This window comes from Eubalaena glacialis, chromosome 6 (assembly GCF_028564815.1).
Source record: "Eubalaena glacialis isolate mEubGla1 chromosome 6, mEubGla1.1.hap2.+ XY, whole genome shotgun sequence".
In the NCBI taxonomy this organism is placed as follows: Eukaryota; Metazoa; Chordata; class Mammalia; order Artiodactyla; family Balaenidae; genus Eubalaena; species Eubalaena glacialis.
Window position 1 is genome coordinate 14734386 of NC_083721.1, and position 60948 is coordinate 14795333.

Below are 60948 nucleotides of genomic sequence, written 5' to 3' on the forward strand. Positions count from 1 at the left end.
TATCCTTTTGTAAATCTAAAGGAAGAGAATTACTGTATGAACAATTTCCCACTGAAAAAGTGTTACTTTTTAACCAACACTGCAGTTTAGATTTCAAATGAAAAAAACAAACATGGGAAGCAAAAGAAAAAAAATAAATGAAAAAGAAGAATTCACAGATCAAGGGCTCAGTGACTTACATAGAAGATGGCTTACGTCATGAGGATGACATGAAGCTCAGAGTGAACACACACCCAAGTGCTATTAGCTGGAAGGCATCAACTCAAAGAATCTCCAGAAGATCTCTTTGTATGCATTTAACCTTGCTAGTGATATATAAACTTTGTATTTTCATGCATAAAGCTTAGTATGTTCTAAATCCCTGGGATAAAATAAAAGAGTTCTTCAGATAATTATTTTATCCTTTAACTAAAAAGGGCAATGGAATGATTCTTGTAGATTAATAATGATGATAATTGTAGTTCTTGTTCTATATGATTTATATCTTTGATTTTCATTTTCTATTGTCTAAAATTTAACAATATGTGAATTGATTTGCATGTACTCTGATAAACATACAAAACATATGAGCCTTCTAGAGGACTATTACTTGGAATATATAGTATGTGATTGTTCAACTTAATTTTCTCCAGACAGATAGTACCTCCTACTAAGTATGACCTTGTATACCATGTATATTATGTTTAAATATTGGCCTTATTTGAAGGTGTTTCTGATTTTTTGAACTGTCTAGATGTTATTAAATTGGATTTGTGCCCAAACATAATTAGTGATTCTCCTGAATGTCATATCTTTTAGAAGCATATTGCAGAAGTGACGTTTATGTCCTTGGTTAGATTGTAAAAGAACTGGAAGCCAGGAACATGAAACATTTTAAAATTGCGGTCACTAAATAGTTCTGTTGAGAGAATTTTGTTTATATCTATTATGTCAGTAATACGTTAGAAGATAAGTAGGGGAGAAATCTCTTGATTAAAAATAAGGTCCTAATTTTGAAGAAGGCATAATAGTGTTAGTTTTATCCCTGGTATGTTAGTAAATAAAGATTGCATAATTTAGGATCCAAGATTAATGTTAAAGGATAGAGTGGAGGGAGAATAATTTCTTGAAATGTGGATACAAAAAGTAAAATTTTTTACCCCCACTAAAAAGGGTTTTAGAGACATAACATTCATAATCACAACTCATTACAGCTTAAATTGGTCACAGGCAATCTAATGATAAAAATAAATATAAAAACTCTTTAATCAATGAAAAATACTCTATTAATATGAAAGGGCAGTTTAGTAAATATTTTATCATATGTGTGTACAGAATAAAAATTCAGTATACCTAGTCCATTTTCCAAGTCTGAATCAAAGTTTATTTTTTAAAAATATATTTAACAAATATAATTGCTGGTCTCCAGATGAGGGGGCCTAGGCTAAATCTATGAATCCGCCTATAACTATAGCTATGAACTTGGAGATTCTGAGGCTTAATATTGGCATATATTTAGTTATGTTCTTGCCAAGCACCTTGCTATGGGTTGTAGAAACCATGTGGATTCTATTGTCCAATTTGTTGATAATGGCACAGTGATCCATACAGCCACTCCGGTCAGAATTTGGAGAGGCTTCACGTGTCTTTTCTCTCATCCATATCCAATTGGTAACCATTTTGTGCTACCTACTTAATGTATGTATTTCATTTTACTCATTTTTTAAAGTCTATAGTCATCGTTTGTCTCTTGGGCTATGGCTATACATTCTCATCTATTCTTTTTTTCTTTTTCTTTTTATAAATTTAATTTTTATTGGAGTATAGTTGCTTTACAATGTTGTGTTGGTTTCTGCTGTACAGCAAAGTGAATCAGTTATACGTACATATATCCGCTCTGTTTTAGATTTCCTTCCCATTTAGGTCATCACAGAGCACTGAGTAGAGTTCCCTGTGCTATATAGTAGGTTCTCTATAGATAATAGTTATCTATTTTATACATAGTAGTGTATATATGTCAATCCCAATCTCCCAGTTCATCCCACCTCCTTCCCCCCTTGATATCCATAAGTTTGTTCTCTACATCTGTGTCTCTATTTCTGCTTTGCAAATAAGTTCATCTGTACCATTTTTCTAGATTCCACATATAAGCAATATTATATGATATTTGTTTTTCTCTGACTTAATTCACTCTGTATGACTGTATGACCAGTCTCTAGGTCTGGTTTCCAGGACTCAAAGCCTCCTTTCTTTTTTTTTTTTTTTTTTAATTTAATTTTATTTATTTATTTTGGCTGCATTGGGTCTTCGTTGTTGTGCACGGGCTTTTCTCTAGTTGTGGCGAGCAGGGGCTACTCTTCGTTGCGGTGTGAGGGCTTCTCATTGTGGTGGCTTCTCTTGTTGCGGAGCATGGGCTCTAGGTGTGCGGGCTTCAGTAGTTGTGGCACACGGGCTTAGTTGCTCCGCGGTAGGTGAGATCTTCCCGGACCAGGGCTCGAACCCGTGTCCCCTGCATTGGCAGGTGGATTCTTAACCACTGTGCCGCCAGGAAAGCCCTCAAAGCCTCCTTTCATCCTTTGGTCCCTTTGTTGAAAGCCCTTTGTTTAAAATGGTTTCTTATCTGTCTTGGGATGACACATTATGCTGCTATTATGAAGAGAATAATTCAGCTCCCAATGTGCTGATATGGAAAGAATTCAATTAAAAATCAATTTGCGGAAGAGCATGGATCATAAATTTGGTCCACCAAATATGAAGCTCAGTAAACACTGACTGAATGAATATGTGTAATTACCTAAATAATCCATAATCTTTCTCAAATAATTGCCTTTGTCCTAGCTCCTTCCTCACCTCAGATGGTATGGTCTTCACTTTTCATGATGAGCTCCTACTCATCTTCAAATATCAACCTAATTATTATCTCTGTTGGGATGCCTTCTTGTATTACACAAGGCACCCAACAGCATCATGTACAAATGCTCGTTCCTGACTACCTTATTGGCCTCTAGTCCCCTATGTAGCTTTTTCCTCATAACACTTATCACCAATGGATATTACTTATTTGCTTATTTATTCACATATATCATGTGTCTTCCCCAGGAAATGTAAACTCCATATGGGCAGAGACTTAATATGTTTTACTTACTGCTGAATCTTCAGTGTCTAGAGCAATGTTTGATCCATTTAAAGTATTTCATAAAGTATGTACTGAATAAATCTCTGCTAGCACTAATCTATTAATTATTTTTTTATGTCACATTCTTCATTAAATTAGAAGGCATTTATTATAATAATATGATTCTATTGATGAAAATGAAAAATAAACTTTTATTTTTGTTTTAAACATCATGCTTCATCATCTTTTTCACAGATATTTATTAACCGTTTACAATATGCTAAGCACTCTGCTTGGTACAAAGGCATAATCATAAGCCAATGTCAATATAACTACTAGTAATAATAACATATTTATTGTGTTCTTACTTTGCCTGTCATTGTCACACCTAAACTTCAGAATTTTTAGAGATTGTTGCTATTCTAGTGTAATAAATGAGGGAATTATAGTTTGAGAGGCTAAATTACTTATTCCAAATCACACAATAGTGAGTTGTGAGATAATAATAGTCAATGATAAATTAAAAAGTAAAAGATTTTCAACCTCAGCACAAGTTTGTATACATGTAGTAAAGATGGTTGGTTATAAGAATGTACCTTCATGCTACCATCACATTGCTGGGTAATGACTACAAACCTCAATTGTATATAAAAATAAGTCTAACGCTCATCCGAGAGCTGGGGGAAGTGAGATAGATTTGCTGGGTTCACTAACATGACTGGGGGTTGGTGTGGGTAAGTGGGTACTTGGCTCTGCACCACAAATCTTTCATTCTCTAATAGGCTAGACCAGATGTGTTTTCATGCAAATGTCAGGGGTATGAGAGCAAAATAAATACCTACAAGGATATTGGATACCCAAACCCAGAACTGACACACCATTAATTCTATCCCATTTTCTTGGTCAAAGCATCTTATATGGCTGAACTGGGGGTCAGACTGGGAGAACACTAAAAGGCAAAGAGAATCGATGAGAGAAGGGGCAAAACCCTGTATTTTATCAAGGACCCCATTGTCTACCCTCACCTTTGAAAATTCTTTTTCTTAGGTAATGTCATTACTCAAGGCAATCAGTGATCTCTTCTCTGCAAGCTGATGACTCTCAAATCTATATCTCCAGTTTGTAGGGATGCCAAATTAAAAACAGGACAACCTGTGAAATTTAAATTTCAGATAAACAAAAAATACATTTTTAAAACAGAAATGTGCAAAATATCACATGGAACGTACTTGTACTAAGAAAATGTCATTTGCCTGAAATTCAAATTTAACTGGCACTATGTATTTTTATTTGCACTATATTGTATCTGTCTTAATCTAACCTTTCTTCTGATATTTTTCTGCTTGAAGAATGTTTCCAAATGTGTGTCTATGTAGGCAACTGAACCTCAACATGGTCTGACTAATAGTTTATTCTTACACATGTACCCTTCCTGCCTCCAGACCCTTTGTTCTGGTATTTCCATCCACCTAATACTACAAGACTGAAAAATCAGTCATGAAAATAATTCTCAATTTGTCTCCTCTCCTCATTCATTGATTTATCTTTAATTCTGCCATTTAAATCTTCCTAAAAGAGATCTCCTCTTCTTCATCACCAATTGTTCTCCTTTACTTGACATCTTTTCATCTCTTCATCACAATATTCTCCGTTTAGAGTCTTCTTAAACAACTTTTACTCCATTCACATCTTTTTTTTTTTAACATCTTTATTGGAGTATAATTGCTTTACAATGGTGTGTTATTTTCTGCTTTATAACAAAGTGAATCAGTTATACATATACATATGTTCCCATATCTCTTCCCTCTTGTGTCTCCCTCCCTCCCACCCTCCCTATCCCACCCCTCTAGGTGGTCACAAAGCACCGAGCTGATCTCCCTGTGCTATGCGGCTGCTTCCCACCAGCTATCTATTTTACATTTGGTAGTGTATATATGTCCATGCCACTCTATCACCCTGTCATATCTTACCCCTCCCCCTCCCCATATCCTCAAGTCCATTCTCTAGTAGGTCTCTGTCTTTATTCCCGTCTTGCCACAAGGTTCTTCATGACCTTTTTTTTTTTCCTTAGATTCCATATATATGTGTTAGCATACTGTATTTGTTTTTCTCTTTCTGACTTACTTCACTCTGTATGACAGACTCTAACTCCATCCACCTCATTACAAATACCTCCATTTCATTTCTTTTTATGGCTGAGTAATATTCCATTGTATATATGTGCCACATCTTCTTTATCCATTCATCCGATGATGGACACTTAGGTTGCTTCCATGTCCTGGCTATTGTAAATAGAGCTGCAATGAACATTTTGGTACATGACTCTTTTTGAATTATGGTTTTCTCAGGGTATATGCCCAGTAATGGGATTGCTGGGTTGTATGGTAGTTCTTTTTTTAGTTTTTTAAGGAACCTCCATGCTGTTCTCCATAGTGGCTGTATCAATTTACATTCCCACCAACAGTGCAAGAGGGTTCCCTTTTCTCCACACCCTCTCCAGCATTTATTGTTTCTAGATTTTTGATGATGGCCATTCTGACCGGTGTGAGATGATATCTCATTGTAGTTTTGATTTGCATTTCTCTAATGATTAATGATGTTGAGCATTCTTTCATGTGTCTGTTGGCAATCTGTATATCGTCTTTGGAGAAATGTCTATTTAGGTCTTCTGCCCATTTTTGAATTGGGTTGTTTGTTTTTTTGTTATTGAGCTGCATGAGCTGCTTGTAAATCTTGGAGATTAATCCTTTGTCAGTTGCTTCATTTGTAAATATTTTCTCCCATTCTGAGGGTTGTCTTTTGGTCTTGTTTATGGTTTCATTTGCTGTGCAAAAGCTTTTAAGTTTCATTAGGTCCCATTTGTTTATTTGTGTCTTTATTTCCATTTCTCTAGATGTTGGGTCAAAAAGGATCTTGCTGTGATTTATGTCATAGAGTGTTCTGCCTATGTTTTCCTCTACGAGTTTGATAGTGTCTGGCCTTACATTTAGGTCTTTAATCCATTTTGAGTTTATTTTTGTGTATGGTGTTAGGGAGTGTTCTAATTTCATACTTTTACATGTACCTGTCCAGTTTTCCCAGCACCACTTATTGAAGAGGCTGTCTTTTCTCCACTGTATATGCTTGCCTCCTTTATCGAAGATAAGGTGATAAGGCACATATGGTCATATGTGCATGGGATTATCTCTAGGCTTTCTATCCTGTTCCATTGATCTATGTTTCTGTTTTTGTGCCAGTACCATACTGTCTTGATTACTGTAGCTTTGTAATATAGTCTGAAGTCAGGGAACCTGATTCCTCCAGCTGCATTTTTCATTCTCAAGATTGCTTTAGCTATTCGGGGTCTTCTGTGTTTCCATACAAATTGTGAAAATTTTTGTTCTAGTTCTGTGAAAAATGCCAGTGGTAGTTTGATAGGGATTGCACTGAATCTGTAGATTGCTTTGGGTAGTAGAATCATTTTCACAGTGTTGATTCTTCCAATCCAAGAACATGGTATATCTCTCCATCTATTTGTATCATCTTTAATTTCTTTCATCAGTGTCTTATAATTTTCTGCATACAGGCCTTTTGTCTCCTTAGGTAGGTTTATTCCTAGATATTTTATTCTTTTTGTTGCAATGGTAAATGGGAGTGTTTCCTTAATTTCACTTTCAGATTTTTCATCATTAGTGTATAGGAATGCAAGAGATTTCTGTGCATTAATTTTGTATCCTGCTACTTTACCAAATTCATTGATTAGCTCTAGTAGTTTTCTGGTAGCATCTTTAGGATTCTCTATGTATAGTATCATGTCATCTGCAAACAGTGACAGCTTTACTTCTTCTTTTCTGATTTGGATTCCTTTTATTTCTTTTTCTTCTCTGATTGCTGTGGCTAACACTTCCAAAACTATGTTGAATAATAGTGGTGAGAGTGGGCAACCTTGTCTTGTTCCTGTTCTTAGTGGAAATGGTTTCAGTTTTTCACCATTGAGGACAATGTTGGCTGTGGGTTTGTCATATATGGCCTTTATTATGTTGAGGAAAGTTCCCTCTATGTCTACTTTCTGCAGGGCTTTTATCATAAATGTGTGTTGAATTTTGTCGAAAGCTTTCTCTGCATCTATTGAGATGATCTTATGGTTTTTCTCCTTCGTCTATATGGTGTATCACGTTGATTGATTTGCATATATTGAAGAATCCTTGCATTTCTGGAATAAACCCCACTTGATCATGGTGTATGATCCTTTTAATGTGCTGTTGGATTCTGTTTGCTAGTATTTTGTTGAGGATTTTTGCATCTATGTTCATCAGTGATATTGGCCTGTAGTTTTCTTTCTTTGTGACATCTTTGCCTGGTTTTGGTATCAGGGTGATGGTGGCCTCGTAGAATGAGTTTGGGAGTGTTCCTCCCTCTGCAATATTTTGGAAGAGTTTGAGAAGGATAGGTGTTAGCTCTTCTCTAAATGTTTGATAGAATTCGCCTGTGAAGCCACCTGGTCCTGGACTTTTGTTTGTTGGAAGATTTTTAATCACAGTTTCAATTTCAGTGTTTGTTATTGGTCTGTTCAAATTTTCTATTTCTTCCTGGTTCAGTCTCAGCAGGTTGTGCATTTCTAAGAATTTGTCCATTTTTTCCAGGTTGTCCATTTTATTGGCATAGAGTTGCTTGTAGTAATCTCTCATGATCATTTGTATTTCTGCAGTGTCAGTGGTTACTTCTTTTTCATTTCTAATTCTATTGATTTGAGTCTTCTCCCTTTTTCTCTTCATGAGTCTGGCTAATGGTTTATCAATTTTGTTTATCTTCTCAAAGAACCAGCTTTTAATTTTATTGATCTTTGTTATTGTCTCCTTCATTTCTTTTTCGTTTTTTTCTGATCTGATCTTTATGATTTCTTTCCTTCTGCTAGCTTTGGGGTTTTTTTTTTTTCTTCTTTCTCTAATTGCTTTAGGTGTAAGGTTAGGTTGTTTATTTGAGATGTTTGTTGTTTCTTAAGGTAGGATTGTATTGCTGTAAACTTCCCTCTTAGAACTGCTTTTCCTGCATCCCATAGGTTTTGGGTCATCGTGTCTCCATTGTCATTTGTTTCTAGGTATTTTTTGATTTCCCCTTTGATTTCTTCAGTGATCACTTCGTTATTAAGTAGTGTATTGTGTAGCCTCCATGTGTTTGTATTTTTTACAGATCTTTTCCTGTAATTGATATCTAGTCTCATAGCGTTGTGGTCAGAAAAGATACTTGATACGATTTCACTTTTTTAAAATTTCCCAAGGCTTGATTTGTGACCCAAGATATGATCTATCCTGGAGAATGTTCCATGAGCACTTGAGAAGAATGTGTATTCTGTTGTTTTGGGGTGGAACGTCCTATAAATATCAATTAAGTCCATCTTGTTTAATGTATCATTTAAAGCTGTGTTTCCTTATTTATTTTCATTTTGGATGATCTGTCCATTGGTGAAAGTGGGATGTTAAAGTCCCCTACTATGATTGTGTTACTGTCGATTTCCCCTTTTTTAATTTATTTATTTATTTATGGCTGTGTTGGGTCTTCGTTTCTATAAGAGGGCTTTCTCTAGTTGTGGCAAGTGAGGGCCACTCTTCATCGCGGCGTGCGGGCCTTTCACTATCGCGGCCTCTCTTGTTGCGGAGCACAGGCTCCAGATGCGCAGGCTCAGTAACTGTGGCTCACAGGCCCAGCTGCTCTGCGGCATGTGGGATCTTCCCAGACCAGGGCTTGAACCTGTGTCCCCTGCATTGGCAGGCTGACTCTCAACCACTGCACCACCAGGGAACCCCTCGATTTCCCCTTTTATGGCTGTTAGTATTTGCCTTATGTATTGAGTTGCTCCTATGTTGGGTGCATAAATATTTACAATTGTTATACCTTCTTCTTGGATCGATCCCTTGATCATTATATAGTACCCTTCTTTGTCTCTTGTAATAGTCTTTATTTTAAAGTCTATTTTGTCTGATATGAGAATTGCTACTCCAGCTTTTTTTGATTTCCATTTGCATAGAATATCTTTTTCCATCCCCTCACTTTCAGTCTGTATGTGTCCCTCAGTCTGAAGTGGGTCTCTTGTAGACAGCATATATATGGGTCTTGTTTTTGTATCCATTCAGCCAGTCTGTGTCTTTTGGTGGGAGCATTTAATCCCTTTACATTTAAGGTAATTATCGATATGTATGTTCCTATTCCCATTTTCTTAAATGTTTTGGGTTTGTTATTGTAGGTGTTTTCCTTCTCTTGTGTTTCTTGCCTAGAAAAGTTCCCTTAGCATTTGTTGTAAAGCTGGTTTGGTGGTGCTGAACTCTCTCAGCTTTTGCTTGTCTGTAAAGGTTTTAATTTCTCCATCAAATCTGAATGAGATCCTTGCTGGGTAGAGTAATCTTGGTTGTAGGTTTCTCTCCTTCATCACTTTAAGTATATCCTGCCACTCCCTTCTGGCTTGCAGAGTTTCTGCTGAAAGATTAGCTGTTAACCTTATGGGGATTCCCTTGTGTGTTATTTGTTGTTTTTCCCTTGCTGCTTTTAATATGTTTTCTTTATATTTAATTTTTGATAGTTTGATTAATATGTGTCTTGGTGTGTTTCTCCTTGGATTTATGCTGTATGGGACTCTCTGTGCTTCCAGGACTTGATTAACTACTTCCTTTCCCATATTAGGGAAGTTTTCAACTATAATCTCTTCAAATATTTTCTCAGTCCCTTTCTTTTTCTCTTCTTCTTCTGGGACCCCTATAATTCGAATGTTGGTGCGTTTAATGTTGTCCCAGAGGTCTCTGAGACTGTCCTCAGTTCTTTTCATTCTTTTTTCTTTATTCTGCTCTGCAGTAGTTATTTCCACTATTTTACCTTCCAGGTCAGTTACCCATTCTTCTGCCTCAGTTATTCTGCTATTGATCCCTTCTAGAGTATTTTTAATTTCATTTATTGTGTTGTTCACAGTTTCTTGGTTCCTCTTTTGTTCTTCTACGTCCTTGTTAAATGTTTCTTGCATTTTGTCTATTCTATTTCCAAGATTTTGGATCATCCTTACTATCATTATTCTGAATTCTTTTTTAGGTAGACTGCCTATTTCCTCTTCATTTGTTAGGTCTGGTGTGTTTTGACCCTGCTCCTTCATCTGCTGTGTGTTTTTCTGTCTTCTCATTTTGCTTATCTTACTGTGTTTGTGGTCTCCTTTTCACAGGCTGCAGGTTCGTAGTTCCCGTTGTTTTTGGTGTCTGTCCCCAGTGGCTAAGGTTGGTTCAGTGGGTTGTGTAGGCTTCCTGGTGGAGGGGACTAGTGCCTGTGTTCTGGTGGATGAGGCTGGATCTTGTCTTTCTGGTGGGCACGTCCATGTCTGGTGGTGTGTTTTGGCGTGTCTGTGGCCTTATTATGATTTTAGGCAGCCTCTGTGCTAATGGATGGGGCTGTGTTCCTGTCTTGCTAGTTGTTTGGCATAGGGTGTCCAGCACTGTAGCTTGCTGGTCGTTGAGTGAAGCTGGGTCTTGATATTGAGATGGAGATCTCTGAGAGATTTTCGCCGTTTGGTATTACGTGGAGCTGGGAGGTCTCTTGTGGACTAGAGTCCTGAAGTTGGCTCTCCCACCTCAGAGGCACAGCCCTGATGCCTGGCTGGAGCACCAAGAGCCTTTCATCCACACGGCTCAGAATAAAAGGGAAAAAAAATAGAAAGAAAGAGGATAAAATAAAATAAAATAAAGCTATTATAATAAAAAATAAGAAAAAATTATTAAGAAAAAATTTATTAAGTAAAAATTTTTTTTTAATTTTTTAAAATAAAGTTAATTCTTTATAAGAAAAAATAAGAAAAAATTATTAAGAAAATAATTTATTAAGAAAAAACATTTTAATTTTTTAAAATAAAAAGAAAAAAATTATTAAAAAATATTTTTTAAATTTTTTTAAAATAAGAAATAAGAAAAAAATTATTAAGAAAAAAATTTTTTAAAAAAATTTAAGTGAAAAAAAAAAAACTAAAAACAAAATGGACGGACCGAACCCTAGGACAAATGTTGAAAGCAAAGCTATACAGACAAAATCTCACCCAGAAGCATACACATATACACTCACAAAGAAAACAAAAAGGGGAAAAATTAATATATCCTGCTCCCAAAATCCACCTCCTGAATTTGGGAGGATTCGTTGTCTATTCAGGTTTTCAACATATGCAGGTACATCAAGTTGTTTGTGGAGCTTTAATCCGCTGCTTCTGAGGCTGCTGGGAGAGATTTCCCTTTGTCTTCTTTGTTCGCACAGCTCCTGGGGTTCAGCTTTGGATTTGGACCCGCCTCTGCGTGTAGGTCGCCTGAGGGCGTCTGTTCTTCTCTCACACAGGACGGGGTTAAAGGAGCAGCTGATTCGGGGGCTCTGGCTCACTCAGGCTGGGGGGAGGGAGGAGTACGGATGCGGGGCGAGCCTGCGGCGGCAGAGGCCGGCGTGACGTTGCAGCAGCCTGAGGCGTGCCGTACGTTCTCCCGGGGAAGTTGTCCCCGGATCACAGGAGCCTGGCAGTGGTGGGCTGCACCAGCTCCCGGGAGGTGCGGTGTGGAGAGTGACCTGTGCTCGCACACAGGCTTCTTGGTGGCCGCAGCAGCAGCCTTAGCATCTCATGCCCGTCTCTGGTGTCCACACTGATAGCCGCGGCTCGCGCCCGTCTCTGGAGCTCGTTTAGGCGGCGCTCTGTATCCCCTCTCCTTCCGCGCCGTGAAACAAAGAGGCAAGAAAAAGTCTCTTGCCTCTTCGGCAGCTGCAGACTTTTTCCCGGACTCCCTCCCGGCTAGCTGTGGTGCACTAACCCCTTCAGGCTGTGTTCACACCGCCAACCCCAGTCCTCTCCCTGGGATCCGACCGAAGCCCGAGCCCCAGCTCCCAGCCCCCGCCCGCCCCGGCGGGTGAGCAGACAAGCCTCTCGGGCTGGTGAGTGCTGCTCGGCCCCGATCCTCTGTGCGGGAATCTCTCGCTTTGCCCTCCGCACCCCTGTGGCTGCGCTCTCCTCCGTGGCTCTGAAGCTTCCCCCCTCTGCCACCCGCAGTCTCCGCCTGCGAAGGGGCTTCCTAGTGTGTGGAAACCTTTCCTCCTTCACGGCTCCCTCCCACTGGTGCAGGTCCCGTCCCTATTCTTTTGTCTCTGTTATTTCTTTTTTCTTTTGCCCTACCCAGGTACGTGGGGAGTTTCTTGCCTTTTGGGAGGTCTGACGTCTTCTGCCAGCGTTCAGTGGGTGTTCTGTAGGAGCAGTTCCACATGTAGATGTATTTCTAATGTATCTGTGGGAAGGAAGGTGATCTCCGCGTCTTACTCTTCCGCCATCTTGCCCAGACCCCCCCATTCACATCTTAAGATGCCATTCTCTTTTACATCCATTGAAGTCAGACTGCTTGGGTTACAATGTCAATGTCGAACAACTCTATTACCTTGGGCAATTTATTTTACCTCATTAAGTCTCATTTTTGTTATCTGAAAGTTGAAGATGATTTCATTGTTTTCCCTGTAATGTTGTGAGGATTAAATGAGCTAATGTTTGTAAAGCCCAAAGAATGACCAGAGTAAACAATAGACTTGAGCTATAAGTATAATTATTACTCTAATACTTTCACTGCTGTATAATACCTTTCTCCTTTATTTCATTCCATAGAAGCACCTCCTCATCCTGTAAGGCCTAGCATATAAAAACTATTCTTATATCATGGTCCTGAAAAAAAAAAAAAATCTGTCCTGAACTATATTCTTTTCACGTGTTTTATTTTTTCACAACAACCTTTATTTTATAATGTGATGTTTGCTTATCTTTCTCCCCTGCTCAATAGTGAGCTCCTTCACTGAAGTCTAGATTTACTCAAGTTTAATGCAGCTACATTGAAATTCCTTACAGACTCATACAGTGAAATGTCTTTCTTTTTTCATTAATTGCTGTAATACTAGATTCCTGTTAAGACTGTAATACTAGATGGTTCTTAAACTTGATATGATCTTATTATAAGTTGAATTTCTTTTATGCTATATTTTTATGCTAAAATGAGAACTGAAATAATTTGCTAAAAAGATTTAAACAGCCCATATAAAACACTGCATTGCTTCCTAGGTAGACAGTAAATGCACAATTAAATTATCAGAACCCATATTCCAACGGTCATTTGTACCATATGAAGAGGCTCAAACCCACGTTCTCTCCACCAGTCTACTTCTTCTATCCGCCTGTCTACTCCAAGGTTCTGTTCAGAGATCTTAGGAAAGCACTATTTACTAAGCAAGGAAGTAGTTAAAAGAAAGATTACCAAGTCATTATCATTGTCTTCATCGTGTACTTTTCTTCCAGAAGTAAAGAATGTAAGGAGAAATTGGATATATCTAACATAGTTCTTGATTGGAAGAGATGGAAACCACTTAAAAAATAAATTTATTGAGAATACGGGTAACTCAAAGAACCTGTTGGTTAGCTGGGTGATTAATTTAACAAACCATACAGGATCCAGGGATGTAAAGATGGCTGGAATAGCAACCAAACCAATGCTACAGCAATAGTCTTGTTACAATATCACTTTATCAATTACTGTCACAGTTGGACTGATGTGGTGGGACCAGACTTGTGGTTTTTATAATTGTTAGACACCGTTAGCAATAACCATCAGGAAACTTTGGGGGAAAAAAAAGGTTTATTACTTACAGGACATGGAAATTACACAACACACCTGGGGTCACACAGTGAGGTCAAGGGGAGAGAGATGGAATGCATGGGTCTGAGGTTCTGCTTTTATTGGGATTGAGGGTGAGGACCTAGGGTTTCATGGTCTTACTCTTTATTGGTGAATTAATACATAAGAGTGAGAATTTAAAGTGCAGGAAGAGAAAAAAAAAAAAAAAAGGCCCAAATGGTCAGTTATTGAAATCAACCAAGAGCTCTAAAACAAAGGTGGCTTGACTCTCTTTATCTAATCATATGGCTGGCAATGTGTTTATTTGAGATACCTTCTTTGAAGTGGATGTCTCTTTGAAGTGGATGCCTGGGTAATCAAAGCTTAAGTCAGGCACTTGCTTTACAAAAAGAAAAAAGCAAAACAGAACAACTGTCAAGGGTTTACACTACATTGTGAGAGTATTTTCTTCTTTTTTTTCCCCAACATCTTTATTGGAGTATAATTGCTCTACAATGGTGCCTTAGCTTCTGCTGTATGACAAAGTGAATCAGCCATACGTATACACATATCCCCATATCCCCTCCCTCTTGCGTCTCCCTCCCACCTTCCCTATCCCACCCATCTAGGTGGTCACAAAGCACCGGGCTGATCTCCCTGTGCTATGCAGCTGCTTCCCACCAGCCATCCATTCTACATTTGGTAGTGTATATATGTCCATGCCACTCTCTCACCTCGTCCCAGCCCACCCCTCCCCCTCCTCGTGTCCTCAAGTCCACGAGTATTTTAGAGATGTGGTTAATATCTACAATTAGTCCGCTTTAAGTAAAAGAGATTATCTGTGTAATGTGGATGGATCTAAACCAATCAATTGGAAACCTTAAAAGCAAAAACTAAGGTTTCCCAAAGAAGGACTTGGAATGCTTTTAAGACTGCAGTACCAAGTCCTGCCTGAATTTCCAGCCTGAGTGTGTGTGTGTGTGTGTGTGTGTGTGTGTGTGTATATAAATACACTATTGCTTCAGTTTATCTGGAGACCCCGAAGATGCACCTTCCAAACAATTCCTCCAGTTTTCTATAGGTGATGAAAATTTCCCTAAATCAAATCAAATCACCACTTAGCACTTAAGGTTATGACATGTGATCATGGTTAGAACTGTCAATTTATTTCCCGGGGTTTGAGTGCACAGGTGGTACATTACTCCCCACCTGTCCCTAGAACACTAGACACAAAAATATTGGGAGGAAAAGGAAAGAAGTAAACAAAGAGGTAAATCTGGAGCAAGAGATATGGTGTCAAGAGGGCAGACTCATGTGGAGTGACACAGTGAGAGCCTTGGAACCTGGGAATGAAAAATGTTGCCCTCCATATCAGTAAACAAAGGAGGTTGCAGCCATCAGACCACTACAGCCATCCTCAGCAGTGAGCCCTGAGGGAACGCAGGATGGAGACAAATGGGCTGCCCATGGCCAAGCCCTCAGCCACTGCAGCTCCCCAATGGTGCACCCTGAGGGGACTCAGGATGAGAAAGCACAGGATACTGACCCTGGATAGCTAAGGTGTATATTAAAGGGATAATTTCAATGAGCCCAGACTCTTGCATCTTCCCATACATAGAAAAGTGCTAAATTCATTAACTTGAAGTATCTGGTTTTCTTTAATTAATAGTAATCTTCTGCTGTTCTGACTACCTGGTCTTTGTTGCAAAACCCCCTATACATCCTGGATCCTCCCTCACCTCTTCGGAGCAGTCCCTCAGAGTTCTTCGGAGAGGCTATCATCTCCCTGGCTTGAAGTCTTCAGAAAGTCCTCCAAATAAAACAGTTCTCAACTTTTAGGTTGTGCTTTTTTTTTTCAGTCGACAAACCCAGGGGACAGCATTTGGTGAGGGAGATCCTAAGAACAGATGTGACAGGGGTGAGAGACAGTGACCAAAAGGAAATGGATGAGAAGTCACCAAAGATCAATCACCTCTACAAAAATTATGCACCAAGCTTTTACTTGTTCTAAGTGTGTTGTAGAAACACCATCAAGAAGTGTCTATCTTATTCCTCTTCTGGGAGCTCTCTAAATCAGCAGTTCAGGCAAGTGAAAACCAGAATAGCTCTCAGGCCTCTTAGCTAAATTCAAACCCAACTTATGCAGTTAATAGCTGTGATGCCTTGGGGCATGTTATTACTTAAGTGCTCTGTGCCATCTGTGCAATGGGGGTAATAATAGTATCTACCTCACAGGATGATTGTCTTAAATGAATTAATACATCTAAAGTTTCTGGCACATAATAAGTATGAATAGACACTTACTATTTTTACTCTTATTATTACCAAGTTGAGATTCCTTGCCTCTATTAGTTGTCTGATTATCTAATAGGTAGCCTATAAAATCTGCAAGGAAAGTGCTACAACTTTCAAGCCAAATATGTTTCCAGCTTTACCTAATGTACAAAGGCATAAAACATAACTGCTCTTTAGTGCTTACTGAAGAATCTACTGAGTATTTAAATTCATGACTTGAAATAACTTGGGTTAACTGATTTTTATTTTCAAGATATTTTCTTACCCTTCACGAATTGATTTTTAATGCTAAAAATAAAACAAGTGAGCATATGCTTTTTTTTTTTAATTTATTAATTTATTTTTAGTTGTGTTGGGTCTTCGTTTCTGTGCGAGGGCTTTCTCTAGTTGCGGCGAGCGGGGGCCACTCTTCATCGCGGTGCGCGGACCTCTCACTGTCGCGGCCTCTCTTGTTGCGGAGCACAGGCTCCAGACGCGCAGGCTCAGTAGTTGTGGCACATGGGCCCAGTTGCTCTGCGGCATGTGGGATCTTCCCAGACCAGGGCTCGAACCCGTGTCCCCTGCATTGGCAGGCAAATTCTCAACCACTGAGCCACCAGGGAAGCCCGAGCATATGCTTTTTGATGAGTTTGAGCTACAGTGCTTAGCAGTTAGTCTGGCTGGCCTCAAATTTAATCATCTGGAATCAATTAAATGGAATTTAATAAAAAATCAACCATTTAAAGCTGAATAATTTGCAACAACATGGATGAACCTGGAGGACATTTTGCTAAGTGAAGTAAGCCAGACACAGAAAGACAAATACTGTGTGATATTACTTACATGTGGAATCTAAAAACGTCAAACTCATAGTAACAGAGAATAGAATGGTGGTTCCAGGGTCTTCGGGCTGGGGGAAATGAGCAGACGTTGGTCAAATGGTATAAGCATTCAGTTATAAGGTGAATAAGTTCTGGAGACCTAATATATAGCATGAGGACTATGGCTAATAGTAATGTATTGTATACCTGAAATTTTCCAAGAGAGTAAATTTCAAGTGCAAAAAAGAAGTTAACTATGTGAAATGATGGATATGTTAGTTCACCTGATTATGGTAATCATTTCACAACGTATATGTATATTACAACAGCACGTTGTACACCTTAAATGTATACAGTCTTTATTTGTTAATAATACCTCTATAAAGCTAGAAAAAAGTTGCCATTTAAATGTGCCATTTCACACTAGACATTCTATCCTCCTCATATATCTATAGATGAGGAAGAGGAAGAAAGAAAACCCCTCCCTTTCATAAAATTCATTAAGGTTTTATTCCCTTCCTTACAAGGCAATAGTTGTCAAAAGTACCTTTGGACTCATCAACTTTTTTTTATTTGTTCAATTTCTTCCTTCATTATATCTTCTTTAGGTCACTTTATTTTAATCACCTTTGTCCAAATTTCTCATTCTTTTCTCTAAACATTTCCTTTACTGAAAAAGACAAAAAATAATTCCTTTCCAACACGTTTACCTCCTTAAATTCTTCCTATATTATATCTCTAAATTAAAAGGAAATAATAGAAAAACATACAGAATCAACTAAAACATCCTTTGACAGATTAGACAGAAACTACAAATATCAAAAACAACTCACTTTTTGGGGTAAATATCAAGTATGTGTTTGCATTTGAACAAATGCATATGTAGATTTTGAACTTTCTATATGTGAAGACCGTCTTGAAGACTATTTAAAATGAAATTTGTATTAATCTTTATCTGCATCAATATTAAGAGGAATACATTCAATTTTGAATATGCCTGAAAGGTTTTTGACCATCTTATCTCCAAGCAGAAAAAAAAGAGAATACTTTTAATATGAGTTGATAAAATATTAAAGTTGGTTGTTTCAGTCTGAGTGTTCATCAGCTAGTGTTACTGAATTATGAAGACATAATTTTTTTTTTTTTAGTTTTTTTTTATTAATTTATTTGTTTTTGGCTGCATTGGGTCTTTGCTGCTGTGCACGGGCTTTCTTTAGTTGCAGTGAGCAAAGGCTACTCTTCACTGCGGTACATGGGCTTCTCATTGTGCTGGCTTCTCTTGTTGTGGAGCATGGGCTCTAGGTGTGCGGGCTTCAGTAGTTGTGGCCCACAGGCTCCGTAGCTGTGGCTCACGGGTTCTAGAGCGCAGGCTTAGTTGCTCCACAGCAAGTGGGATCTTCCAGGACCAGGGCTCGAACCCATGTCCCCTGCATTGGCAGGTGGATTCTTCACCACTGAGCCACCAGGGAAACCCCAAGACATAATTTTAAACACATCCCCTTCCATATCTTTTCTATGAGTCTCTTAAGGAAGAGAATTGAGCCTTCAGAAATCAAAATGAGAAGTTCAGAGAAAAGAGAAGAAATGTTTTGCTAAATTGCTTTAGTTCTTGTCATACAAAGATTGAGAAACAGTATTATAGTAGTATCATTGTATGAATATACCACATTTTCTTAACCCATTCATTCGGAGATGGACATTTAGTTTGCTTCTGTCTTGAATAATGCTCAATAAACATGGGAATGCAGATACTGCTATTTCTATTTTGAGTGAAAGGTACTGAAGTTTCCATGGGTGACTTTATAAAACATTGACCTTATAAAAAAATTAATATGGAGAAAAATGTAGTTGCAGAGAAGAAAAGATACAAGATTAGCTAGCATTGAAGATACTAAGAACTTTAGAAAAGACAAGTACAATAGGAGAAATATAATAAACAAAAATATTATAGACATCACTTATTAATTACCTAATTTAAGTCAGGCATTTTGAATACTTTACATAAACTCTGAAAACATTATTATCCCCATTGTAAAGATAAGGGAATTGGATCAGACAGTGGAAGTGACTTGTCCAAGACCAAGCAGCTGGTAGGTGGTAAAGTCAAGATTTGAATCTGGATTCAAAACTCATGTTTGTTCTTTATGCTACACCCTGCTGTTGCCAGAGAGCAGGCATCAGTGGTGATATTTGGGATAAATTGTGGACTGTGAGAGATGGTAGATTGACTTTGTAGTCTTCACTGGTTAATTTATATTGAGCATTAATTGGTAAAACTCAATAGAGTTTTAGAAACCAGAAAAAAATAGAGAAAATGAATTTTGCTTAAGATCATAAGTTTTTCATTGGCATATACCTGGGGAAAATTTAGGAAGCTTTAGTATAAGCCAACTGTGAGTAGTTTTCTATAGCATTTTGTTTTAGCATATCAAATTTTACATAAATTGAAATATATATTAATAAATACTTTGTGTATAGCTGTTGAACAAGACCTATAATTTTAAGTAACGGACGGACAGAAAAGTCACTTTAATAGAGGAAAATTCATAAGGCTCAGGATTGCGACAGTGGGACTCGGTCTAGTGGGATATGGGTGAAGGAAGAATAGTCATGTAAGCAACAGATTCTAATCTTTCTTCATCCTCCTGTTACCCTCTCTCTTTCACCATGGGATATATAATGTCTCAAACCCTAACTTTTAAGGAAGGGAAACTTTGCAAAAATTATCCCAGGTGGAATAAGACATTTCGTGGGAGATAGCCTAGGTATTTGGAAGGAGAAAATTTGAAAGTATCATTCAAATGGAGCACAGATTCTCAAGAAAAGGGAAGATGGAGTCTTCTCTTCATAGAACATTTTCCTAATGTGCAATGTTGCCTAACACATAAAGTCTAGCTTCTCTGTGCTAAGAGTGGTTGGATTATTATTAGAGGGCAGATGGTTTGAACAGCAGAGGTCATATAAATGAAGCATTAATTAAATGTAGTTGTAAATAAAGTAATATTTGAAAGTAAAAAAAAAAAAATCATGGTTGTGGAAAGACTGTATTTGATTTTCTCACGATTCAAGAGCCTCTAAAAATCCCTGATACAGGCAGACATCTTTTTCATTAAGCAAGGCAAACGGCTGCAGAGGTACCTCTGTCCACCAGGGGGCATGTCACCATTGTTTACTCTCCACTTTCCACTTAGGAAATTTCTGAAGTAATTTTCAGAACTCTCATTCACTCCCTCTCTTGCTCATCAGCTCATTGATCATTTGGTTGTCTTTCAAGACTGCCTTTGGTCTCTTCTAATTTTATCCTGGAGTCCGAAGACCTTGAAGTTGGCTGGGAGTTTCTACTGCAAGTGTCGTTTATAGGCCGACTGAGAGCCATTTTAAGATTAGAATAAATCTCTTCAAACTTTCTTTATTTCAAAGCCTAAATTCTTTGTTCTATTAAGCCTGACACTTCTGTTGAGGTAGAAACTGCTGCAAATTAGGATGAGCACGACCTAGTTTTACATGCTTTGGATGGTTGTACTCCATTGCTAGTTTGCTGAGGATCTTTCTGACCTTACTTAGAACAATTCCCATGAAAATCAATGCCAAATCAGTGATACTTAAGGACACACAGAAAAAGTCCTAGAATACTGTCTAATGCTTCTTAAAGCAAAAATATTCATTAGCAAAAATCCTTTATTTTTAGTTATTAAAGAGTATAGATTTTTGAAACTACTGTACCATAACCCTTGGTGTACAGAAGGTACTACTGCAGCCTTTTTGCCTTTGTCAACAAAAAGAAAAGATTTCTCTCTCTCTCTCTCTCACTTGCTCTTTCTCTGTACACACACACACACACACACACACACACACACACACATCTTTATTACAATTTCAGGACAAATTGAAATGCAAATGTAAAATAGAATATAAAAACCGAGCATTCTCAGCCAATTGATTTTTAACACTTGAACCTGAAGGAAACAGAGGCTGTGTATCAATAATAGAAAACATGATTTTCAATTTGCCTTGCAAGGCACAGTCTCTGTAAGATGAATCCCTCATACAGATCAGAGTTAAGCAACATAATGGAGAACAGCAGCTGATGTGGTTTCTGAGGCATGCCATAAATCATATTCTATTTCACTTTGGAAATGTCTCTGCTGGCAACAACCTTTGCATTCGGGAATCAAGTGGAACACTCATCTCCTATTAAATCAATGCAAAATGCGAAGCAAAGCTTAGTGGCTGTGTTGTGGTTTATTTCTCAAGGGACTCTGGTAATTACAAGTGAAAAAACCCTGGACAGTTCTCATGATAGAAGGTTGTGGAAAGAAATATACCAATGCACAAGTGTTGCTTAGCAACATGGTTTTCATAAGGAAAAACCAATTGTTGAACCTTTCAGAAAGTCATCACTGTGAGTATACCATATTCCAGTGCCTTTAGTGAAAAGGTGAGAAAATTGGAAAAAGGTACAAACACTTTTGACCCCACTGTTGATGCTAAACTAGTGATGCTTATGTGTAAGTTTCAATATTTATTTACTCATGCAAGAATTCACATTTTTGGGAACATCTGCTACAAGCTAAGTGTGCACTCCAAATGTGATGTCAATATCTCACCTCATCAGAACAACATCCACTATCTCTTAAAGAAGTAGCAGATTACAAATAAAATGATTACCATTTCATAGTACTTCCATGTTTTTTAATGGCCATAAAATTGGAAAGAAGAACAATATTGTAGGGGTCTTTGTTTAAAACATTGTTTGTCTAGGTAGCCTTCTCTAATTACATTAAGTCCAATGAAATAAATAAAAATGGGAGGGAGGGGCAAGATGGCGGAAGAGTAAGACGCGGAGATCACCTTCCTCCCCACAGATACATGAGAAATACATCTACACGTGGAACTGCTCCTACAGAACACCCACTGAACGCTGGCAGAAGACGTCAGACCTCCCAAAAGGCAAGAAAATCCCCACGTACTTGGGTAGGGCAAAAGAAAAAAGAAATAACAGAGACAAAAGAATAGGGACGGGACCTGCACCAGTGGGAGGGAGCTGTGAAGGAGGAAAGGTTTCCACACACTAGGAAGCCCCTTCGTGGGCAGAGACTGCGGGTGGCAGAGGGGGGAAGCTTCGGAGCCACGGAGGAGAGCGCAGCCACATTGGTGCGGAGGGCAAAGCAGAGATTCCCGCACAGAGGAGCGGTGCCGACCAGCACTCACCAGCCCGAGAGGCTTGTCTGCTCAGCCGCCGGGGCGGGCGGGGCCTGGGAGCTGGGGCTCGGGCTTCAGTGCTGGCCGGGAGGGAGTCCGGGAAAAAGACTGCAGCTGCCAAAGAGGCAAGAGAATTTTTCTTGCCTCTTTGTTTCGCGGCGCGCAAGGAGAGGGGATTCAGAGCGCCGCCTAAACGAGCTCCAGAGACGGGCGCGAGCCGCGGCTATCAGCGCGGATCCCACAGCAACAGGGACGCAGAGGGAAAAACGGAGAGATTCCCGCACAGAGGCTCGGCGCCGAGCAGCGCTCACCAGCCCGAGAGGCTTGTCTGCTCACCCGCCGGGGCGGGCGGGGGCTGGGAGCTGAGGCGCGGGTTCGGTCGGATCCCAGGGAGAGGACTGGGGTTGGCTGCGTGAACACAGCCTGAAGGGTCTAGCACACCACAACTAGCCGGGAGGGTGCACGAGAAAAAGTCTGCAGCTGCCGAAGAGGCAGGAGACTTTTTCTTGCCTCTTTGTTTCGCGGCGTGCAAGGAGAGGGGATTCAGAGCGCCACTTGAACGGACTCCAGAGACGGGCGCGGGCCGCGGCTATCAGCGCGGACCCCAGAGACGGGCATGGGGCGCTAAGGCTGCTGCTGCCGCCACCAAACAGCCTGCGGGCGAGCACAGGTCATTCTCCACACCGCCCCTCCCGGGAGCCTGTGCAGCCCGCCACGGCCAGGCTCCCGTAATCCGGGGACAACTTCCCCGGGAGAGCGCACGGCGCGCCTCAGGCTGCTGCAATGTCACGCCGGCTTCTGCCGCCGCAGGCTCGCCCCACCTCCTCCGTACCGCTCCCCCCCCCCCGGCCTGACTGAGCCAGAGCCCCCGAATCAGCTGCTCCTTTAACCCCGTTCTGTCTGGGCGGGGAACAGACGCCCTCAGGCGACCTACACGCAGAGAAGGGTCCAAATCCAAAGCTGAACCCCGGGAGCTGTACGAACAAAGAAGAGAAAGGGAAATCTCTCCCAGCAGCCTCAGAAGCAGCAGATTAAAGCTCCACAAACAACTTGATGTGCCTGCATCTGTTGAATACCTGAATAGACAACGAATCATCCCAAATTTAGGAGATGGACTTTGGGAGCAGGATATATTAACTTTTCCCCTTTTCCTTTTTTTTGTGAGTGTAGATGTGTATGCTTCTGGGTGAGATTTTGTCTGCATAGCTTTGCTCTCACCGTTAGTCCTAGGGTTAGGTCCGTCCGTTTTTTTTTTTTTGGCTTAAAAATTTTTTTTTTTTTCCTAATAAATGTTTTCTTAATAATTTTTTCCTTATTTTCTATTTTTAAAAAAATTTTTAATAAGTTTTTTCATATTTTTTATTTAAAAAAATTTTTTTTCTTAATAAATTTTTTCTAAATAATTTTTTTCTTATTTTTAGTATAAAAAATTAATAAATCTATTTTTAAAAATTAAAAAAAATTTTTTTTCTTAATAAATTAACTCTTAATAATTTTTTTTCTTATTTTTTATTATAATTGCTTTATTTTATTTTATTTTATTTTATCCTCTTTTTTTTTCTTTCTTTCCATTTTTTCTCCCTTTTATTCTGAGCCGTGTGGATGAAAGGCTCTTGGTGCTCCAGCCAGGCATCAGGGCTGTGCCTCTGAGGTGGGAGAGCCAACTTCAGGACACTGGTCCACAAGAGACCTCCCAGCTCCACGTAATACCAAACGGCGAAAATCTCTCACAGATCTCCATCTCAACATCAAGACCCAGCTTCACTCAACGACCAGCAAGCTACAGTGCTGGACACCCTATGCCAAACAACTAGCAAGACAGGAACACAGCCCCATCCATTAACAGAGAGGCTGCCTAAAATCATAATAAGGCCACAGACACCCTAAAACACACCACCAGACGTAGACGAACCCAACAGAAAGACAACATCCAGACTCATCCACCAGAACACAGGCACTAGTTCCCTCCACCAGGAAACCTACACAACCCACTGAACCAACCTTAGCCACTGGGGACAGATACCAAAAACAACGGGAACTACGAACCTGCAGCCTGTGAAAAGGAGACCCCAAACACAGTAAGATAAGCAAAATGAGAAGACAGAAAAACACACAGCAGATGAAGGAGCAGGGTCAAAACACACCAGACCTAACAAATAAAGAGGAAATAGGTAGTCTACCTGAAAAAGAATTCAGAATAATGATAGTAAGGATGATCCAAAGTCTTGGAAATAGAATAGACAAAATGCAAGAAACATTTAACAAGGACGTAGAAGAACTAAAGAGGAACCAAGAAACGATGACAAGCACAATAAATGAAATTAAAAATACTCTAGATGGGATCAATAGCAGAATAACTGAGGCAGAAGAACGGATAAGTGACCTGGAAGATAAAATGGTGGAAATAACTACTGCAGACCAGAATAAAGAAAAAAGAATGAAAAGAACTGAGGACAGTCTCAGAGACCTCTGGGACAACATTAAACGCACCAACATTCGAATTATAGGGGTCCCAGAAGAAGAAGAGAAAAAGAAAGGGACTGAGAAAATATTTGAAGAGATTATAGTTGAAAACTTCCCTAATATGGGAAAGGAAATAGTTAATCAAGTCCTGGAAGCACAGAGAGTCCCATACAGGATAAATCCAAGGAGAAACACACCAAGACACATATTAATCAAACTATCAAAAATTAAATATAAAGAAAACATATTAAAAGCAGCAAGGGAAAAACAACAGATAACACACAAGGGCATCCCCATAAGGTTAACAGCTGATCTTTCAGCAGAAACGCTGCAAGCCAGAAGGGAGTGGCAGGATATACTTAAAGTGATGAAGGAGAAAAACCTACAACCAAGATTACTCTACCCAGCAAGGATCTCATTCAGATTTGATGGAGAAATTAAAACCTTTACAGACAAGCAAAAGCTGAGACAGTTCAGCACCACCAAACCAGCTTTACAACAAATGCTAAAGGAACTTCTCTAGGCAAGAAACACAAGAGAAGGAAAACACCTACAATAACAAACCCAAAACATTTAAGAAAATGGGAATAGGAACATACATATCGATAATTACCTTAAATGTAAATGGATTAAATGCTCCCACCAAAAGACACAGACTGGCTGAATGGATACAAAAACAAGACCCATATATATGCTGTCTACAAGAGACCCACTTCAGACCTAGAGACACATACAGATTGAAAGTGAGGGGATGGAAAAAGATATTCCATGCAAATGGAAATCAAAAGAAAGCTGGAGTAGCAATTCTCATATCAGACAAAATAGACTTTAAAATAAAGACAATTACAAGAGACAAAGACGGACACTATATAATGATCAAGGGATCGATCCAAGAGGAAGGTATAACAATTGTAAATATTTATGCACCCAACATAGGAGCACCTCAATACATAAGGCAAATACTAACAGCCATAAAAGGGGAAATCGACAGTAACACAATCATAGTAGGGGACTTTAACACCCCACTTTCACCAATGGACAGATCATCCAAAATGAAAATAAATAAGGAAACACAAGCTTTAAATGATACATTAAACAAGATGGACTTAATTGATATTTATAGGACATTCCACCCAAAAACAACAGAATACACATTTTTCTCAAGTGCTCATGGAACATTCTCCAGGATAGATCATATCTTGGGTCACAAATCAAGCCTTGGTAAATTTAAAAAAATTGAAATCGTATCAAGTATCTTTTCCGACCACAACGCTATGAGACTAGATATCAATTACAGGAAAAGATCTGTAAAAAATACAAACACATGGAGGCTACACAATACACTACTTAATAACGAAGTGATCACTGAAGAAATCAAAGGGGAAATCAAAAAATACCTAGAAACAAATGACAATGGAGACACGACGATCCAAAACCTATGGGATGCAGCAAAAGCAGTTCTAAGAGGGAAGTTTATAGCAATACAAGCCTACATCAAGAAACAGGAAACATCTCGAATAAACAACCTAACCTTGCACCTAAAGCAATTAGAGAAAGAAGAACAAAAAAACCCCAAAGCTAGCAGAAGGAAAGAAATCATAAAGATCAGATCAGAAATAAATGAAAAAGAAATGAAGGAAACAATAGCAAAAATCAATGAAACTAAAAGCTGGTTCTTTGAGAAGATAAACAAAATTGATAAACCATTAGCCAGACTCATCAAGAGAAAAAAGGAGAAGACTCAAATTAATAGAATTAGAAATGAAAAAGGAGAAGTAACCACTGACACTGCAGAAATACAAACGATCATAAGAGATTACTACAAGCAACTCTATGCTAATAAAATGGACAACCTGGAAGAAATGGACAGATTCTTAGAAATGCACAACCTGCCGAGACTGAACCAGGAAGAAATAGAAAATATGAACAGACCAATCACAAGCACTGAAATTGAAACTGTGATTAAAAATCTTCCAACACACAAAAGCCCAGGACCAGATGGCTTCACAGGCGAATTCTATCAAACATTTAGAGAAGAGCTAACACCTATCCTTCTCAAACTCTTCCAAAATATAGCAGAGGGAGGAACACTCCCCAACTCATTCTACGAGGCCACCATCACCCTGATACCAAAACCAGGCAAAGATGTCACAAAGAAAGAAAACTACAGGCCAATATCACTGATGAACATAGATGCAAAAATCCTCAACAAAATACTAGCAAACAGAATCCAACAGCACATTAAAAGGATTATACACCATGATCAAGTGGGGTTTATTCCAGGAATGCAAGGATTCTTCAATATACGCAAATCAATCAACGTGATACATCATATTAACAAATTGAAGGAGAAAAACCATATGATCATCTCAATAGATGCAGAGAAAGCTTTCGACAAAATTCAACACCCATTTATGATAAAAGTCCTGCAGAAAGTAGGCATAGAGGGAACTTTCCTCAACATAATAAAGGCCGTATATGACAAACCCACAGCCAACATTGTCCTCAATGGTGAAAAACTGAAACCATTTCCACTAAGATCAGGAACAAGACAAGGTTGCCCACTCTCACCACTATTATTCAACATAGTTTTGGAAGTGTTAGCCACAGCAATCAGAGAAGAAAAAGAAATAAAAGGAATCCAAATCGGAAAAGAAGAAGTAAAGCTGTCACTGTTTGCAGATGACATGATACTATACATAGAGAATCCAAAAGATGCTACCAGAAAACTACTAGAGCTAATCAATGAATTTGGTAAAGTAGCAGGATACAAAATTAATGCACAGAAATCTCTTGCATTCCTGTATACTAATGATGAAAAATCTGAAAGTGAAATTAAGAAAACACTCCCGTTTACCATTGCAACAAAAAGAATAAAATACCTAGGAATAAACCTACCTAAGGAGACAAAAGACCTGTATGCAGAAAATTATAGGACACTGATGAAAGAAATTAAAGATGATACAAATAGATGGAGAGATATACCATGTTCTTGGATTGGAAGAATAAACATTGTGAAAATGACTCTGCTACCCAAAGCAATCTACAGATTCAATGCAATCCCTATCAAACTACCACTGGCATTTTTCACAGAACTAGAACAAAAAATTTCACAATTTGTATGGAAACACAAAAGACCCCGAATAGCCAAAGCAATCTTGAGAACGAAAAATGGAGCTGGAGGAATCAGGCTCCCTGACTTCAGACTATATTACAAAGCTACAGTAATCAAGACAGTTTGGTACTGGCACAAAAACAGAAATATAGATCAATGGAACAGGATAGAAAGCCCAGAGATAAGCCCACGCACATATGGTCACCTTATCTTTGATAAAGGAGGCAAGCATATACAGTGGAGAAAAGACAGCCTCTTCAATAAGTGGTGCTGGGAAAATTGGACAGGTACATGTAAAAGTATGAAATTAGAACACTCCCTAACACCATACACAAAAATAAACTCAAAATGGATTAAAGACCTAAGTGTAAGGCCAGACACTATCAAACTCTTACAGGAAAACATAGGCAGAACACTCTATGACATAAGTCACAGCAAGATCCTTTTTGACCCAGGTCCTAGAGAAATGGAAATAAAAACACAAATAAACAAATGGGACCTAATGAAACTTAAAAGCTTTTGCACAGCAAAGGAAACCATAAACAAGACCAAAAGACAACCCTCAGAATGGGAGAAAATATTTGCAAATGAAGCAACGGACAAAGGATTAATCTCCAAGATTTACAAGCAGCTCATGCAGCTCAATAACAAAAAAACAAACAACCCAATCCAAAAATGGGCAGAAGACCTAAATAGACATTTCTCCAAAGAAGATATACAGATTGCCAACAGACACATGAAAGAATGCTCAACATCATTAATCATTAGAGAAATGCAAATCAAAACTACAATGAGGTATCATCTCACACCGGTCAGAATGGCCATCATCAAAAAATCTAGAAACAATAAATGCTGGAGAGGGTGTGGAGAAAAGGGAACACTCTTGCACTGTTGGTGGGAATGTAAATTGATACAGCCACTATGGAGAAGAGTATGGAGGTTCCTTAAAAAACTAAAAATAGAACTACCATATGACCCAGCAATCCCACTACTGGGCATATACCCTGAGAAAACCATAATTCAGAAAGAGTCATGTACCAAAATATTCATTGCAGCTCTGTTTACAATAGCCAGGACATGGAAGCAACCTAGGTGTCCATCATCGGATGAATGGATAAAGAAGATGTGGCACATATATACAATGGAATATTACTCAGCCATAAAAAGAAATGAAATGGAGGTGTTTGTAATGAGGTGGATGGAGTTAGAGTCTGTCATACAGAGTGAAGTAAGTCAGAAAGAGAAAAACAAATACAGTATGCTAACACATATATATGGAATCTAAGGGAAAAAAAAAAAAAAGAGGTCATGAAGAACCTAGTGGCAAGATGGGAATAAAGACACAGACCTACTAGAGAATGGACTTGAGGATATGGGGAGGGGGAGGGGTGAGATGTGACAGGGTGAGAGAGTGTCATGGACATATATACACTACCAAATGTAAAATAGATAACTAGTGGGAAGCAGCCGCATAGCACAGGGAGATCAGCTCGGTGCTTTGTGACCACCTAGAGGGGTGGGATAGGGAGGGTGGGAGGGAGGGAGATGCAAGAGGTAAGAGATATGGCAACATATGTATATGTGTAACTGATTCACTTTGTTGTAAAGCAGAAGCTAGCACACCATTGTAAAGCAATTATACTTCAATAAAGATGTTTAAAAAAAAAATAAAATAAATAAATAAATAAATAAATAAATAAATAAATAAAAATGAAATTTCTAGTATATAACAATTAAAAAAAAAGAAACCTGGGTTGGATGCTGTATTAGATTTTTAATGAAGTATGTACTCAAATGGTAGGAAACAAACATACATAAATGTCCCGATACAAAGAGAAAAATGGTTGTCATAATATAAGTAGCAATATCATAGAACAGAGGAACACTTCTGAGAGGGTGAATGTAAGAACAGGTTTAGAAAGAGTCGAGCATTTCAATATATAAAAAACAGAGCAAGGTCAAAAACAAAAGCAAATGTATATAAAAGCATAGTATAAGAGGAATTGATGAATAATTTGGAGTGTGGCAAGAAATAAACTGGAAACAGTAGCTTGGAAGCAAATCATAGATTACTATGTGAAAGAATGGTACTGAAAAGATGAGTTTGGATTCTGACTGAGCTAAGAATCCTGGCTCCAAAAATTACTAACCCTGTGTGTCCTTGGGCATGTTATTTGTTTTCCCTGACTTCTAGTACCAACCACACAGAGTTGTGAGAATTAAGATACCTCATGGAAAGACGAGACTTCATATTTAAACAACAATGAGAGTCAGGCACTTTATATAAATGAGTACAAGAGAGCCACACATAAGGATTCAGTATATCATTTTTCAAATGGTATCCTAGGTTCCATTTTTTTTTTCTCACAAACACATTGTCCTGTAGGAGTCAGTCAGAGACTTACCAGATTAAAAAAAAAAATCTGAGTAGCAAGATACCTTTTAATTTCTCCCTTTTAAAATCTTGAAAACCTATTCAAATTAAAAAAAACAAAAAACACTAGGGCAATCAACATATGTCAGTTAAACAAAACTTGGAAGAATCATTGGCATACAGAGATTCTCCATAACTACTTATTGAATGAATGAATGAATGATTGATTGAGTAAATGAATGCAGGACCAATGTGGCCCACAGTTTTTGAATTCTGAAGTAAAGTATGTATCATATATGACAACAAATAGTTCTCAAGAAATCTTTATTCTTGTTATTATCATTGGCAAACCACTGAACATCTTTAAGGGAAGGAATGATATTATCTGAACTGATTTAAGAAGACAACTCTGTTTTATTATTCAACTCTGTTTTATCAATTAAATTCTGTTTTATTCAATGCAGAGACAAGATTTATGTGGAAAGTAACCAGACACAGGGAAGTTCTTGTAATATTGCCTGACAAGAGGTCACACAGGCCTACATAAGAGAGTAGGACAGAAATAAGAAGAAATGGTAGCTATTCAGAACATTTTAAAGTACAGACTAATCCGATTGGTTGTGAATGAAGGTTAAGAGAAAGATAAAAATCAAACCAATATCACGATTTTTGAGTCTCGGTTACAGAAGTAATGGTTTATCTTAATAGAAATAAGATATAACAACGAGTTCAAATTTAACAAGCTGCATTTGAGATATTGATGGTTAACATACATAGCAAGACAGAACTTCCCTGGCGGTCCAGTGGTTAAGACTTCACCTTCCAGTGCAGGGGGTGCGGGTTCCATCCCTGGTCGGGGAGCTAAGATCCCACATGCCTTGGGGCCATAAAAACCAAAACATAAAACAGAAGCAATATTGTAACAAATTCAATAAAGACTTTTAAAAAAATGGTCCATATCAAAAGATCTAAAAAAAAAAAAACTATATGGCAAGAGGATAAGAGATATCTAGGAATTAGTTGACATTCAAGACTTTTCTTAGCAAAGTAGTTAAGATTTTGAATGCAAATTTTTAAATTATCTGAAAAATTGATAGTGGGAAACGTGAAAGAAGATGCAATTGTCCTGGGAGGGAATATGGAGCTTAAAAAAAAGAGAGAGCATGGTACTCCATCTTGCAAGATGCCTACATTTGAGGACTGGATAGAAGGACATGGGAATGGAGAACTTATGGTGAGGTGCATGGTGAGAGATCTGAATGACACAGAATAAAATAAATAGTTTCACGAGAAGTTCAAAGGAAGAGAGAATTTCAAGAGAATGTAGAAAAATGGTCCTATGACACAGTTTAGGAAGGCCAGGTAAGTTTAAGAATGAGAAGAAAAATACTGAGTTTGATCACTAGCAGGGCATTGGTGACCACTAACTTAGCATTTCAGCAGATAGGAAGTGGCTGTGGCCAACAAAGAGTGAGCAGGTAAAAAAAGAGAAAAGACATCAAATATGAAGTTTATTTGTAGGGACTTCCTTGGTGGTCCAGTGGTTAAGACTCTGCACTCCCAATGCAGGGGGCCCAGGTTCGATCCCTGGTCAGGGAACTAGATCTCGCGTGCATGCCACAGCTAAGAGCACACATGCCGCAACTAAAGATTCCTGCACGTGGCAACGAAGATCCCGCGTGCCACAACTAAGACCTGGTGCAGCCAAATAAGTAAGCAAATATTAAAAAATAAAATAAAAAGAAAGTTTGTAGATGTCAGTAAGCGTCATGGAGGTGAAAAATGGGGATGGGACATGTAACTAGTATGGAGGCAGGGGAAGGGGCTGCGTCAGGCAATCAGATTTCACCAACTTGTTCATTTTTTCTCTGTTCTCATGATATGTGTATTTAACGTTACACGTTTTATTTGTTACAAGTTGATGGGTTGTATTGTGATTGTTTTGAGTCAGTCTAGATGCTAAAATCGGCATTGGCATGAGCGCCTTGAATTATTATTGTTCTAGTGACTAGACCTGGTAATGTCAGTGGAATGTAAGCTCTCCGAAGTCAGGAATCTTCTCTATCTTGTTCAACATTCTATACCCAGCATGTCTGACACATAACAGGTCAAAGGATGTTGACTGATTGACTGATTGATGTAGAAACCCCTTCTGACTCACTTGCTCTAACGTTTTACTTGCATATCTACTTCCTTAATTGGATTCTAAGTATCTTAATGGCAAGAGGTGTCAGTTTTTAATTCTTTTGGTTTCCCACAGTTACTCTGAAGATATGTGATATTCTTAAAAGGTTTCCAGAAGGGTGGGTGGCAATTAGATTAAATTATAAGATGAAAAATATCTGATAAAACTGTATTATCAGACTATTTTTAAAGGCCGACTTTTTAGGCATCCAGTTAGTTCAGGTTGCCCTAGATGCTTAGTCATGGCACATACTCTAATTCAGTGTTTTGAGAATTAATGGCTAAAATTATGTGAAATAATTACTTTAAAAAGATAAAAGATTTCTGAAAATGAAGTATTTTATTAGATTTATAACATATAAGTAAGTCTCCCTCACCACCAACTCCTAGGAAATTCAACTAAATATTAATGCTCGTGACATTTCTGCCTGCAGTTTCATTAAGGTGATAGATTCATCCAAATATCATGGTTGGACATCACATCCATTAGTAAGGCACAAAGGTTAGAATACTGGGTGAAATACTTTCTCAGACCACTCCCTAAAAACGAATGCATCAGAACCATTATCAACTGACATTCTGGAAACTTCAGTCAGGTCCTTAGGGTTCCCTTGAGCATCTCTCCTTCATTCTTCCTATCCAAGTCACTTTATTCTCTTCCTCATACCTTTAGCTTCTCTCCTTCATTCTTCCTATCCAAGCTACTTTCTTCTCTTCTTCATGCTTTTCAAGATGGCTCCCAAATCCACGAAGGCTGCCATGATTCTTTCTGCAATGCCATTTGCTATCTGTGCTCAGCCCCTGTGTATCCAGCCAAAACTTTCTCCATGTCTCATTCTTGACAAAGAATTTATGCCAGATAGTGGGATTACAGAAATGGATTTTACGATCTGAGCAGAGAATCCCCTGGGTTTCCATCTTTAAGTTATGATCCCTTGTGATATCTCACCAGGTGGAGAAACTGGTCACCTTGCAACTGATACATGAGCGTCCAGGACCTATGGCTGAATGTGTGGGACTTACCAATCAATGTGCTGGCCCTTTTGTTGGGATTCTTCTGGTTTTGAATACTGGCAATCTGCAAATTCTCCATTATGAGGACATTGTAATGCAATATCTTTGAGAAAGTAGTAAGTACCTGTATCTTCTATAGTACAATAGATGGTGTTCACAATGTAATGTGTGTGTATTAAAGTACCATATAAACTGTAAAACACTATATGAAAATTAAGGAACATTAAGCTTTGTTAAGAGTTTTACTTGAAATAATTCAAACTTGAATATGTACTTGATTAATATGTCTTGATTACAAATATAAGCGGAGATATATGTGAGTTATTTTTTAATTGATTTAAATTTGCATCAATATACTTTCCTAATTGTTATTTACTCCTTTTAGAATAGCAACTTTGATTTTGTCCTAAATTATCTTTCCATCTAAGGTTTTGTAATTTCATCTGAAAAAACGTGTCCAGAAATCTAAGATTTCTTCTATGACCATCTAGTGACCCGTGGTAGAACCATTGTTTAATAGGAATTTTGTTCCACTTACTGGGAGAGAGATAGTGGGATGTTATATAAAATAATGCAAAATGTTTGAGATAAGGTTAAGTAGAAGCACATGGAATTAGCTGCTTCAGTAACTCCCATGTGGGTAATATCCTTAGCAAAATTTCTACATGTGAGTTTTGTATCATTAATGGGTCACAAAATCTATTTCTTGATAGTGACCAGTACTTCTTCTAGTGAGGAATAATAGAAAAAGATAGGATGGGATAGGATGGGATGGGAAAAAAATTTCAGAGTTATCTCACACATTTTTTTCTGAAAGTTTGGTTTTTAAGAGAGAGTAAGACACACACACACACACACACACACACACAGATACACAGAGACACATACAGAGAGAGAGAGAAAGAAAGTAGGAGAAATAGGTTCTGAAGTAAAATGTGTTTCTCAGTATCCGTCAGGGTCACACATATTTGAAATGCTCTGATATTACAAGAACTTTCCCTGTCTCCCATTGCCCTGCCTGCATAGTGAAGGCCACTGTGTCAGGGATGGTGTGGAAAATCTGCTAGTAGAAGAGCAGACACAGTTCTGGATACTGTTCTGGATACAGTTTTAAAGACTCATACATAGAAAGAGAAATAGTAAAATTCCTAAGCAAAGTGTCCATTTTACTCTTCCAGCACTTGAAAACAATTTTCTTCTTGTGCTAGATGGAGTCTATTGTTTCTAATGCACTTAAATACACATGGGGATTTTCTTTCTTTCTGCTACAATTTTTCTAACTGCCATGTAAGTTGTTTGAGGGTAAGAACTATGTCTCTTCATTTTGTAAACCCAAGGCCAGAACAGTGACTGCTACACTGTTGACATTCAGGGTTAAGTATCCACTGAAGAAATCTCCAGACTTTAGGACATATAAATTAAAACTAGTAAAAATAATACAGGGAAGGACCTTACATTTGTGGCCACCTTCCATTAGATAACAAGTTTTTTTTTATATAATGTCTCCTTTAATTCCTAGTCTAAACCTGCCAAATACAAGATTTTATTCAATTATAAAAATGAAGAAATTGAGGCTAGGAGGTAAGTCACCAAGAGTCACCAGTTTGTATGTCAGGAAAAAATCACCCCTGATAACTAGGTTTAAAAGGAAAAAAAAAATTAAGTAGATTTCTCAAGAAGAAGATGTGGAAACTGAGAGATGGGTCATACTTCCACCATAACTGAGCTCAGAGGATATTCAGGATCTCAGTTTCTCAATAAAAACAGCCTCTCTCTCTCTCTCTCTCTCTCTATTACTTAGTGTTATTAGTTTCAGAAAACACTTTTAAAAAAGGAAAACACTTTTATTCTTAATAGAGCTCATTTTATATATAAATATAAAATGGTTGTATATATTAAATGGTTGTATATGCAACAGAATAAGAACTATAGACAAATAATGAATAGTTATGTGTACTCATTGAAATATAAGGCAACTTTGGGGATTGAGGTGAAGAATCAACAAACTAAATAAATCCTAAATCCTCAGAATTTGTACAAAATTGGCCTATTTCATAATTTTTAAGGGGCTAGAATGAATTTTCATTCACTTGACCACTGCTTCACAGGGGCCTGGTACTATGAGCTTAAGCAATTTAGAATTTATCATTACAGACTTGCATTCCTCTGTTTCAATAGGCAGCAAAAAATATTTTGTGCATGACATACAAAAGAGCAAATTAAAATGTTTCATAATTTTAATTTTTTTGTTGGTACTTTTTGTGTTCCTTCTATAATTATGTGAAATTCGATTACTTAAGTCAATCTCATAATAGTTGGAAATCTCTAATTTAGTTGTTATGAGAACGTGGTAGCTACATGGGTTTAATGAGACTGCATTGTGTCATATGTAAGAAAGCCTGCTCTTTGCTTGGGTCTTCTGCATGAACACTCTTGTCTTTGTGTAGAGGTGTCACAATTTAAGTAAAATAGAGCCTCTCTTCAATTGCAGGCAATTTTGTCCATTTCTCCACACTACTTCTTTCATGTCATCATTTCTCAATTTGTACTTCACTTACTCAAAAAATATTCTTAGATACTCATCATGCATACGGCTATAATTATTCAGAGTGTTTTTCAGCATTCATTTTACCTTTTACTGGGCTTTACAAAATAAATTTGAAGAAATGCAATTTGTTAATGGCATAGATTCTTAATAACAAAATGCTACATTTTTCAAGGCCTTTGAAAATGTAATGCTCAGTATTTCCTTGATGTCAAAAGCTTAGAAAATATTAATAGGGAAAATAGATCCTTTATTACCTAGAAGACTGTGATGGTTCACCATCATCAGGATGTGTTCTTTTTAAATTAATTAATTAATTATTACTCCTTGCATTGAGTGATATGTTAAAAAGATAAAGTTTTAAAAGTAAAACTGAGTTTATAATACATCACTAACTAGCTGTATGATCTTGGGCAAATTGACTTCTCTGTACATTATTTAAAAACAAAACAAAAACAAACAGACAAACAAACAAAAAACTGAACTAATACCCAACTCAACTCTTTGTCTTGTGTTATGGATTTTAAGAGTATATTGTTATAACATGTATTATTAAAAATGAAAGACCTCAAAATTTAGACTACTGCTTTTAAAAGTAACATAAAAGTGGATGAATTAATGATTGTAATTGTGATAACTAATTTTGATTTTTGTCTACAATGAAACTTTTTAAACGTTGTGATCTTTTTTTCAGCCAGCAATAAAAGCCTAACAATATAATTTGGTATTAATGGAGCGACATTGTTCAAAACGTCCTTACACACAAGCATGCTTGAAATTGTCATTAATAAGAAATATGTGCTGCTTCTGAGATGGAACATTCAGTTCCTTTGAGAGGATTGCTCTGTCTCCGAAAATTTCTCCTGTTCATCAGGAAGCATGACCTGTCTGCAACATAATAAGATACATGTCAGAAACACCAGGAAATAACAGAGATTTTTGTCGATCAAGACAACTTCTGAGGGACAGAAGATATCAAGGTAGTTTTCTGCATTTAATAAATAATTTATAACTAAAGTGCTGTGCTCCCTTAAAAGAAGAGTGAATCAATTGTTAGCATTTTATTAAATGATACTCTGAAAGTAACAAATTATGAAGAAGATACAGTTCTTGTCTTGGGGCTTCCTTTCAGGCAAGTTGGCAAGAGTTGGAAAAAAAGGATATAACCCCCTAACTACAAAATATTTCTAATACCTTTCTGGCCAGAATGATTCCAAATGATAAAACATGAGAAAAAAAAGTGAATTTCAAATATATTGCAAAAAAAATATTGACTAAAACAATCAAATGAAAGTTCTCATTTAAAAATCTGCCCCCCAAAATGCACATTAAATTGAGGTGACAGAATGCAATTCTAAAATTATTACTCAGAAATTTCTATTGATCTCCAGTTTCTTATATAATATAATCTAAATTTGTAACTATGATACCCATGGCCAAATAACCTTTCTAGTTCAAGCTCAAGCTTCTTTTCCACACAAAGGCAAGGGAGTATCCTCATACATACTCTTTGCCTATTTCACTTGTCTTATTTCCTGTGACTTTAATCTGCCTGTTCAAATGTATTATCTTCTAAGTCCTACCTTGAGCTTTACTTTTTCTGGGAAATGTCTTCCAATCTTCATGTCTTGTCTTGTGAGATTACATCAGTCTAACTAAAATTATAGTTAGTTTACAGTATTGTTGATAGCTGTGGGTCAGTTTCATTACATTATTACTTAAACTTGTATTCTCCAGGACCTAGCATAAACACTGGCATATAGCAGGAACAAATAAATGTTTGTTTAAATAAACTTGTTTTCTTGTATTTGAAATATGAATCTCTTTGAGTAGATGAAATATTTAGCATGAAATATTTGGTAGATACAACTAAAGAAGTTCATAGTAAAGTACCCATATGATGAATTGAATTGAGATGTTGAGATATTTAGAGAGTAAAACCTATGATGTCAGCTTCAAAGCCTCAAATTGAAGAAATGTGGTTTATGATCAACTTCATCACTGCTGGCAGATACTAAAAAGTTGACGTCTTTTTTGTGGAGTACACAGAATGAGTCAGACAAATTGAAGAAAGCTCTCAGAATGTCCAAGAGGTATTGCAGCAGAGTCTATAAACCAGCGATTGGCCTCAATTGGTCTTGACTATTTGAAACAGAGTGAGAAGATAACTAAGTCTTACTATTACTTTTTGGTCTAGGATGATCAGAATAGGTGTGATCCCAACTTAGACATTCTAGAGCTGAGAAGCTTGTCACAAAAATACCATTTTCTTTTCTCTAATTGCATTTGAACAGATCATTATAATTGTGATAGTGGTAAACATAATCACAACTACTATATTTATGTGCAATAGTGGAATAATATTTGTCAAGTAAGTATTCAACATTATTTTAGATTTATGAAGTATAAATATATTTATTGGGTAGTCATCATTCATAACACCTCATTAATCCATGAAATAAAGTACTACTGCATTTTTACTGTTCTAGCCCTATCCCAAATGTGGGATAGGTCCAGTGTTCACAGTTAAGAACTATCCAAAACAGCTCATTCTCAGAATACACATCTAAATCAGTGGTTCTGATAACAAGGGATAATTTCACTTCCAGGGGACATTTGGTAATATCTGAAGACATACTTGTTTGTCACAACCGGGGTGAAGAGGGGATGGTGGTGGGAAGAGACCAGGGATGCTATTAAACATCGTACAATGCACAAAACAGCCCTATCCTAACAAAATAGTATCCATCCTAAATGTTGATAGTGCCAAAAGTTATGGAAACTGTGAAGAGAATGAATACATGTATAAAGTGCAGGAAACAAAGCAGAAAAGTAGAAAATGATAAAAGAAGGGCATGACAAAAAACAGGGGCATGAAAGAAGCAAATGAATGAAGCAAATATGAGAAATATGATGACAGAAATAGCATAAGTTGAGCAAATAGATTAAAAATGATCTTGGAAATAAATTCTCTGAACATTGCCTTCTGCCCTAATAAGTCTCTTGCGCACAGCTGGGTCAGAGTTGTGTTCTTAGCAGAACCACACTAAAGAAGCCAGAGGGCTCATTAGCAGAAAAGAAATTATTTTTGTGAACAAATATAGACATTTTATTGAGACTTAGTTATTCTAGTGAGTGATCATGAAATTGTGCTAGAAATCTCTCTTACAAATTAGACATAAGAATCTGAGAAAGTGATTATTAAAAAGTATGAAAATAATTTTATAAACTGAGAGGAAGATTGCTTATAAGTAAAATTTTAATTTACTCTCGCTTTCAGTCTTGTGCAGTAATTTAAACTATATTTTTTTATGAAACAGAAACTGTGAGCCCAGATTTTCTTGAAAATGGAGACTCTGATGGTTAATTTTATGTGTCAGTTTGGCTAGGCTATGGTGCCCAGTTGTTTGGTCAAATACTGTCTTGCTCTTGTTGTAAAGGCATTTTGCAGATGAATTTGTCATTTATAATCAGTTGACTTTAAGGAGATTGCTCTCATTAATGTGGGCAGGCTCATTCAACCAATTAAGACCTTCAGAGAAAAAGAAATTCTGCCCATGGGAAGCGTGCTGCCAGACTCTGCTTTCATGAGTAGTGTAGCAAGTGTGTGTGTGTTTCCTTTAGGCTAAGAGGGTTGGCTCCACAGCAAATGGATCCTAGCAGAGGAAAGCTGGGTGGGTGCACCACTGGTGGTGGGCAGGAACTGAGGGTGAGGAGCTAAGGAGAAGTCATGGAAGTGTGTGCAGTCAGGGTAATGGTTCAGTGCAGAGGGTCCCAGGGAGTGGGGCGGGGTGGTAAGACGGTGGTTTCTGGAAAACATACCACCAGAAAAGAGCTAGTATTCAGACATGAGTGATAAGTGAGGATATTCAACAGCAAAGACAGAACCATAGGGAACACTTAGCACTGGCTAAGTGAAAAGACATTTGATGTCCCTTTTGAACATCTCAGAATATCACCAGATGATCTGTTAACTAAGTAAAACGAAGTGTATTCAAACTTCCTGCAGAAAAGGGAACGCCGTTGCATTGAGGCGTTTAGCTGTGTCTCTATAGATAGACATTAGAAGTGAGATCTTGGGCTCAGATGGTTTCAAGGCACAGAATTGATTGGCACTGGGCAAATTTATTAGCTGATAGTTTAGAATTGATGGGCATGGCAAAGAGAGGGTACAAACACGAGTCTCTTGATAAGTTAACTGTTGCTTAATTAGAGAGCTGTTTTTCAGGTCTGTAGACAGTTGTATTCAATACTACAGGAGTTTCCTGAAGCATACAGTGAAATGATTTATTGGTTTAATCTCATCTTTTCCCAGGAAAAGTTTCCTGAATCAACTAGCTCATGCTGACACAGGTGGTCTAAAGCAGGTTGAGACAGATGGCCTCAGCTGTCATTTCCTTTCCTCCCATCCTTTCTCTTTGGCTTGAAGAAGAGAAGCCAGGAGGAGCACATAAATGGAAGACAAGGGAGAGCAAAGTGGGTAAATAAAATGATTGGGCCCCTCCAGGTCACAGGCGGCCTACGTAATCACATGACATGCTTGAACCCAGGAAAAAGGGAGGGGCTTTAATATGGCTGTAAGACTGGTTTTTAATTTATACTGGAGTAAACTTAACTACTAATATGGAATAAAATGTTTCTTAATATCTTAATGTGATCATAGAGCTGCACAAGGTATTATTCAGAAACTCAGGGAAGTTAGAGTCGGCAGGTCAAGAGTGAAGTTCCATAGCAGGAGAAAAATGAAGCACTTTCCTAATTATGCCCTACTGGGTCCAATCTGTCTAATACATCACTTGCATTTAAAATCAAAGATGGCCATCCAATTATTCTCAATTGTTTCTCACATTCAGTTGTAAGGTTTGACTTTCACTCAGTGAGTCCTATGTAGGGTCTAATATAGTAATTAATTTTTTTGATTGATGAAAGTAAAATAAAGTATATTGAACTTAATTCATGGAAAAGTCTGTTTTCAGTTATGATTTTACTATTTGTAATTATTTCGGCTTATTTGAAATCAGAATAAATTTCATGAACATGGAAGCTATGAAAATGTAGCTCTCAGGACTTCCCTGGTGGCACAGTGGTTAAGAATCCATCTGTCAATGCAGGGGACACGGGTTCGAGCCCTGGTCCAGGAAGATCCCACATGCCGCGGAGCAACTAAGCCCATGCATCACAACTACTGAGCCCACGTACCACAACTACTGAAGCCCGCCTGCCACAACTACTGAAGCCTGTGCACCTAGAGCCTGTGCTCTGCAGTAAGAGAAGCCACTGCAATGAGAAGCCTGTGCACCACAACGAAGAGCAGCCCCTGCTCGCCGCAACTAGAGAAAGTCCGCGGGCAGCAGCAAAGACCCAACGCAGCCAAAAATAAATAAATTAAAAAAAAAAATGTAGCTCTCATATCTCCCACTGCAGGGAGCATAACTGATTTACAGTCCCAGCTGCCAGTCTCTGAATCTACCCCCGCGTTTATGCCAAGGTCATACTGTGCCCTGTTTTCGGCCAGTGACTGAACTTGGCAGGGATACTCAGGCAGACCCATCTCTGTGACTTGCCGGTGACTTACCAAAACTTTCTTGGAACTGCCTGAAGAGGATTACTCTAATGCAAACTTCCTTCCTTCCTTCCCTCTTTCGTTCACTGAGTTCAGACCTGCATTGTTGTCTGCTGGATCTCCCAGAATTCTCCAGCTACCTCCCCATTTTCATGGACAGGTATTTTCGCCAATAAATATCTGTCATGTCGAATCCTAGATAGCAGCTATTTCTCAAAGGACCACAACAAACACATTAGAACAGCAAGATTTATATTTTTATATGAACTGGTAATTTACACGTACTATTGTCAATAATGAGTTTCGTGTGATATTCTCACCCTTCTTTGAAGTTCCTGTTCTTTGTGTTCCCTTTGAAACATGTTTTTATCACCATTTTGCACTTGCTACATGGCAGTGAGTTAAAATAGTGTGTGTGTGAATTCCGTGAAGGCAGGGAATTTATGTCTTCATTCCGCATAAATGCCTGGTCTAGAACCAGGACACAATAAATATTTTTCAATGAATGCCTACCTAAAAACAAAATTTTCTAAAGCAATTAGATGAAAAAATGCACCCATTGAGGGATATAAATCTGTTAAGACATAAGATATGCCATATAGTTAGATTCTCTAAACTTCCTCTTTTCTACCCAGCAAAATATTAATGAAACATATGAAACAAAGAAAACAACAACAACAAGATGTTTAACTAATGAAGACAGTTGAAGGTACTGGATGCATTCACTAAGTGTACCATATGGATAAAAAAATGTAATGCCATAATTCATGCTAGAGAAATAAGTTTATTTTAAATGTCGTATCTATTTGAAATACACTTAAGTGAAAGAATCTTAGGAGGAAAATAAGAATCTTATTAAGATAGTAACAGAAATGATTCAGAGCATTGACATAGGAATGAAAATTCAAGATATATCTCATATGTCTGATTTGGAAAAGGTTACAGGCCAAGGTTACTTTGTTACTTCTGGGAGGACTGTGTTAGCGAGTCCTAGTGTTGAAGATGGTCAGTAATCAAAGATGTTGGAGAGGCTGAGTGCTAAAGTTTCATAAAGTGCAGATATAACCATGAGGTAACGGGAGACATACAGTAAATTTATCCAAAAAAGCGAGAGCTGAAGGCTGGTTGGTAACAAGATGACTGGCAATTCCTGGAAGAAAAGTAAGTTGGACAGCGGAAGCTGGATCCACACCCCAGAGACTGGAAGCCAGTATTTCCATAACCAAAAGATCCAAGGCCAGTATTTCCCAAACCGAGAGATCCAGTGTAATTTGTTCGGCAGGGACTGTGGAAGATGATATTTTTTGGATGGAAGTAGGATGTCTGGTAGGATCTGGTCACAGCCCAGAGTGTCTGGAAGCTGGTGGGCTTAAAGAAGGTCTCCTGACAACCACCGTGGAGAGAGGAGCCCAGCTGGAAAGTGCTGGGGGGGTGGTAGATTATATTGCTGGGGTAGAAAGAATCATAGGTGGAAACTGGGTACCCCAGGTAACCTCCAAGTAAGAGGGAGGAGAAGTTTCCAGAGCTGCAGTTGAAAGACATGTTGTCAGGAATTCTAAGTTCAACTGAGTTGCAGAGGGAAGTTTGTGAGTGTGACTGTTACCTTCTATACTGGACAGTTATATACCGTACTCTAGCAATGTGTGTAAGAGCATGTGCCCATTTTAATAAGAATGCTTAATTAGGTTCTAGTCAAAATGAAATGCATTAACCTTCAAAGACCTTTTTTTATGAATGTGAACTTTTAAATGAAAGAATTGCATTCATTTTTCAAAGTAATTGTTCATGAAGCAAAAATGTTATTGTACTATAATTGTACCTATAAGATTGGTGTTTTATTCATCCTATCCTTAAAGATATTGTATTGAATGGGTAACACAGTGAGAATTTTGTTGTGTTTAAGGCTCTAAAAATTACTTTGTAGTCTCGAGGGGACATTTATTTAGTTCAAAGTTTAGCAACCAAATTGAGAAAAAGAAACCCTCAATATCTGCTCCATCTCCCAAATCTTGTGTACCTTATAGAAGAAATAACCCACTTACAATCCTCAATTGGTACAAACATTAAATGCATGTTTAACACATTTACATTCTAGTTTTCTTATAGCACAGGTACCCAAGCTGCTCTTGTGTGCATGTTTTTGATTTAAAAGTAAGGGTTCAGTATTTGCAGGAGTGCTTTGAAGATTACATTATAAAAATACTTAAGTCAAGAAATTTTTGTTCTGAAGTTGACTTGCTTCTTGAAAGAACTCATCAATAAATTTAATTCTCAAAAAAATCTCTATCCCCATAAAGTTTAAGTAATTTTTGGTGGTGTTTATGTTACTGAGAAGTAAATGATAAGCAGTATACATTAAAAATGGGCTTTTATTCCCTTAGTTTTCACTCATAGAGTGGGATTTTTATTACAGAAGGTAAGTAAAATCAAGAAATTAGGAAAGTGTCTACCCCAGGTAAACTTCACAGAAAGATCAAGCTAGAAAAATTCATAGTTACAAATGATCTTTATAAATTGAACTGAGAGTGGAGGGTATCAAAATGTATGATAATGTGAAAAAGAGAATGAATCATTTTGGGACCTCTGATGTGGTAAACATATCAAATGACGTATATATATTCTGCCTAGAGGACTAGTATAAGTATTTTTCTAGACTTTCCCATAAAGTTCATCATCGTTAACTATAAATAGAGTAGTGCCTGGTACAGGGGATGGCTTAAGATAACCTGTGGGTATAGGCAAATCTCTTAAGACATCTATCTTAAAAAACTGATGTATTGTCCAATGGAAATGACCTGAGACTCATTCTATGAAGACTTGAAATTACTAAGTGGAAGTTTTGAGGAAAGATTCAGCTAAAAATCTAAAACAAGGTACTTTTGCAGGTAACTGAGATTTCCATCTTGGGGGCACTTATTAGATATCCACCTAAAAAGGTATTGTAAATGGAATTCCAACATGGTAGAGTACTGAAGGTAATTGCAAAACTCCCTTCCAAACTGGAGATTTTATGAGTCTGAACGTTTTGAGTAGACAAATTGGTCTTCAATCATGTTGCATATACTAGGTAACAAAATACGTGCTCCATTTCTGTAATAAACAATTCTTATTTACTAGGCTTCTTAATTATGAATAGAAAAAAACATGCTAGTAGATTCCAAACCTTCCTGTTTTGTTAATAAATTATTGAACATCAAAACATCCATATAAATATTTAACTCAGCTAAATTGAATTTGCTTGCTTCAATGTCATCCACTCTTATATAAGCTATTTCTGTGGAAGAATATTCTATGAGATCAGATATTAAGTAATTTTGAGCATCTTTTTCTCAACAAAATGGAGGTTTGTGTACCCAAGCACTTTTGTTCAAAAGTAGAAGGGAAATGTTTTTCTATGAAATGAACAAATCAAACAGCACAGAAGCCACAGAAAGATAAACCTTCTTAATATCTCCTCTTCTTCAAGGTTGTCAATCTTCATTAGCCTACTACACAGAGGTGGAATACAAGTCATAGAAAAACAACAACAAAAAAATGACCATTATTTTAGAAATTTTATAATACTTGTCAGAAACACCTGAAAACAATTTAAGTTAACGTGATATATGTCGCTTCCTGAGGCAAAGGAAGACTCTCTTTAAGATGACCCCTTTGCTCCAAAAGTTCAAGGCAATTACCTTATAAACTTTCTATAGAACAGGGGCATTTTTCAGATTCTGGGGAATCCTTTTAGTGGTAAACATCACCTCTGATTAGAGAGAGAAATACTAGGCATTTTTGCCACATTTTTAATGTTTTTTTTCCCAGCATCTTAGATAAATAACCTCTAACATTCCAAAATAATATAAAGAAATTTATATTTATATTTAAAATTTAACTAATTCTACAGTAAAGACACACACAGAAGACAGAAAAGCTAAGACTGACTCATTAGTTTGCATGCAATTTTAAGCAGGGACATCAGAAATAAGGGGGTCTCTCAGTTAATATTTCACTAAAGCTATTAAAATCGAGATCCGATTAAAAAAAAAATTTTTCATACATCTGCATGTTACCACTGCTGCTTCCTGATGGCACTGTCCATTAGGTAAACTTTCCACTTCCTGGTAACAATCAATGTATGTTTTTGTTTTTAAAAAAATGACTTTGAGTAGATCAGTTAGCAACTTTGCTATCCAGATGGCAACGATTTTGAGACAGACTGTGAAAGGGGTATCAATTACTTTAATTAAGCCAGCTTCCCTCAGCCCAGACACTACATCTAAAGTTTTCTGAGTGATCTGCTCAGTGACCTTTGGTAGAGAAGGATGACTAAGAGCTTTAAAAATTCAATACTATTACCTGAATTCCAAGGCACAAACATGACTGCACTTTCCAGTTGTAAAACCACAAATACTACATATGTATAACTATGCTGATCTTTCCAATTCAATTAAAAAGAGGAAGGTGACTTGTTTTTATAAACCATGTGGATGACACAGTCAATGATAAGGTTATATAAATGCCCCTGTTGAAAAAGTGACATTCAAACTTAGAGTATTCCCATTGTAAGTTACATGTCCTGTCAACATGTCCTACTACCGCTGCTCTGGAAACTTCTCCTCCCGCTCCCTTGGGGACCACCTGCACTACTCAGGCTCCTCCTATGGCTCTTCTTACCCCAGCAACCTGGTCTACAACACTGACCGCTGCTCTCCCAGCTCCTGCCGTCTGGGTTCCTCTCTCTACACTGGCTGTCAGGAGACTTGCTGTGATCCCATCAGGTGCCAGACATTCCATGTGGTGTCCGGTCCCTGCCAGATGTCCTGCTACCACCAGAGGACCTCCATGTTCTTCATTCCCTGCCAGACGACTTACTCTGTGTCTCTGGGCCTCTGGGCTTTGGCTCCAAGTAACTTTCAATCTTTTAATTGTGGCTTCCCTTCTCTGGGCTTTGGATCCAGTGGTTTCTAATCAGTGGGTTGTGGCCCCAATGCTTTCTCATCCCTAAGTTGTAGATCCAGCTTTTACCTTCCAACCTACCTCTCTTCTAGGAGCTGCCAGTCTCTTTCTTTCCAACCAACCTGTGGACCTGGCTTCTACTAATATTATGCCTGAACACAGTACCTACTACATCTAGAAATTTAATGCAATAATTGCTATATCAATATCTATACTATTTATTGACCTTTTTTCCTACATTTAGCTTATAAATTTGACTTCTACTGTTACCTACTGTGGATTAGGGATAATTTGAATACCAGTAACTGGAAATGTATTCATTGAAGAAACATGCCAAAAATATTGAAGCACATTTATTTCCTATTTATTTCTCCTAATGAGTCTATTTCAAATATTACTAGTAGAAAAAAATGTTGTAATTTTAAATAAAAATATGGTATATGACATCCACATATTGGCTTTAACATTATTTGTTTACTTTGTGTCTTCAAAACTACTTCTAAATATCTGGCTGGATATTTCTGTATCTTGTATTCATCACTTAAAAAATCTTTACTTTAAAATGTAAAACTGTCCAGTGTCCTTTAGGTTTGGAAGAAATTATTTCATCTTTTATGTTTACTCCATCTGTTAATACCTTCATATGATAAAACCTGAAAATACATTTTTAAGACTACAAACAAATAACTGTGACCTTTGGTTTTGTCGTGGGTTAGAAACTTGAATATTTTTATATAAAATAGTTACAAGTTGTAAGGTATATTAAATTGACTACATCATATAATTCTGGAAGGAAAATTAATCATAAATACATTCTAAAATATTTGAGAAATTGAAATGGGGATATTTAGTAAGAACTTAGATTTTAGTGAGTTAGATTTGGTGAGAATTCCAGTTCTCCCAGCTTTGCATGCATGTAAGAAATCAAATGAAATTTCTAATTGATTTGTAAATGAAACATCTAGCACATTCCAGTACTTATTAACAAGTAAGCCCAACATTTTCCATAAAATCCGTTATACAAGTTTGATGGAGTCCCAATTGCTACTATGTTTTTAGTTCTGTTGATAACATTTGTTTGGAAAAAAACAAACAAAAAGAAAGTGAAACTCAAAAACAATGCAAATATTCTCTTGTTACAAGATTCAACTAAATATTTAAGCAGCTGATCACTCCTGAATCAGCAGTTATGCTCCAAACTTTTATCCATTATGTCAAGGACAACATTACTGAAAGATACAGATGACCTAGATTGTCACCCACAGGGTAACCATATGTCTTGGTTTTTTCCATTTGTCTCAGCATCCAGTCCCATTTGGTAATTGTCTTAGATTTTTCACTTTTTATTTATAATGAATAATTGAGTTAACATAAGTGATGATCAGTTTAGGAAACCACTTTGCTTTTGCTATGGTTTCATCTAGTGGAGTATGACATATATGTATAGTGTACAGAGTTTTCACTTTAACCAGTGTTAAATCTGAAAGAAGACAAACCATATCCTATCCTTTCCTTGGTCATCCTGCCTGAACAAAATGGAACTACTCCTTTTATTGCAGAGGGATCATGGAAAACAAATTACACTCAGATACAAGCGGTAGGACAGCTCACATGTTCAAATCTTCGTGGATGGTCATTTGTCATTCTAACCTAGCCAGTACTGCTATGGCTCTTTCCACAGCCTGCAAGGTGCAATAATACACCCCAAACTACCAGTAGGTGGAGATAGTGGGGAATTTAGAATTACTGATTAGGTGTACATAAAATATGGGCCTAAAATTGAGGGCGGCACACAGCATATAAATATTAATCTAAATGCTCTTGCTACAGTGGCTTTGCCACATGTCGTATTGTTTAAATCTACAACTATTCATTTTATTGTTTGGGAACATCTTTCTTCTTTAAACTTTGCAAAAAAATATCTTTTTAGGAGCAAAGAGTGAAAACTAAAAGTTCATATTTAATTTAAAAATGTGAATACTTAATTTCTATTACTAAAGCAAATTGATGGTGAATATATGACTTGTACAGCAATTCAATAACATTTACTCTCCACCACTGGGGTCAGAAATATCACTTACCACATGAAAAATAAAAGAGACAATTTTGCTGAAGAAGCATCCGTATCTATTTCAAAAGATAGAAATTTTAAGACGATTACTTCCAAAGATGATTAATCACTAGCAGTTGCAAAAGATGTGTTAATATATCACTCTGATGCATACATTTCATTTAGGTCACATAACTATTCTAAATCATTTTTACTCATGTTAAATCCTAAGTTTTCTTGTGCAAGTAAAAACAAAAAAAAAAATCCAACAACAACAACAAAACAAAACAACAAATGAAGCAGTAGCTGATGATATGCTCCTCCATTAGCAAAAGAAAAACTTCATTAAGGATTAATGAAGCCAGTATTATGTCAGTATTGTTAAACACTTTAAGTCAAAAATGAATTAATTCCAATAGTGGTTTGATTTCTTCATGCAGTCCAAAGAACCCATGTAAAGCTATTGAAAGTTCATAATAGTCTATTTGACAATGCTAATATAAAATCATTTAAAAAGTTCAACATCAAAGGTAAAATTTTTGGTTGTCTCAGTAACAATAAAAATACAAATTTTGGTGAAGGACAACATCATGGTAAAAACAATAAAGTAAGATTTCTATGGAGAAAAAATACAGTTGTAATTGCTGTAAACATATAACCCATAATTGAATCCAAACATGCTGTAATATTCTGCTACTCAGAGTAGAAATTGTAGTTTTAAAACATTTTTGTATATACCCAGAGTAGGTTATTTTGGCATGTTTTTCCCTACCTCATCAATCACCTCCTCCACCTCTGTTGTATTATTGTTTTCCTCATGCCTTTGTGTTGTTGATTTTTATGTCATTAGTATGTTATTTTACATAACAAAACACACACGTAGGGAAATTATTTTTGTCTCCTGCTTGGGCTATACATTCTTCAATGCCTGATTCTCAATCTTTCTTCCACATTCTATGTTACTTTTGCATCCAATTATACTACTTTTCTCTCTGCAGGAACTTTCCCATGATTTTATCCTGATTGACTCCTTGCTCCTTCAATCTGACTCACCAAAATGGGAATGCACTTTACAGATTAGTGAGATGTCACAGTTTGGTAATTTTACTTTTTTTTTTAATTTTCAGAGAAAATCTTCTAGAAGTGACAGTGTTTGTGTTGGGGGAATTTCGAGGGAAGATAAGAAATCTGCCAAGTTATATAAGAATCATCTTTATCTCTTATTTCTTTTTAATTTTTAACAATAAGCCCATTATCTTCAATTTTTTGGTTGCTGGTATTGAAATTGTGTATGTGTGGCTGTGAAAGAGAGGGTTTCATTTTGTTTTGTTTTACTATTCTTGTTCATAGCATTAGTTATTGAGAAAGGGAACATTATAATGTGACATTAATAATGATAATTAATATAGGATTTGTCATAGCACTCAGGATTTCTAGCAATATCTTCCTGAGGGATAATCAAGTATTTCTCTTGGACTATTATTAAATATTATGGTTAATGCAAATGTTTTCAAGAGAAATTAGCTCATCTTTCTTTAGCTTCCTTCTCCTAAATGCTGCATTTATTTTTATTTTTCTCTTTATTATGAATACTGCTCATGAGGCTAATGAAACTAAATCCAATAGGAGCTGAAGTCTATTCAGATAAAGCAATCTCTGTAGAGAAATACTCAAGGATCTTGGTTAAAAAAGGAGTTTTAAAAAACTTCAGGAAAGAACAAGAAAAGATTAATTCAAGAGATCAGATTCTACTGGATCTTTGATGTATAACCTTGGGCAAGATTCTAATACTTTTTGACTTTTCATTCCTTCATGTCTAGAAAGATCTATATGACACAATGTCTGTCTTTCTCACAAGGATGTTTGAGCATTAAATGCAAGTGGTGTATCTGGTACCCTTGTATTCTCTGTTATATCCTCATTTTCTCACCTATGATCCCAGGCACAGATATGGTGAACAATTTCATGCAGGTTTCAACCCTCTCTGCACAGACAGTCTCTCCCTTCATGCATAGACAACTTTTCTTTCACTCTCTACCTGGGCTTCTCGGCACAGCCAGGAAAACAAAAGGAACACACTATGAATCCTCTTTGCACAGGTAATGAGGTTCCAGGAAAGTAACAAACATCAGGGACAACATTCTAGCAATGGGAGACAGAAGCTGATGCATAAATGCTTCCCCCTGTTGATCAGATCCTGGGGTGGACAATTCCAAAAGTCATTCTATACATTCCTAAAAAGGCCCTGAACAATTGAGTCTCCATTGCCCACCATAAATCGACCAAAAAATATGTTCCTTTGTGAAATTTTCGTCTTTGATTCTTTCACCTTCCATGGTCTCCCAAACTAGCTCCCTGGGGTCTCGTGGCAAATACACTGTCTGTACCCAAGGTTTTGACTTGAGCTCTGCTTTCAGGGAGAGACGGGTTCAGGCTAAGACTAATGGATATAAATGTTTGTTCAGCATTGCTCAGATGTGTTGCTCTTAGTTGATGCAGTTTGAACCTTGGAGAAGCATCAGGAGGTTTTCCCACACCTCCTTAACCCAGTTACTCCCCACTTAAGGTCATTGTGAATCTCTTTACATATGTTCATAGGGACGGCTCAGGAATGAATCATGCTCAGGGACCAGGCTCAGGGAAGGATTATGGCACTTATGCCAACCAACAGGGAGCAAAACCTCTATCTTAGCAGTTGTTTAAGGCTCATCTTTTCTCTTAGCTGAAGATCCACACTCAGATACTAGACTTTCAGGTATGTTTTTGGTCTATGTGTAACCTTATCTTATAAATTATATTGTATTCTTGTCGCCTGCATTTCTAGTTATGTGCCAATTTCTCTGTGTTCCTTTATCAGCAGAAATCCATGCCTCCATTCTCAGGCAAGTGTCACTGATATTGAGACATACAAAATATGGACCTCCAGGAAATAAATACTCCCAGTAGGGAACATATGCACTGACAAAAGAAATTTGCTCAAATCTATCAAAATGTGTGTTCCCAAACCCAGTTTCAGAGTCATATTGATCTTTATTAAAAATTCCCAAATCCTAAATAAACTATAGGCAAATAATAATAAGATGAACAATATATTTGGGTGCTAGATGACAACATACATTTATCAGATTAAGATTTTCATTTTCAATTGCTCTTCCATGAAAATCCAATAGCATATTTTCTATCAATAGCACAGATATTAGGACTTCATATTGGGTTATTCATTAAATTCAGAGTCTCTCAAAAGTTGATGATGCAAGAAACTGATGATTTAAGAATAAAAGAACAGTGGTAAATGGTGAGAATGAAAATGATGGCTGTACTGGGTAAAGACTTTGATCTCAATACTCGAAAGGATCTAGACCCTCAACAAGTTGAACAATAGAAACAGAATCCACATGTTGGTCTGTAACACAGTGATTGGCAGCTACTGGAGGCAAAGTTGGTTGGACTGCAGAATCTGGATCCACAGCCCAGGGAAGGGAGCCGCAGACTCCATAACTCCGGGAGTTTGAGGCCACGGAATCCACAGCCCAGTGAGTAGCATCTTCTGGATCCGGAGCTCAGGGAACTGAAGCTGCTGGACCTAAAGCTCAGACACCCAGCGTTAAGTTGTCCAGCAGGGACTGCAGAGACTGGAGGTCCTGGGGCAGTAGCAGGATGTCTGGCAGGGACTGGACACCACAAGGGATGTCTGGCACCTGATGGGCTCATAGCAGGTCTCCTGACTGTAGAGAGAAGAGCCCAGCTGGCAGGTGCTGGGAGAGCAGAGGTCAGTGCTGTAGACCAGGTGGCTTGGGTAGAAGGAGCCTGCGTAGCACAAGTGGCCCCAAAAGGGAGCGGGAGGAGAAGTTTCCAGAGCAGCAATTATAGGATATGTTGACAGGAGATGTGAGTTCAGCTGAGTTACTGTGAGAAGATTCTGCTTGAATGTCACTCCTGAACTATGGCATTTATATACTTTCAGCAATGGGTGTGACACCTATGGGGTCACAGTTCCCACATTAGATTTCCTCTTTTGCATATGTGTAATTCAATAGTCTTCTCTGTAACTGCAGTTGCATTTGAATAGTTTTCCGCATTTGTTTTTATGGGTGCTGTAATTTTGTTGTCATAGCCAAAGCCAATGGACTACTGCTGTGTCAGAAATGCTGACTGTTTTACATTAATGCACATCCCATGATGACCAGGAAAGCAACAAGACCAGGAAAACTTTTCCTCTGGTTTATGCTAATCTGATTCCTGTGTATCCACATCTGGTTTTGCTGGTAGATGCTTTCCTCCTAAGAGTGGGGAATGAGACAAAATCAATTTTCTTCTGGTACAATGGATCAGAGGCACGGTTTCTAGCTGGATGGAATCCTTCCTGGAATGATCCACCTTGTCAACATTCATTCCTATTCTCCAAAATCACTTGGTGGCAATCTGTTATGGCAGCAATAGAAAACTAATACACCAAGTATCACAGTTACAGTGTGTCTCTAATCCAATGAAGAGAGACCAAAAATAGATAAAACAAAGAGACTGAGAGAGAAATGGCTAGAAACTGAAAGACACTTTGCTGTGTATGTAAAGATAAGATGACAAAAAAAAAAAGGCTCAGTTGAAATAGTACCAGGGAAGATCAATCTGGGCCCATCTCTATTCAGCCAGGAGGGAAACACGAGTCTGATGAGGGGAGGAAACAAATGAAAGTGAAGCAGAGAAGGCTCAAGAAAATTGTTTTTTCTATTGCACTCAAATTACTGGCTGTTTCCTAATGTCTTCTTAACTAAAATTTTCAAAATTAGTATATTTTATGAATTTTGATATGTTGTCCCTTTTATCATCTACATTTATAAATACCTAGGACTTCTATTGTCTTGGAATGTCTCTAGTTTTTCTCTGCACAGGCTTTGAATGACTTACTGGCACTTGCAGAGCTGCAGTTTGAAAGTTTTTTCTTTCCAGTTCTCTTTTCCTCTGCAGAACGTATGAATCTCTCTCTCTCTTCTCTCTTTTTGTCCCCACAGTAACATTTTTCTTTCCTCCTTTTTCTTTTCCTCCTTTTTCTGTGCTTAACTTAGACTTTCTCTTCTGTTTTTTCATATACATATATATGTTTATATATATTTATAGCCTCTCCTTAACTACAGATTCTAAGTTTAAAAACAAAGTTTGCTAGATTTTTCATATTCTGAGAGTATAAACAGATATTTTCTAGTTCATTCACAAAATATTCAATGTTAGAATAAAACCAGTTAAATTATATTCCAGACTCGAGGAAATATAGTGTTATGGTTGACGGCAATATTTTCTTATTTTATTTTCTAATAAAACTTTTATAAACTTACAAAAAATAATAATGTTAAAAATATTGAATCTTATCAATAAAATCTATGGCAACTTTAAAAGTAACATAATGTAGACCTTCCAGAAGGAAGAGGACTGAGGAAAGAAGTAAATACACCCAATTCAAATAGTTACTTGGTGAGTCCTTTATTTTCTGTTCTTCAAGACCAGAATTCATTTCTCCTTGCTTTGTGCCTCAGCAAGTAGGTAAAATGTCTAATTGATACAATACTGTGGACACTATTCCTTCCCCATTTTTTCTGTTTTCAAACACAACTCTAAAATTATTCTGATATTGGCCAAAGGGTACAAGATTTTAATTATGCAGGATGAATAAGTTCTGCAGATCTGATGTACAGCCTGGTAACTATAGTTAATGATACCACTAATACTATTTTGTATACTTGATATTTCCTAAGTGAGATGATCTTAAGCGGTCTCACCACACATACACACACAAATTGTAACCACATGAAGTGATGGATATGTTAGTTTGATTTCAGTAATCATTTCACAATATATACCTATAGCAAAACACCACATTGTACACTATATATATCAACTGCTATTTGTCATTTATACTTCAATAAAGCTGGACAAAATTTTTAAAATGTTTAAATATAAAATACCTGAGTTAAAAGGGGAGCATAAATTTATCTGGCAAAACTGGGAAATTGAGTGAATTTGTCTTCAGTTACTCCAGTTTCCTTGTTCAAGGACTATTCCCTGACAAGAGATATTCTTCTCTTCCCTTTGCTCTAAATTGCTAAATTTTCATCTACTTTAAATTAATATAAATTCAAGAAGAATTTGTAAACTCCCTAAACGTGGACTAAATTAAGCCCAGAGAGTATATTGTTTGTTCTATATAACATAAACCTCCACCATTATTTTTGTTCTTTTTTTTTAAACTGAGTTATTTATAACAAAAATTGAGATATATATTTCATGTAAAATTTATCACTTTGAGCTGTGCATCCAGTGACTTCTGATTTTTTAATTGCAGAGTCTAAACCCTTATGTTATGAACAAAATAGTTTTGATATGTGAGGTGTGTTTCCAGCAGAATCTCGTCCATAGTTGAAAGTTACAGTGGTCGGCACCCACCTACTGCTCTTCTCCAAATTACCAGTCAACTGGTCACTAACCTGCTGGGGATCTTTCTTTTATTAATCATCTAGGTTTGAAACAATAAACAAAAGCCAATACTTCTTATATAAAGGTCCCCTTTAATCACTCTCTATTATTACCTATTAGCCACAAAATATGTTCTTTATTATTATCCAACATAGATTAGAAGACTTTTGAATTCTGTGTTCTTAAAAATATATTCGTTGGACAAAGATATGGCTGCCTTTCTTAAATGTGCCACATACAATACTAAAGCACATTTCCCTTTGTAATATATTCTTGGTATTTTTCCCTAGGAATTTAAAATTACAATTTATTTATTTTTATTGAAGTATGGTTGATTTACAATACTGCATTTGTTTCAGGTGCACAGCACAGATTCACTTATAATGTACATATTATATATATATTCTTTTTCAGATTTTTTCTCTTATAAGTTATAAAATATTGAGTATAGTTCCTTGTGCTATAATTACAATTTTACAAGGTGGAGAAACATCGAAGATTTTTCAGGAAATGTATTAATGAGACATCCAGGTATTTTTCTATAAATTATCTGGAAACAAAGCTTGAGAACATGGATTCAAGGGCAAGTTTTTTACTTGGGAGGTGATCACAGTAAACACCTGCAGGGGGTGGGAAGATTGACAGGGAATGGAAGGAAGGCAGTACAGGGTGCATTACTAAGCCGGGCACCACTGTAGACAGCTGGAGCTCAGTTCTAGTGGAGGATTCCCTGTGCAGGGGCTCAGCATGCCCTGGGAAGTGAAAAAGTCCTTAGGCAGAGCTTTACAGATGCCCCGAAGAATCAGCCTTCAGATTGTACAGATGATTACCCAGGAGACGTAGGCAGGGTGTGGACAGCTTCCGTTGGGAGTGGGGTGTCACTTAGAAAAGCAAAGATGCAATAAATATGGAACAGAACAAAATAAGGTCTGGAAGGTTAAAACGGGATGAGAAAATCAGAAAGGTATGAAGGCACGTGGGGAGTGTAGGCCATATTGTAACAGTGTAAGGCACGGGAAGTGGTACGGGAGTGGGAGACAGGGTTAGAAAGAAAGGTTGATACTCACAACAGTGGCATTTAAATTCCATGACTTCTGGTGTCATCTATTACTACTTAAACTGCTGTAACAGACTTTTAAATGGTCATCTTCACTGTAGGTACTCCCTTATTTGAAACGCTCTTATGTATTCTAAACATAAATAAACCTTTAAAAATTACATAAAATTAGCAAGTTAACATTGTTTAAAACATTGAACAATTCTTCTCAATGAGAATAGAAAAGCTGGAGAAATTAAAAAAAAAAAAATCTGTGTTTGAAAACTTCAGAGCCATATCAAAATGTTCCAGAGTCACAGAGACACTATATGGGTCAGAACCGCAATCAAAAGAAAAGAGCCTATATCTGGAGTTGCTATTCCCTTCAAATTATATGTTGATTTTGAAAGTAGTGACTAAGAGGCTGAGAGAATTTTCATAAACTAACAGGGCTAGAGAAATAAAATTAGAATTTTGGGCTTACCAAAGAGTTGGGACCATGGAAAATATCCCAGACCATGGAGAACCAGTTCCCAGAAGTAAAACTGAGTTGCTAATAGACAGCTTCCTATAAGAACTGAAGCTCAGGTTTGAATTATCTCAATCCCTCTTTGGATTAAAATAATCTAGAATTCTGACATCTTTATCCTAGCAGCCTTCCAAAAACATAAGCAAATCTTTCTGGAGGGAGGTAAAGTCACCCAGGTTTTTAAAATATATATGAAATATCTATTACTCTAAAAATACAGCAGGAATAAGAGAAAATAAGACTGGAACAAAACAGAACAGCAGAAAATAGAATCTGAAATACACAATCCATATAATGGACATGTCAAAATCAGACATTAAAATACCTATGTAAAGAATTTAACAATAGGAAATAGGAAAATACTATTATTAAGGAATAGTTATGTTTAAAGAATTAAAGATAAGATTGAAGATTTTGGCAGAAAACTGAAAACTAAACAACAGAAACTAATTGAAATTTTTTAGAAATTTACAAAATAATAACTGATTTGGAAAACCTAATTTATATGTTTTATCAGGGGATTAAACATTGCTGAATAGACAATTAGTGAACTAGAAGATGGAATAGAAAGAAATTCCCAAACTAAAGCATAAAAAGACAAAAAGATTGAAAATAGAGAAAAGACTGTAAGAAGCATATATAACATAGTTTAATAGTGTATTTTGCTTATAATTAGAATCTCAGGGTAAAAAGGAAATAAGAATGGGACAAAAACAATATTTGAAGAGACTATAGTTGACAATTTATCAAAATTGATGAAAGGTATCATCTCACATGTGAAATAGTAATGAGGAAAATAAGAAGAGCTGGCTTAAGGTTGAGATGGCTGAAAGATGGGCTTTAGCAAACGTTACCCAGAGACAGCCTGCAACAAATGCTCCAAAGCTAAACTTACAAATTGTTTTCTTTAATTATTAAATAACTGAAATAATTTTGTTTGTTAACCCGGGTTGGCATGTACAAGACAGAATGTCCAGTCTGAATGTTTTACTACCCACCAACCATTTAGTTTAATTACAAAAATGTGTAAACAAGATTCAACATACTGATTTCCTGCATTTTTCCCTCACCAGAGTTTCCCCTTGTATTTTAAATCTTATCTTGCCTTTGCTTCTTTAAGACAAAATTTAATGACTCTCTCCTTTACATTTAAAGTAAGCATTTAGAATGTTTAACATGCAAAACAGAGAAGTGCATCTGGGAATTCTTTGACACACAGATTAAGGAACCATCACAAATTTCAAACACAATAAATACAAAGATAAAGATGGCTCAAGCTGTCACACCAAAAAGAATGACAATCTACAAAGAGAAATATACAAATCCACAATCACAACTAGAAATTTAACACTCTTCTTTCACTTTTGATAGAAACAGATGACAGACAAACAAACAATAAGGGCATAGAAAATATTAACGACATGATTAGCAAATATGGCCTAAGTAACATGCATAAAACATTGCGGTCAAAACTTCAGAATATCAGTTATGTTCAAGTGCCCACAAAGCATTTACCAAAGTAGATCATATGCTGATCATAGTGGTATAAGCTGAGAAGCAATAGCAACTAGAACAACAGAATTAACTAGTAAATCCTCATATTTTGGAAGTTAAGCATTATGCTTGTAAACAATCCATCCTCAAAGAAGAAAGCACAATAAACTATAAAATATCAAAATTAAACTGTGCTTAGTAGGAAAGTTATAGCCTTAAATGCATACATTTTAGAAGAATGGCTGAAAATCACTGAATCCATATCCACACTAAGGAGTAGAAATTGGAAAGTACATTAATCCCAGATTAAGCAAAAGAGTGAAATAACAAAAGGGCAGAATATACTGTTAAAAAAATAAGGAAATGGAAAATCAGTAACACCAGATAGATTCTTGGCAACGAATCCGTAAGATCTGGAAGAGACATAGTTGGGCTGGCAAAAGTCACTCCATAACTTACTGTGTTAGTACAGGTCATTCATGAAGCAGACACCAAGATGGAATTAAAGGTACAAGGATTTTATTGGGAAATGTCTGTGGGAGAAAAGAATTGGGGGAGGGAGTGAAGAAGGCTAGGAGATGTCAGACTTCCATGCGAGTCTGACCAGAGTGAAGAAGAGAGGGAAGGACATGACCCAGGTAGCCAGAGATTAAAGATAGTTCCTCAAGGCCATTGGAGAATCCTCAGTTGTTGGCCATCAGAGGATTCCATGTGTCTCTGTTATGCTCAGTCATTGCCTGGGAGCAGCCCCATGGAAAGGAAGGCTTCCATGCCAATGAAGTGTTAGATTTCAGACCATAGCATGGGGGGGCCTTTGGTCAATCAAACCTCCTGCAGATGAAGATCTGAGAAGTAAATTCTCAGGGCTGCTACACATACAGATGAGAATCTGTTAAGACTACAGATCTCATATCAGATACACTGAATCTAAAACTCAATTTTTCCTTCCCTCATCTCAATATTTCTTAGCTCTTTGATTCTCTTCATAAGGGTCCAAACTGGCCTGCACTTGTGACTCTGTCTTGGTTCTGTCCCTCACTGTCACTATGTCTCCAAATAATTGTCCAGGTTTCTCTCTGGTTGTAGCCATCAGTGATATTCAGTTTGTCCTGGCTGATATTTTTTCCTCTCCATTGTATCTGAGACACATGTGTAATAGAATGTAATAGATGGGCAATAATTTTGGAGAATGAGAAAACATAGGGACAAGTAAGGTCAGTATTTAGTAGATTCCTCATTCAAGCCAAAGTTGCACCCCTGATCCATTGACAAAGAAGAGAAATAATTTTATCTTATTTAACCACCATTTGAGAAAAGTGTTTTCTCATCATTGCCAGACACAAAACACCCAAGGATTATGACAAGAGGAAAAGGAAAATGATGCTTATCTCACCATTTCCTCACTATGATGGGGTAAGCATTAGTGTGAAACAGTCATAACATTTCTGACATAGGTGTAGTTCATTGGCCTTGGCTATAACACCAAAATTATAGCACCCATAAATACAATATGGGGAAAACGATTCCAACTGCAATTACAGAGATTACTGAGTTACACACATGTAAATGAGGGAGCACAAATATGTAAAAAATGACCCTGTAGGTTACTACATCTACTGCTGAGAGTATATATATACACACCTGTCCAGAAGGTTAAATTCAAACTCAGAATCTTCTCCCTGTAACTCAACTGAGCTCATACCTCCTGTCAACATGTCCTACACATGCTGCCCTGGAAACTTCTCCTCCTGCTCCCTTGGAGGCTATCTATGCTACCCAGGCTCCTTCCGGCCCAGCAACCTGGTCTACAGCACTGACCTCTGCTCTCCTAGCACCTGCCTGCTGGGCTCCTCTCTATTACGTGGCTGTCAGGAGACCTGCTATGAGCCCACCAGGTGCCAGACATCTCGTGTGGTGTCCTTTCCCTGCCAGACATCCCGCTACGGCCCAAGGACCTCCAGGCTCTGCAGTCCCTGCTGGACAACTTATGCTGGGTGTCTGGGCTTTAAGTCCAGCAGTTGCCTCCCTGAGCTCTGGATACAGAAGCTGCTACTCAATGGGCTTTGGATCCCATGGCTTCAGACCCCTGGGTTATGGAGTCTGTGGCTTCCCTTCCTTGGGCTGTGGATCCAGATTCTGCCCCCCAATCAAATTTCCTTCCAGGAGTTTCCATTCATCTTGTTACTGGCCAATCTGTAGATCTGGCTTCTACTGATTAATTTGTAGAAGAGCCAAATCCATTAAGACATTTAGATTCTGTACTGTGATTATCTATTATCTTAATTTCCTCCATTGAAAAGTATTCTGATATTCCCCGATCACCCACAACTCTTTAGCTCTCCAGCCCTCGAACGCTGGGTGATAGATTAACTCTGTCAACCTACAAAATTAATGAGAAATTCAAATTGAATTGTTGATAGAATTTATGGTTTTGTACTTCTCCCAAAGATAGATGGAAAGTCAAATAATTTGATTTTAATAAACTCTTTATTCTGCTATCCAAATATGTTGTGAATATTGTTATTTACTAGTAATGTGTCAGCTAGGATTTGTATTGTCATTGCTTCTGTTAATGGGCTTTGGTAAGCTCAGATTTGGGGAACTATGCACTAATTTTGATTAGGCTTAGATATTTTTCTTTTTTTAAGCAAGAGTTTTCCCCGGATGCCCACAGTTTCTTGGTACAGACTTTCTCTAAAAGAAAATCCAAGAGATTTGAATATCTTTATTCACACAATAAACATGGGCCGTGCATCTCTAAAGATATTATGTATGAGAGTGGTTTTAAGGGTGTAGGAATAAAATTTAGACTTCTATGATGAGGCATGTGCATAAAGGGTATTAAAATGGAAGACTAGTGTGTGGGTGTACATTTTTAGACTAGGAGCACCTCTGAGCTTTAGATTATCACAGTGGTGGAAATTTTCTCATTTTTTTAATTGACTAAATCCCGGTATCCCAGTTACTATTTTCAGTCTGCTCTAATTATCACCATTTGTATAAGAAGGCAGGCAACAAACTTAGATGGGAAGGAACTAGGCTCAGCAGGTGTGAGGTTGCACCTGGGTTCCTAGCCAACATAGAAACTGAACCTAACTGCAAAGAAGAAAGTTTTAATATTATCAAAAATGAATGTTTCAATTGTATATTGAAATAAAG

At 37.4% G+C, this 60948-nt stretch overlaps 2 protein-coding genes, 1 non-coding gene and 2 pseudogenes across 3 annotated transcripts; 3 read left to right on the forward strand and 2 right to left on the reverse strand.

Moving 5' to 3' along the window:
* Positions 1-31494: 31494 nt before the first annotated feature.
* On the forward strand, positions 31495-31567 carry TRNAG-CCC (transfer RNA glycine (anticodon CCC)). The gene has a single exon. It is a non-coding gene; the product is annotated as a tRNA-Gly (tRNA).
* A 10802-nt stretch (positions 31568-42369) lies between these two features.
* Positions 42370-42816, reverse strand: LOC133092920 (keratin-associated protein 15-1). Its single transcript, XM_061192699.1, has one exon. The coding sequence runs from the start codon at positions 42814-42816 to the stop codon at positions 42370-42372; it is 447 nt and encodes a 148-aa protein (XP_061048682.1).
* A 3018-nt stretch (positions 42817-45834) lies between these two features.
* LOC133093173 (keratin-associated protein 13-1-like) lies at positions 45835-46359 on the forward strand (annotated as a pseudogene).
* A 5269-nt stretch (positions 46360-51628) lies between these two features.
* Positions 51629-56286, reverse strand: LOC133092921 (keratin-associated protein 13-1-like; annotated as a pseudogene).
* A 3165-nt stretch (positions 56287-59451) lies between these two features.
* LOC133093175 (keratin-associated protein 13-1-like) lies at positions 59452-60004 on the forward strand. The gene is given in 2 exon segments (XM_061192929.1): positions 59452-59810; positions 59812-60004. Coding segments are annotated over 2 exon segments (501 nt in total). The 5' UTR covers positions 59452-59502.
* The last annotated feature ends 944 nt before the right edge of the window (positions 60005-60948 follow it).

Coding starts and splice junctions, on each gene's coding strand:
- LOC133092920 (XM_061192699.1), bottom strand. CDS start 42,816: ATGTCTTTCAACTGCAGCTCTGGAAACTTCTCCTCCCTCTTACTTGGA.